The sequence below is a fragment of the Telmatherina bonti genome (assembly GCF_933228915.1).
Source record: "Telmatherina bonti genome assembly, chromosome: 8".
Taxonomy (NCBI): Eukaryota; Metazoa; Chordata; class Actinopteri; order Atheriniformes; family Telmatherinidae; genus Telmatherina; species Telmatherina bonti.
Window position 1 is genome coordinate 30,584,063 of NC_136626.1, and position 71,884 is coordinate 30,655,946.

At 37.6% G+C, this 71,884-nt stretch overlaps 4 protein-coding genes across 6 annotated transcripts; 2 read left to right on the forward strand and 2 right to left on the reverse strand.

The window, feature by feature from the left end:
* Nucleotides 1-12,494: 12,494 nt before the first annotated feature.
* nmu (neuromedin U) lies at nucleotides 12,495-16,532 on the forward strand (the record flags this gene model as incomplete). Its single annotated transcript, XM_079245705.1, has 8 exons — nucleotides 12,495-12,642; nucleotides 13,482-13,537; nucleotides 13,617-13,664; nucleotides 13,772-13,825; nucleotides 13,973-14,002; nucleotides 15,654-15,728; nucleotides 16,364-16,417; nucleotides 16,497-16,532. 8 exons carry the CDS (start codon nucleotides 12,495-12,497, stop codon nucleotides 16,530-16,532), a joined length of 501 nt encoding a protein of 166 aa, XP_079101831.1.
* A 2,353-nt stretch (nucleotides 16,533-18,885) lies between these two features.
* On the forward strand, nucleotides 18,886-52,690 carry clocka (clock circadian regulator a). 3 transcript variants are annotated; one of them, XM_079244656.1, is made up of 23 exons: nucleotides 18,886-18,940; nucleotides 24,831-24,915; nucleotides 37,404-37,593; nucleotides 37,691-37,782; nucleotides 38,665-38,724; nucleotides 39,381-39,529; nucleotides 39,613-39,704; nucleotides 39,793-39,882; nucleotides 39,986-40,106; nucleotides 40,207-40,320; nucleotides 40,409-40,527; nucleotides 43,554-43,636; nucleotides 44,785-44,891; nucleotides 45,000-45,147; nucleotides 45,258-45,333; nucleotides 45,414-45,528; nucleotides 45,623-45,720; nucleotides 45,823-45,900; nucleotides 48,622-48,777; nucleotides 48,896-49,114; nucleotides 49,269-49,456; nucleotides 49,657-49,927; nucleotides 51,815-52,690. In XM_079244656.1, the coding sequence occupies exons 4-23, from the start codon at nucleotides 37,763-37,765 to the stop codon at nucleotides 52,025-52,027; spliced, it is 2,517 nt and encodes an 838-aa protein (XP_079100782.1). In that variant the 5' UTR covers nucleotides 18,886-18,940; nucleotides 24,831-24,915; nucleotides 37,404-37,593; nucleotides 37,691-37,762; the 3' UTR covers nucleotides 52,028-52,690. The 3 variants fall into 3 exon arrangements, with proteins under 3 accessions (XP_079100782.1, XP_079100784.1, XP_079100783.1); XM_079244658.1 differs by having other exon boundaries at nucleotides 48,899-49,114; XM_079244657.1 differs by lacking the exons at nucleotides 18,886-18,940; nucleotides 24,831-24,915 and adding an exon at nucleotides 30,439-30,463.
* A 3,580-nt stretch (nucleotides 52,691-56,270) lies between these two features.
* On the reverse strand, nucleotides 56,271-64,204 carry tmem165 (transmembrane protein 165). Its single transcript, XM_079245279.1, has 6 exons — nucleotides 63,873-64,204; nucleotides 62,460-62,685; nucleotides 62,186-62,361; nucleotides 59,228-59,410; nucleotides 58,919-59,024; nucleotides 56,271-57,649 (listed from the first exon to the last, which is right to left on the reverse strand). The coding sequence occupies exons 1-6, from the start codon at nucleotides 64,002-64,004 to the stop codon at nucleotides 57,573-57,575; spliced, it is 900 nt and encodes a 299-aa protein (XP_079101405.1). The 5' UTR covers nucleotides 64,005-64,204; the 3' UTR covers nucleotides 56,271-57,572.
* Nucleotides 64,205-65,089: 885 nt separating this feature from the next.
* Nucleotides 65,090-68,586, reverse strand: srd5a3 (steroid 5 alpha-reductase 3). Its single transcript, XM_079244622.1, has 5 exons — nucleotides 68,351-68,586; nucleotides 67,999-68,150; nucleotides 67,009-67,194; nucleotides 66,802-66,927; nucleotides 65,090-65,909 (listed from the first exon to the last, which is right to left on the reverse strand). The coding sequence occupies exons 1-5, from the start codon at nucleotides 68,572-68,574 to the stop codon at nucleotides 65,650-65,652; spliced, it is 948 nt and encodes a 315-aa protein (XP_079100748.1). The 5' UTR covers nucleotides 68,575-68,586; the 3' UTR covers nucleotides 65,090-65,649.
* Nucleotides 68,587-71,884: the final 3,298 nt, after the last annotated feature.

Below are 71,884 nucleotides of genomic sequence, written 5' to 3' on the forward strand. Positions count from 1 at the left end.
GCGGCGCGTATATTTGGATGACTTTGAGGAGGACACGCCCCTGCCTTGTCTGCAGCAGATCCCCACCCCTTCTTATTGAGTGTGGGACAAGTTTTAAAGAATTGTTGTAAAGGGAGAAGATGCTCTTTTATCCCGGGATTTTTAATAAAACTTTCATCTTTCTGACCCTTGTCATGGCATTCTGTTCCTTTAGCGGTGGGAAATTTTCCGGAATCACAAGAACCCTGTGTGACATTCACTGTGACAGCATTTTAACGGAGCAAGAAAGGGAGAGCTAATAATGCAAAAGTAAACGTGTGTTTCAGCGTCGGGTAAAATTGTGGAACAGCTGAAATGATCAATTTAAAGGGAACAAAAAAACATGTACATGAAGGTTCAAAATACAAGTATTGATTAAATATAAGCTTGAACACCTGAGTAACAAAGGAGGCTGAAGTTGATGTAACAGGATTTGAAGCCATAAATATTTAGTAAAAATCTTTACTTTAAAAAAAAATTATTTATTTCATTTTTTGTGAATTGGAGTATTTGAGTAGTGTAATAAAGTTGGAGCATTACAATGTTGAGTAGAAATGGGGTTGGATTATTGTCCTCTTCAGACATAAAATATTAAGATGTAAACCTTGAAAAGAAATAAAAGTTACATTTTTGCAGAATTATCACATATTTAACAAGCTCTTTTATGACTTTGTGATAATGAGTTGCCTACTGATAAAAAATGACAGAATGTGCACTAAAGCAGCTCTTGAGAGCCACTGGATATTCACTAAACAGGCCTTTTGCATAGAAGCCATTTTAATATGAAAAAGCTGGTGAATGTAATTTCCATTTAATTACACCATTTAAGCTTCTATACCTAAACAAAATGTCATTATGTAATATCCATGTTTGCCCACAGTTTTACATCTATTTTGTTGTTTGACTCACGGAAGTCCACACTTTTATTTCCACTTGGTGCCTAATTATGCCTCTAATGTTTGGACACAAGTGCAACATGTACAAAACTTTGTCAGTGGTGCACGTCACATCGCTCCCATGTCGATGCCATGTGGTCTGGTCTAATACCAACAACAGACCAAACAGAGAAAAGACTTCTACCAAAGCAGAGGATAACTCTGCCAGTTTAATTTTATCCTGCAACTTGTGTCAAAGGCAGTTTGATGAAATCCTTAGCTCCAAATATAACGAAATGTTGGCAGTGGACTAAGTTTAATTTTCTTAGAGGGTGAATAAACAAGATCTCTGTACACAGACTGGATGGGATGTTACAAATGAGGAAACATATTCAAAACACTAAAGGGAAGACTATAAAGTGAATGAACTGACTTGTTTCTTAACATAGAGAGAGAGGATGGCTACTGGAGCCTTCTGTGTTGGCTCAGGTTTCAATAAGAAAATCTGTGCGTTCACAGTAGTAAATGCAACCGTGTTCAACTCCCTGACAGAATTTTACAGACATTTTTCATGTTTTAACAGACAATTTTAGATTCTGAAAGGCTTTCACATACTAGCAAAGTTCTGCAACAAAGACAGTGTTTGTTAAATGGAGGTCTGTGAAGAAACTTATCAATGGTGTGTTTTTGTTTTTAACACAGAGTAGTATTTTAATAGAATTTTGCATTCTTACAGAAATATACATACATCCAAACTTATCATTCAATCATTCATTCAGTCGTTCATTAATTCATTCATTCATTCATTCATTCATTCTTTCATTCGTTCATTCATTCACTCACTTTGTCCGATTAAGGGTAACAGGGAAGCTGGAGCCTATCCCAGCAGTCATTGGGTGAGAGGCAGGTAAACAAGTAAACAGGTCGTGACCAGAGTTGTTTTTCTGTGAAATATTTAAATAATTTAGCCATAAAAGTACACTTAATTTTAAATAAAGGTTACACTTAGTGTAGCTAAAGATTTAAGTATTTTTAGGTAATACTACTGATAATAGGTAGTCTTTCCATTTCTGTGTGAACAGTGTTCCAGTGGTGAAAGGTGGAGTACAGAGAGCCTGTACAATGCATGAGTCCAGCAGGTATGATTGGTAATGAATCCCCCAGGCAAGTTTAAAAAAAAAAAAAAAAAGCTGAGACTAGTTTAATAATGAAATGAACAACTTAATTTAAGGGGAGGGTTTTTTTTTTTTTATTTTTTTTTATTTTTTATTTTATAGAAATGTAATAATTTGACTTGTCAAAGAATTTATGAAAACATTTATTTCAGGTGATGTGTCTTGTTTTTGTCATACATTTTGTTTGAATCTGACATGCCGGGTCACTTATAATCAGATGTTCATCATACTGTTCATCATACTGATGCAAGACTGTTCATGTGGACCCAGGAAGTGCAACTTAGTGGAAGCTAATGGGGATCCAAACAAAGAATAAAAGAAGAAAAAAAATCCCATACTACCTTATTTATTTCTGGGTTTTTTTATGCATGCATCATTTGAGTTGTTAACAACATCCGATAAAAGATTCATGTCAATTATCCCATTAGAAATGTATCTACTGAGGAAATGAATTCAACATCTATTTTAGTCCTTTTAACCCTGTTAGCATGGAAAACTCCTGATCCTGATGGAGAGCTCCGTTGGAACGCAGAAGTCTGTTAGTTCAACAGGAAATAAAACGCTGTTAGTGTGAAGTTTGGTGGAATTCAATATTTTGTTAAATGTCGACATTAACTGGAAACCAGAACTCTGTTAGAATGAAGATGTTTTTGAGCACTGAACTGATGGAGCAGGGGTGTCCGGTTCCAGTCCTGCAACTTTTAGATCCAGCACACCTGAACCAAAAGCCTGTCTGGTTATCAGACCTCTGCAAAGCTGAATGACATGAAATTCAGAAGGGCTGCAGCTACAAGTTGCAGGATTTAGGAAACTGACTTGGACCTGTTTGAGAATATGGACCTCTAACAGCTCTGAATGCAGATTAGTTTTGCAGTATTATTTAAGAAAGTTAAACTCTTGAATGTGTAAAACTCTCTTAGAAAACCAAACCTTCATTTAAAACTAAGTGGAGTCGGGATATTTTTCAGCGCTCTACCATTCAAGTCGGCCATTCAGTTGCATGAACGTTACACATCACTGCAGAGCTCTATTATTATATTGTACTGTGTTTGAAATGAAAAGATGTAAAACTTCTTAGACATCTAACCTTTATTAAAGCAGAGAAAGCAATTGAAAAGGTGTACATTAAAATAATAATCTGCATTAGAACAAAGATTATTGCTTGAACATAAAACTGTGTTTTATGATGAAGGAACGATTCCAGATCCAGTGTAGATCTCTTAGAAGATAAGACCATGAAAGGATCAGCAGAGACCTTATTAGGAAATAAAGGGAATTTAATGCAGCTATAAAAGAAAAAAAAATCAAAACATAAAAAACTGTCTTTTATATAAATATGATTTAAAAAAAAAAAAAAAGACAAGAAAGGGGTTAAAAGATGTGAGTGAACTAGACAGACATCATCCCCATGAATGTATCTGGGCATTGTATCTGAAGCCGAGCGACAACTGAGCTGCAGACGTCACGCGCAGCATTAGTAAGTAATGCAGGGAAACAGTTCCAGAAGTCCGCTTCGATAGATACTCACCGCCATCAGTTCAATATCTGCAGAGCAGAGACACTCCTCACTGCAGTCGCCTCCTGCTGCTTTGTCTGCAGCGTCTGTCTGTTCATAGAATCTGATAGCAGGGAAGAAAATTGCTGGAGTCTGGAATTTGTTCCTCCAGCCATGTGTTGGTAAAAACCACAATATCCCTTTCCCAGTAATCCTAGTGTCCTCAAGAGCGCTCCTGGCTTATCCACTTTTTTGGCCAGTGATCTGACATTCCCCATGATGTTCTAGGGAAGAAATGGTTTAAACTTCCTCCTCGAGGCTTTTTAATTTGCCTTGTCCTACATGCTCTTCAAATTATGTGAATTTGGAGCCTTATTCCGGGCAATAATTGGATTTTGGAAGCTCAAGCAGCTGCTCCCACGTGTAAATATAAAATATTAAAAATGTAGTAGCAGGAAATTCTCTGGTAGCAGAGCATGCAAACTATTTGCAAAATGTTTCAACAATTATTACATTTTTATGTTTATCGTGGTAGCAAACTAAAAGAAAGCCTATCAGCTATATACATGTCTTTACCGTGGACAAGGACTGAAGAAGCAGTGATCACAGACTGTCCATTGTGACAGGAGGCAAAACATCCTATAGTAGCTATGGCTGTGTGTATCTTATAAGCAGAACTGACCACAAAACTGCCTCATATGTGTCTCAAACTCTAAACAAAAAGCAAAACCATGCCTAAATGTCAAAACTTTCAATTTATAACATTTGTATGTATTTTATGCTGTATTTATATTTATTCTTATTCTTTTTTAAATACTTATTATATGTATTCCGTTGTAATGTCTGTAGGGGTGTATCTTGATTTTAAAAAATCTAATTAATTACAGGCTTTGCAAGTAATTCATCTTGACTAATTGCATTTTATTCACATTACAATATATTTTTTTTAAATCTTTTAATATCCATTAATGGATATTAAAGTTGAAAAAAATCAAATGATAGATGCAGACATTAACATTGTAAACTCAAGCACTGTTCATGTCCGAAAAATGACTTTGATTTTAAAATGGTAATAAAAAAAAGGACATATTTGAACTTTTGAGTACTTTAACTAACAGCTCCAGCTGTTCTCTAATTAAGAGTCTACAACATGCTAAAGTATATTCAACTTTTAAAAGGTTTTAATCCTCAAAGTTAATCCATGAGCATTGACATCAGACAGTAAACTAAGGCAGTCTCTGTGTGGCCCTGCGATGGACTGGCGAGCTGTCCAGGGTGTACCCTGCCTGTCGCCCAAAGCCAGCTGGAATAGGCTCCAGCTTCCCCGCGACCCGGAATGGACTAAGCGGTTCGGAAATGACATGAGTCCTGTAATGGTGGTGGTCAACTCCTGCTCAGACTGCAGCTTGAAGGTGGCCGTAGCCAGTGGTGTAGTGGTCCCTCAAGAAGTGCTTGTACGCTAAATTTTTTGCCCTTGTTTAAAAAACAGAAAAAAGTAGCCCAGACAAATGCTTTTCAGAATAAATGAGATGTAAGACTTCTCTATTTAGTTTAGCTTAAAAATCCATCTTTATATTTACAAATAGTCACATAAATTCTGCTCTTTGGCTTCATCAGAGGAAGAGTTATGAAGTGACTAAACCAAAACTCACAGAGACAGGCTCACACATATATTTTTATTATGTCTATGTTATTATGTCTATGCTAAGGTTAAGGCAGCTGATGGCTAACTGCACCAGAGTAGCATTGGTGACCTTTGCGATTCAGGTACATGTAGGGACGTTTGTAATTGTAAAAGCAGCATCACAGAGGGTTTAGAAGTTTAGAAGTGGGTATACTCAATGCTAACTGGAATATACTCCATATCGCCACGTACACCCTGGACTACACTGTTTGCTGTAACGATCAAACCTCTTGGTCTTCTGGACAGGAGAGGCGCTCAAGCAGGAGCAGCTGCCGCTAACGGAGAGTAAACTACACATTCTTTCATGTTAGTCACCAAAAGTGTCCAACATCACCAGAAATAGTTGCTAGACTTCTTCATAGTTGGTTTTCTTTAAATAGACTCAGAATAGAGTCAAAACATGGCTAAAGCGCTAATGTTGCTAAGTTAATACGGTGGTGTACTGTGTACATCAGCGTACCAGGAAATTGAGCGCTGACAAACGTTCCGTGTTGATTTTTTTAATGTGTTACTTTCCTGTAATCAATTAATTATAATTAACATGTTAAAAGTCTCAACTCTGATCATCTGCTGTATCCAGACTCTGGTACAGAACACTTCTTGTGAAGACATGTGGCATGACATAAAATTCTTAAATGATTTGGGGTAAAATATTCAACAGGTGTGAAATAAACTCTGCTGTTTGTCATCATTGACATGGGGAGCAGGAAGTCATAACACACTGACTTTTGCAGTGCTTTCAAGCCTTAAATGCAGTTATGTTTACTTTGAATAATAAATTATTAATCACAACATTTGTTGCTTGAAAACAAACCGTTTCTGTAACTAACCAAAGCTAAATTTGGGGCGGCTGTAGCTCAGGAGGAAGAGCAGTTGTCCTTCAACTGGTAAGTTGGGGGATTGATTCCAGGCTTCCCCTGAAATGCCGAAGTGTCCTAGGGCAAGACACTGAACCCCAAACTGCCCCCGATGTGCCTATCGGGGTATGAGTGTGTGTGCGAATGGGTGAATGTGACAAGTAGTGTAAAGCGCTTTGAGTGGTCTGTATGACTAGAAAAGCGCTATAGAAGTACAAGTCCATTTACCATTTACCATCAAACCTCAAGTGGATTTATGAGGATGGGAGGAAAGCGTCTATGGAAAATCTTAGTAATGTACAGTTCACATCCATCACAGCGAGGGAGGAAGTGAATTTACTCATTGTTGACATTCATTTAACAAACTGTGCCCACACAGGAAACTAAATGTGCCTGAACTGAATACAATGATAACTGTCTGGGACCAAGCAGTGAAGCAATGAGGACATAGAAAGTAAATTTAAAAAAACTCACCTAAAAATAACAAATCCAAAAAAATGAATTAATAAACCGGCTGACCTCTAAAAGGATGTCAACTAAATATAATGACATTCAAAAGTGAAACTTTGCAGACACATCAAGAATCCCCCGTGTCGTAGGTATTCCCTCAGGTCTCTTCTTGGAGGGATGAACTGGAACACTTCACCAGAGAGATGTCCAGGAGGCATCCTGGCCAGATATCTGAGCCACCTCATGCAGCTCCTTTCTATGTGGAGGAGCAGTGTCTGAGTCCCTCTCAGATGACTGAGCTACTCTAAAGGGAGATCTCTGCCAAACTGAATAGGAAACTCATTTCAACAGCTTCTATTCGAAGCCTTGTGTTTTTTAGCCACTACCCACAGCTCGTGACCATAGGTGAGGATAAGAACGTAGATCGACCAGTAAATTCAGAGCTTCGTCTTTTGGCTCAGCTCCTTCTTCAGCATGAGAGACCACTGCAGCGTCCACATCACTGCATACCCAGATATTTTATTGTGTAATGTGCCTTTTCATTAATGTCTGTATGTGCTTTGTATTTTTATGCAATCTTTGTGTTTCAGAGACTGTTGATGGAAAAATTAACTCAGAACGCTACAATCAGGCACAATGCATGTTTTCCTGTGATCAATGCCCTGTTCAATAAACTAAATTATTTAAAAACTAAACTATAAAAAAGCAAATCACATGACCATGTCATGTCATATGAAAAGTCTTCTTCCATATTACAGTGATTACATTATAAGTGTCTAAATGAAAATATGTTTATTTAACAATCTTCTTTTCCTCAGAAATCTTTTTTGAATGTCAAATTATTTTTTATATATTATCCATGACAAAATAAATTCTCTCTTTCTTTTACACTTATTTATTTGCTCAGTTACTATCTGTGTGAATTTTTTTCCCTCTCAAATTTATATTTTTTAATTTAAATTTTATTCACTCTCAGACCTCCTTTTTACCTTGCATTTAATAAAAACACTAATCTATTAAGCTAAATGATTTTTGGTTTCACTTGAAACTTTGTCACTAGTTTTGTTAGCTTGATTAGTGTAAAAACAGAAAACAAAAAAAGCCAAATCCATCTGTCACACTAACATTTCCCTTTTCCTCTTCTTTTCTTGAAAAACAGATTTATTTTTCCTAAAAACCCTTACTTTGTCCCCAGAGCCATATATGGTTAGCTTCCTGAAATTACAAATCAGCAATTATTGAATTGTCATATAAAATACTGGGATGTTTTGACAGACAAACTAGGAGATTTCATTGTTTCTAGATATGTTAAAAGTTTTTAGATGAGTTAAAAAAAAAAAGTAAACTTGAAAACCAGGCCAAAATGTTGCAGTGCAGCTTGGTATGTTTAAACAGAAGTTAACTTTTTAAACTATCACTTGATGGAGAATAACAATGTGTCACAGAGACAAAGAATAAGGTGGGTAAGTCTCCTCTGAGGCAGCTGGAGCGACTGGAAAATGTTTGAAAACTACATATTTCTATCACCAGGATGATGTCAAATCTTATTTTGAATCCTTGATCCTGGAAACCATTAAACAACTGGATAAAGCAAATGGTTATAATAGAATTAATATTGAATACAGAGAGACTTTTAAAGTTTTTCCGATGGAACGTCTTAGTGCCCTTGTTGGGGGTAACTCGAACATTTTCTATAAAACATGGCAACCTTTGCTGGATTACTTGTCTAAGAACATTGCTGAGATACTTTGTACTGGAGGCTCACATTTTCTGTTTAAAGGGAATACCTTGTAAAAACCCAATGTCACATACTATTAGGACATATTGCACTGGAAATGCATTGATTTGGACTCTGTAATAGCTTGTAATTATTTAGACATATGGGCTGTGCTGTGCTGGATTGTGCTGTGTTGTGTGTTTTTGGAAAAAAAAGACAATAAATTACATTTGAAGAAAAAAAAAATTAGGAATTAATATTGAAGAAATTCACATTTTGGCTAGCTGTTTCTGACTGTACCATCTGCAGTGATGGTGTTTTTTACGCCCATGTTTCTGGGCACTATCTGTTGAGTTAGAAGCTGCAATGGTAAACTGATCCCATCTACCAATAGTAAAAAGTCCATTAAAAAATTCCTGGACCTGAACGGTGATCGTGCATTTATTTAATTTTTTAAAATATCCTGAAAATGTAATCAAAGTACTTCCATAACATTTTAAGTTATGTTGCTAACAAACAGACAAACTCATGCTGCTACTCACAGCCTCCACCTTGGTAGAGGTAATAATCTTCCTTCAGTCCCTTTGGGCTTCAACTATTAAAAAGGAAATCTAATTAGACCTGTGTATGTAAATGTTAATCTGCTTTGTAATAACAGAACTCCTTAAATGTCATGACATTACAGGTCTTCTCCAGAAACGTGGACCAAAGGGAGCTTTCTCTGGAGCTTTAAGAAATAAGAATTACATCAGGTGAAAGTTACAGAGACAGATTTGTCCCAGAAAACAGCATAATTTCTCTTCAAAAGAAAGTTGTATTAATTCATGACAAATAGATTAGTGTAGGAGGATGACAAGGGTGGAGATGAGTAAGCTGATGCCTTCAACATAATGATCTTTTCACTTGTACTATTAAGCACTCATACATTTACAAAGAAAAAAGTTTTCATATGGGCAATACTCAAGTAGTGTTTACACAGAAATATGGCCTCCTTTAGTTGTAGTTTTCCACATATAATACTAGTTTCTTACATACTTTCTATTACACTACTATCCTTACACATTAATCCTTTAAATCATGCAGCATCTGCGTGCCCTCCCTCACCTGATATTTCCTCTTTATAGTACTGAACACAACCAACTTCCATCTTTTACTAGGTATGCTACTTACAACCAAAGTAAACTTACCTTGCTGCCTATTCACACATTAATTCGTCCGTTGTTAATTGTAGGTTTTTGCTGTAGACAACTAGACTTTTTTCATGTTGTCTGGTCTATTATAAAAGATATTAAATGAAGTAATATTTCTGCTTTCACATGCAAAGCTTCACAAAACCTACAAATTACCTAAGTGCTCTGAGAAAAGGTAATTGAGTAATGACTTATAATGAGTTGTTATAATGATGACTGGATTTAAGCAGGTCCTCTGAAAGCTAGGTCGAGGCCGTTTTATTAGTGAGCAATAATTGGAAGACATTTTTGTTTTTAGTAAGGGTGTGATTCCTGATAAGTTTCTCTGATGCTATTGTAAGATTGTATGTTTGTAAAAGCTGACGCAGTCATTATGTTGCTGTGATTCATCATAAACAACGCGGAGGTAGTTATGCAGGTTTATTTGCCAGGAGAGACCTCTGCTTTAACAAGATGTGATGCTGCTGTGGAAAACAAGTTTCTCCCCCACACCATTCCACCTGAAGCGCTGATCCTGGTGGCAAGATGCATCCATGTTTTCATGATGTTTCCAGCAGATTCTGCTCCTAGCATGTGAATGTGGAGCTAAAATGGAGACTCATTAGGCCAGGCAACGTTTCTCCATCTTCTATTGTCCAGTTTTGATGAGTCTGTGTGAACTGTAGCCTCAGTTTCCTGTTTTATAGCTGACAGGAGTGACATTCAGTGAAGCCTACTGCTGCTGTATTCCATCTACTTTAGATTTGGGGGTGTTGTTGTGACAACTCTGGTCTTATATTAACTTTAGGTAGGTGTTGCATAGGCGACTTCTTCATCAGAGCACATGGCTGCAGTGCAGCTGACTATGAAAACTCCAGGTGTCCTGAAATTTACTCTCCTCTGCAGCTTGTTTGACTTGGACAGTGACTTGTAACCACCATTGACATCCACTTTTACATGCTGCACACACTTATTTTTCATTAAAGAGCTCTATTTTCTTTAATAAGTATATCTTTACAGGACCAGCATGTCCTTCCCTCATATTGTCACAGCCTACCACGCGGGTCCTGACATTCTGCATTTAGAGATGACATCCTGCATTTTATGGAGTGACAAGTAGTTATTTGAGTTATTGATGCCTTACTATCATCCTCAATCAGAGTCTACTTTTTCATCTAAAATCGGAAAAACATTTCAGTTCAAAAACTGCTGCTCACTGGATGCCCTCTCTTTTTCAGACCAGTCTCTGTAAACCCTAGAAGTGGTTGTGTGTGAAAACCCCAGTAGATCAGCAGTTTCTGAACTACTGAGAGAAAAAAACCATGCCAGGATCTAAGTCACTTCAATCCCATTTCTTTCTCATTCCTCAAATGCTTTGAGTTGTTTCCATTTGATTGGCTGATTTGCTATTTATGCAACTGAAGTAACTAATCAGGGGTGCCTATAAAGATGCCAGTGATGTCATATAATAAAGTGACACAATCATTAAATAAACATACAAATCCACTTATTCTGAAAAACAAGTATTGTGAAATTGCAAAAAAACAGAACTTTTAAAGTCTGTATTTAGTCACTAAAATGACCTAAAGAGAAGTTATTATACCTCCTAGAAAATCTCAAAACGTAATTGTCTAAATATTGAGATAATATTAGGAAGAATCCCAATAAGCCTCTCAGAAATGAAGCTTAGCAAAGGGTCAGCACTTTGTGAGAGACAATGTCGCCAAATAGTTCCATAATCTATGAATGATGTATTGCAGCGTAATGATTCCATCATTTCCAGTGTGTAATATCATTAACAGATTCATGAATGCTGAGAGAGGACAGCGACAACCAGTGGCAAACCTTGCTGTGCAGGATTTGTTTTGTGATGCACATGACTTAGTGACTTGCACATATGTGAAAACATCACCACTTCTAAATAATACAAACATATTTTGATGGAAAAGATGGTGCCATCCAGATGACTTCTCTTCTAAAGAACACCTTGCTTTATTAGCAATACTAAACTACATTTTGTGCCTAATACAACGGCACAATTTAAGAAGTGCAAAACTGTCTGAGGTGTTTTTACAGACCTGCATGCATGTATTTGTATGCTTTATATGATGTGTTGTACATATTTTCATACACCTTTGTCAGCTGTTAAGCATCCATTGAGTCTTGCTGAACTTTTCACATCATTGGGAAGTTGAAATAAAAACTGCATCTAACAGCAAACCCGCCCACTTCAACTTTCTGACCACAACACGGCACAAGGAAAAACGTTCTGTCCAGATGATGTCTCAACAACAAGTGGCCAGAACTCTCAAACCAGAGTTGTAAGAAAAATGATTATGCTTTTCTTTCCTCTCAGACATGATGAGACAACATATTTCTCTCTTCTTGCAGAGCATGTAAGGGCTATAAGCAACAAATGACCACACAACAACATGCATTCCCACACAAAATAATCCCTGGCCATGTAATAAAGTCAATTTTCCTCCAAAGTCACCAGACAGGCTCCAGAAAATTCTGCGTTTTGTTTTCCAGACAGCTGCATGTTGTGTCTGGTGATCATAAGATGACAAGTTCTATTTTCTTGATGTTTAAGGTGAGCTTAGTTTTTATTTTTTTAAAAGGCAACACTTGTAAAAGTAGCTTGTAATGATGTATTTAAGTGCTTAATAATTGAGAACAGACATTTTACTTTTATTATAGCCTTAGTGGAAGCTTGCTGTCCTCATATATATGACATATATGTCAACAAAAACATATGGCAAGAAACATAATAAAGTGAAAAAAAGTGGGGAAAATAGAAAAGATTAAAAAAAAAAATAATTAAATCACTACAACACTTTTCTCCGTTTTCTTTGTCACACCATCTCCCTGCGCTAACCAGCGGATCCACAACCTAATAAAAAACTTTCCGCGCGCGCAGAGGTCCCATTGACGACAGCACGTGCCTCCGTGGAGGGTGTGCGCCGCGAGCCTTCATATTTCTCTGACGTGAGAAAGTGTCAGAAGAGCTTGAAAGGGGGGGAAAAAAGCGCGACAAAGGCCAACCAGAGAGAGATGAAGAGTTTCCAGAACCAAAGCCAGCCTGCGCGGCGCGGAGCTCCCAGCAACCTGCACGGCGTCAGCAGCCCCGCCATGAGTCCACTCAGCCCGGCCAGCATCACCCTCACCGCCCTGCTCATCCTCACCACACCAGCCTGCACGGGTAAGGCACTCCGCCCTGGACTTCATCACATGTGCTCTTTAGGTTTGTCTTGAGCTCAGTGAAGCTGAAGAAAAGATCTAGACTTTTCATCAAACCACCCAGTCTATTCATTTGTCTTTTTTTCATTTTTCTCTCCATCCTTCCCAGTTGCCTGATTGACACACAGGATGCTCTGAATCATGACGATCTGGATCTTGGCTTTTAAATTTAAATAGGGATTTCATGCTTTTAATTGAGATTTTTGGTTTGCTTTTATGTATAGTCAGTACTGAAAAGATGTTTATTAATCCATCTGTCTTTCTACCCATCAATCTTTATTAACTGATGTGACGCCAAACTATGACAATGTGGCAAAAAATACTTGGATAAATAAATAAAACTGACATGTTCTGCTTTTTCATCTCGATCTGGTCTTTCTGACTCTTTGTCTTCCCTGACATGAAGTCACAAATGACTGAAAGGAGCGCAGATGCTCACTGACAGTCCCTCCATCACCTCGCTTCAGAGATCTTTGCATTGTTTTAGGATTTAATATAAATTTACAAATTGTTTTATAGAAATATTGGTCTTTAGAATGGACAAGTTTTTGGATTTTCTTTCTTTTAATTCATGGTTATTTTCCAAAGCAGATGTAATTTAACATTAACCCTGTCCATGATCCATGCAGCTCTTACCCAAAGTAATGGACATTCACTGCATACATGTCTGAGCATTGAGGAGGGGGTGTTATTTCTCATCACACTGTCTGAAGCTTCCACGATGCCAACACACATTCACGCTGCTCTTATATCTGTTAAAGTATTAACCGCTTGTTTCTGTGTTGTGGTGTAAAACAAAAGGTGCTCCAGCAGATATTCAGCAGGCCACAACAGATCTGAGGCAGCTACTTCGTCAGGTACCATTTCATTTTTTCCCCCCATTTTGTCTCTGTCCTGTTGGAGCTCTCCTCCATCATCCTCTGTACTGCTCCACAGATAGACTCTGCGTGCTCGTCATACCCCTCTGCAGACCTGAAATTCTGGGTAAGTGAGACAGATTGAATTATTCAAAGTAATACAGATTAACTTTATCATAAAGCTAAATTTTACACAGTTTTTTTAATTTGTTATTATTATTATTATATTTCCAGGATTCAGATGTCTTAGGGGAACTCTGTGTTTTGATGCTGGTTCAAAAGTCAAAGGTATCACAGATCTAATATTCTTCATTCATCTAAGCACTTAATTGCACAGTGATAACAAATAGAAAAACGCAAAATGATCTGCGGCACAAAATAAATGAGAGCAGAGAGCTTGACTGAGATTAACTTCCGTTTCTGTTAATATTTCAGGAGCTGAGAGTGCAAGATAATAGTGAAAGGGTAAGTGAGAGTTGATCCAGCGGTGTAAATGTTCCCTGAAAACAGCTTAACCTACAACATACAAGTAAACCTAACATTGTGTTGTTTGTATATGTGTGTGTGCATGTGTGTGTGAATTGTTGCTGCTGTTGTTTTATGTTCTGTACTGTATGTGCAGTTTTTATTTCATTACTTCATTAGAACACAGTGCCTTGTTTTGTCACAGGGATGGTAAGTTGGTGAAAAGATAAAACTGCGCTGCTACCAACCCATGATGACCCCTCCACTACTTTATGTGACCTGTAGCTATTGTAAAAATGATCGTAAATGACACATGAGTATTTGCATGTTATTCCCAGAACCTGGATGCATGCATGTATTTATAAATGAGGAACATATCTGCATGCAGACAAATACGTGGACACATGCACAGTCTAAATATGATCAGATGAAAGATGAAGTCTTGTCTTAGAGCTTATTGCTAATTGACTGTTTGCTGACAATGTGTGCTGTGGGCAGCTGGCGGCATGGTTTTCGTTGGATTCCCTTGCCCACACACACACACACACACACACACACACACACACACACACACACACACACACACACACACACACACACAAAACACACATCTGAATAATAAGGTTTTAAAAAATATGAAGAATAATGTTGAGACTTCAAAGTCTGTTTACAGCCATTGTATTTTCTGCCCTACATTCAACTTTATGTTGCATTATGGTTTATTTTTTAAAATGAATAAAGTTGTCTTGTTTATATTTATGAAATATGGTTTTAATGAATATTAATTATTTTTTCCCCTTTTGCTTACTGTTATTACATTCAAATCAACAGAAGTGGCCAGTCATACAAAATAGCTCCTACAAGTGAAATAGTCCTTTTCACACAAATTTATCAGTGTTTAATCAAAAATAATTTACCTTAAATAAAAAGAAATATGTTATATATGAATGAATGAATGAATGAATGAATGAATGAATTAAATTACTTTATGGAGAAATGAAATTTCAAATTTTAATTTGAATTATTTCATCAAAGCATTAATTAATTAATTCAAATATTTTCAAAAGGAAATTTGATCATTTTTTTAACTGGTCATGTTTTATTTGTAATGAGACAGTCACATTTTATCTTTGTTTTAATAATTATAAGACGATATTGTACTTTCTAAATTCAAGTATTGATTGATTTTATATTGACTGCAATGACTTTCCAGAACTTTTGAACTGTCAGTGGAAACTACAAAACAATGTTTAAAAAATCCCGTTATTCTGCATCTGTGATATGAGCTCTTCTGTCCACAGCGTGAAAAGGATTTAACGTTTATGTTTACGTGTGCATTTATGTGCACTAAAGCCAGAGTTCCTGCTGAACAGCCCACAGTGCTCATTCATTCACCTCATTCGATGTAAAACAGCACATCTCTTCCATGAAAAATAATACCACTCACAATCCTCCATCACAAAGTTGTTCAGTGACACAGGTTGGGATGCATTTGGTAAAAGTGCGACATTAAAGCTGCCACGAAGACATAGCTGCAGTGTGGAAGCGTTTGCATTTAGTTTTGCATATCCTCCTTGTTGAATCAACATTGTGCAGCTTATCTTTTGCTGCTGTTGATGTTTGACTGTCTCTGTCTGTGTATGTTTGTTAGATCCCTCAGTTGCACCCTCTTCTGCATCTAGTTTCTCAACTCCATACCAGAAGAGAGAGAGGACTCTCCATGCGTGTATGTACCACTCACATCAGTTCTTCATTTGGTCTTTGTTTTGTTTTGTTTGTTAAATGAAACCAGCAATGCAAACTGTCACAAGTCCTCTTTTCATGGGATGTCTTCATAAAATCTTCTGATGACACTGATAAAAAGCCACTGCTTACAATACCTTCAGCTGGCGTATTTGTTAAAAAAAAGAAACAGTATTATCAGAGCTACTGAGGTGATACAACTGGAATGGGAGTAGTGCATTGTATTTTTGTTAGTTTGCAGCAAATGTTAATGCTCAATCTACAGTTGAATCAGATGTGTTTTGCTTGTCCTTAGCTTACATGACGATAACGCTGTATGAGCTCAGTCTACATTAGCTGTTCTTTCCCAAGCCGAGAGCAATTATGGTCTGAAATTAGTGGAGCTGAAAGGTAAATTCATCCCTCATGGCTATCAAGCAAAGTGGATAGAGAGGAACTGTGGGCAAGAAATGTGGAGATAGTTTGTTTTGGAGAATCCAGATGTGAAGTTGGAGTGGGTGTGTGCGGTTGGCTTGGCCTGAACAGGCACTTTGTTGTCCATGTTAAGAAAATAGCAAATGGGATTGACACAATAATTTGTTTGCGAAGTTATAACCTGTAGTTTTTGTGTTCATGCAGGCTGAACTTCAGGGACCTGGCGGAATTGAGAGCAGAGGCTACTTCCTCTACAGGGTATGCATGTGTTTCTTCCAGCATATAAGAGGAAATAAACTGTGTGGTGAATTTATAAAAAATGTCTTTGCACTTACAGCCACGAAATGGAAGACGATCCTTAGAATACGAATGAAAAAAAGGTAAAAACACAATGATTCTTTTGGCCAGTCTTTAACATAGAAATGCTTCAATGACACCTGGAAGTTGCTGCTTGAGAAGAAAGGCTGAAATGTGATAATGTTGTGTTGGATTAGTATTTCATAAAGATATGATCTTCGTATTTTTACACAATCAGTATTTGCTGTTACTTGATATCACCAGGGCTGCTAACAGCATGCATGTGTGGGGCTATGTGTATCTTGAAATGTAAATGTGTGTATTAATATGCTTTAGAATTTACACCTCTGAAGGGAAGTGTACAGAGATGGCACAGAGCCCGAGACCCGAGCCACCAAACCCCAACCAAGCGATCCAAACTCCAACCACAGCCCTTCTGCCGCAGTTGTATAGTGATGTTTGAATGTACACAATGAATATTAATTAAAATATCCTTCATTTGTCCAAGTTTTATTTTGCATTAAATGTGGGTTATTTGAATTAAAAATACTACATTGGGAGGTCTTGTGCAAGTTGGATTAACTCAGCAAACATACTTTTTTTTGTTGTTGTTAAACTACAGTTATTATTTTCAAGTTAATCTCAAATACCTAAATATAATGAGAGTGGTTAGTCTCGTTTTCCTCAATGAATAAATGAAAGATGTAATTACTTAAGTTAACAGTAGATGTCACCATCCTCCCTTTATTAAAGTTTAAAGCTTGGTATTTAATGGTAAAACATGAAACTTTCAAACTAATCTCATGATTTTTGGCCTAAAGCTGAAATCATAGTTAAACCTTTTGTTCTTTTTTTTAAAATGATGTCCCAGTTACACATAAAATATGTAAAAAATGTACCAAAAAAAAAAAAAAAAAAAGATTTTCTCCTTAATATTTCAGGTGGTAGTGCTGCATTTTTCCATGCAAAGTAAATGATCTTGCATCCAGCAATAAAGACATGTTTTCATCTCAAAGGCCTAATTAGTTTGAAGGCCTGTGAGTTTTAAAACATGTGCTACTGAGCAAAATATTGCATTAACTCCGGCCAACCACAGAAACTATGATCCCTCTGTTGGGCCTCAATTTGGACTCCAGTCAATATAGTAAGAATGACCTTCAGAGTGTGTTGTTTGAGCACAATGTGACACACATTACATGAATACACACAGGATTGTTGACAGATTGGAGAAGATTTAGTTGCCACTAAAATGGTGGAAAATTTGAAAATGTAAATGTGAAATAATGTATATTTAAATTGAAGTAAAGTTATTACTACTATACCAAAATGGATGAGTGGTTGTTTTAATAATGTCGGTTGTTGGTTTATTTAACAACGCTTTAAGGTCAGCTTAGAGTTTTGTACAAGAGTTTTGCAAAGGAGGAAAGGATGTTATGTTTATGTGAGGGAAAACAAGCAATAAATGTTATGAAAAACCTGGCTTTAGATTCTGTCATTTATAATATTCTTTGTTCTTGGACTCTTGAAATGAACCTGAAACTCAAGAAATTAAACTTTTTAACATATAATGAAAAAAAAAACAATGGTATAGCTCTTTATTTATTTATCATCTAGTAGTAAATTTTTTAACTAAACAAAAATACTTCTTAAATTTCTCCGCAGATACGTGTTTGCAACAGCGCCACGTGCATTATAGTGGCCAAAAACGGTATTACTATGTTACCCGTCACCATGGTGATGGGTACCACGCCGGGGATGGGTGACGCTCTGCTACAATTACCGTGTGTCACAAGAATCTATCTATCTATCTATCTATCTACATATATAAACACACACACACACACACACACACACACATACATTATAAATATATATATATATATATATATATATATATATATATATATATATATATATATATATATATATATATATATATGTATAGTAAAAATAGTATGAAAAATTTAAAACGATTATACATGTGGAGAAAATTGAAAGAAAGAGAGTAATGAAGAAAGAAGGAAAGATAATAATAAATGAAGAAAGACAGTCATAAAGAAGGTTAAAGAAAGAAAGAAAGACAGTCATGAATAAAGAAAGAAAGAATAATAAAGAAAGAAAGACAGTAATGAAGAAAGAAAGCAATAAAGAAAAACGAAAGAAGGAAAAGCAGAAAGAAATAAAGTAATGAAGAAAGAAAGAAAGAAAAAAAGAAAGAAGGAAAGACAGTAATAAAGAAAGAAAGAATTCTACAAGTGCTTTTGATATAACGCACAGACTTAGCGACTCTAAAGTAACCAGAAGCTGTGAATGTTTCGGTGTGGAGAAATGTGGATGCTGGTCAGCGTCTCTATCCCGGCGGTGTTATCAGAGACAGGCCCTCCTGGCTCTCCTAGTGACTAGTCTGCCTCTCAGCCTGCGCAGTCCACCGACAGCAGCGCCACCGGGTGCAGGATATCCTGATGAAAACAAGACTCTACGGGGGTAAGTGTCCTGTCTTTACCAACGAAACGTGTCTCTATGTGTGTCTTTGGCCTTTGGGTTTACTGTTGATGGGTGCAGAAAGTAGAGTTTTACTGGTGTTTGGTGACACACCAGTAAAAGGCCCAGTGACCCACATTCTTACCTAATGCTACACGTTAGCTGGCTAGCGCTAGCTACAACTGGGTTGACACACATATTGCTGACGGGTTAAGCGTCGCTACAGTCGCTGATAAAGTCACTAATCAGCGGGGAATTCTGGCTATCATTCTTTTAGCAAGAACTGAGATTGGTTTAATTTGCGTGTCAGTTTTGGCTTTCTGTCAAAATTTGAAGCTTTTTGTTGCTGAAATGGATGCTAGCAAGTAAGCTAGGTGGCGTTAGCTTGCTGCGACCTCTTCCAGTTTTGCCGGCCGGCATCAGGAGGCAGCATGACATGACAGCTGCATTTTTAACCTAAAAGCTTACCCAAGTGCAGTTGTTTATATATACCAGGCTGTCGTGCATAAACATAAATGTAGTTGAAACTTTTCTCATATGTGTGTTATATTTTTTTTCCTGCACAGTTGTGCTCATATGTATTCATACCCTTTTTATTAAAGAAAATGCTGAATTTACAACAGTCACTCAAATAACTGGAGACTTAAAAAAGGAACAATAAGTAAAAATTTGTAAAAAATATAATTTAGTAATATAAGACAATAATATATTGTTTTTTCCTTTAATTGAGTTGAAAAAAGGAAAAAAAGAAAAAAAAAAGAAACAAATTGGTCCTGGACAAATTAGAGCACTTTTCTGTGGAACAGTGGGACAAAATACCTGTCAACAGGTGCAGAAGTCTGACTGAGAGGAACAGAAAACACCTGACTGTAGGGGAAACATTAAAGGATTGTTCAACAAAATATTAGTTTAGGAGTGATGTAATAAGTAATAAATTATCTTATTTGTTTGCTTTAAAAATATTTCCATTAAACCAGGATTAGAAAATAATGTAATGATTTTCATAAAATTTTTATTGATTATTACTTTAGTCAATTTCAGCTTATTTTACAAGCAGCTGTTTTTTTCCCCCTTCTTTAATGAAAGGGTATGAATAAATATGAGCACAACTGTAGTTAATGATCATATCTGGGCTCCAGAAGTCCAGCCTTATGTGCTTCCTAACAAACTGCATGTGTCTGAAACAAATAAGTATAGTGTCTGCTTATTGTTATGCAAATAATTGGTCAGAATTTGTTGCCAATAAAAAACTTTTTAAAAGTGATTTGCTTTTTCTGTAAAATTCTCAGTTTTTCTGAACATGACACAACCATCTGATTAACCATGTGCTTCATACAGTTGAAAAAAAGTTATTTTGTGGTTTTAATGAGACTTTAATGAAGTGTTGGTTTTGATAATTTGTTTTGCAGTAGTTGAAGAACTTTAACTGTTTGTGAATGATAAGAAAGACTTGAAGCTTGTGAAGGCTGCTGAACTGGTTTTCCTCTGATTTCCACTGTCGGTGTTTATTGTGCAATCAGAGAAATGAAGGAATTCATGAGCATTCATCATTGATCAGCTGTCACCAAAATAGTTTTTTTGTGATGATTTTTAGTGATTTTTCTTTCTTATGTTAAATATACTTATCCGTAGCAGTGGGAAAATTGAATTGAAAAATTGAATATCGGGATTATTTGCGTCACAATTTTAAAATGGATTTTTTTGTTAAAAAATTGTTTAAAAAAAAAAAAATCCATTATAAAATTTTAGTCATTTTTATCTTTTTTATTGATCTTTTTACTTTTCTTGTGCATTATAGCAGCAGAATGATGGTCTGGTTACTGTGTTTTTTCTACATAATTGAAATCAAGAAAAATGAGGAGCAAAAAAAGTTTTATACATTTGTTTTTTGTTTTTAGCTTTCAAAAATCAGCAATATCGAGGAATTGTGACAGTCGCAATTTAAATCGAATTGGCACCCAAAAAATTTGAATTGAATCGAATCGGGACTAAAGCATATCGTCACAGCCCTACTTATCAGACTGTGTGGGTTTTTCTTTGGTATGAATAAAGTCAAATCTACAAGTAGTTTGATACTATGTCATTATTAGACTTTTTTATACATTATTTACTCTATGGCCAGACTAAGTTTGCCCTGTAAAGTTAATATATCCTACTGCTGGATTAAATTACCATTGCATTCCTTTGGCACTGGAAGAGCTGATCATTATCTAAGAAAAAAATCATTCATGAAAGAATTGGAAACTTAAAATGATTTTAAAATAGAGGCTGTTGTGAGTGGTGTGTGCTTCCCAATGTGCATATTGCTCAGAAAAACAAAGTGTATTTTTTGTGAGTCATGATTTTTTTCTTTTCCAATCAAAATGTTCCAATAAAAAAAAATCCAGCATGGGCCAGGCTATAATGATCTGTGGTAATTTTCTGTTTTTATTTTTAAACGGTACACAACAAGTGCCAAATTTAGTACACATAGCATCGCTGAAGATGTTTGTGGAGCAAGGAAAACTACTTTGACACGTATTTTTCATTGCTGGTGCTGTTGCAGCAGTTAGGATAGGAAACCAGAACAGATCCTGTCTCTAAATTCATGTGTTCTCTTCTACAAATAATAATAATAATAATAATAATAATAATAAAACAAAGAACCCAACAAGCAGTGATCTCTTCTGTTTCATTGCTGCTTGCCTTCCTGTACACACAGAAACATTTTATTTTTCAAGTCAAGGTTTTAAAGCTTAGTTGAATTCTTCACAAAGCCGTAATCATACATGGATTTATATTTTGTTGGTGTGTTTGAGTGGGAGTTTCTGAACAAAAAGAGTTCAAACTTGTCAGTCAAGAACGGGATTAGTTTTCCCTAAAGAGGAAATTACACAGTTGGCGATGAGGGAGAGGAACTCTCACTGATGACATGATCACCTGCTATGCCTAACAATCTAATTACAATATTCCTGGTGTATCAGGTTGTTTTGATACAGAAGAGCTGTGTTGGTTCAGATGGATTTTTTTTCCTGGTTTTAGATAAATGCATGGCTCTCAGTCATTCCGGGTTAAAATGAGTTGCAGTAATACTGGTAGTGAGCTGACTAGAGGGACAAATGCTAAGGTTCGGAAATAGCAGTAGTCCGTTTTATAAATTTCACAAGTTGCTTTTGCAGTTTTGATTGCTCATGAAGTTGCCATTATTCTTGGTTTAGTGCACTGGCTTTTAATGTGAACCACCTTAATAATAAGTTACTTTCTTTGCGCTTCAGTACAGCAACAAAACAACAAAATTGCTTTAAAAAAAAAAAAAAAAAAAGAACAAACAGTTGAAATAACATAATTAAAACTCATTTTTAAGTACATTTCATGCCTCAGCACAATTACACATCTAAAGCTTTTGAATAATCATCACAATGTTAATATTAATCCTGATCAAGTCAAGGTTAAGCATGTAATTGCTGCAGCGTGTAGGAAAAGAACAGTTTTTGTTAGAGCCTTACTTCATTTGAAGTATTATGCATTGTAATCCCATGTTAATTACTTATTGTTAATGTAGTACTGCCATGATGGCAGAATAGAAGTATTTAAAGTTTTTATAAGTGCTACATTCTGCTCAACATAAAGGTTAACATGTAGATGTTGGGCTTGATCTGGAAAAGTGTTTCTGTTGAAACTTTCCTTCTTTTAATGCAGAATATGTAGTTTTACAACCCCATGAAACACAGGAATCTCAGTCCATTTGATGTTCCGAATCATATTAGATTAACTCGTCGTGGCAGTTTGGTAACATGCTAAGCTGTTTTACTTTTGCTGATACAGACGGTTTCTATTGTGTCAGTTGAACACGGTAAACTTTATTCTACTGTGTTGTGCCTATAAAGATGATAAAGAGCAATGTTATTTGCTGATTTGATCATTGACAGCTTAACCTAGTTTGCACTTTTGACAAGGAGATTGACTGAAACCAGCAACTTCCACCACGTCCATTATGTTCAACATTTCCTAGAAATGACACTCTAATCCCAAACATTATGCTCTGTTCCATGAGTTTTCATTTTCACTGCAACTTTTATTATGTAAATAATAAAAATCAGGATTTTTATTCTCCAGATATATTCTGTAAACCATTTTTTTGTCCAGACATGACAATATTGAACAAAGGCATATTTAATTTTTAAAAAGTTTTTGTCATAAATAATATGTATGTTATATGTGACTTTTTAAGACATTTGAAATATAATTGATATCATCATTTACCAATGAAATATAATTGACATATCAAATAAGATATAAATGAATCAGACATATCAACAAAAGATGAGTCATTCATTCTCCAGACTTTTTATACTGTTTTTTTTTTCCCCTCCTTTTTTTTTTTTTTTTTGCTTTTGGGGACATAAATAAGACTTTGTCAGTTCCCATTTCTATGCACACCTTCACTCAATAAAATAATGCCCATAACTTGTCTAACAGCATCCCTCCTTTTAGTTTTTAGTGTGTCTGAGTATGTGTAATGATACAGTATTGCAAGCTGCACTTTAATTAGTAAAAATGGATTATAACATTAGCAACTGAATATATTCTGTAATGATTTCAGATATACAATTTTTAAAATTTAATAATTCATTTTTGCTCCAGTTAAATTCCAGAAAATAAAACAATTGGAAACTAATGTAAACTTGAACAAATTAAAGTTAAATTGTATTGAGTCTGGTTTTCATCCTGATTTTTGACAGTATTTAAATAGTATAATTATTGTAATGTGTATGTATATGTGTCATCTTTTAAATACCAGACAAAGTAAAACTGTATATATTTAAGATTGTAGCCTTTTCTTGTAAAAAGGGAAGAAGTTGACCTACATCAGGATCAGGGTCGATCTTAGTATGATGCTATCTGATGATACTACGATCAGGGAAAAATGGGTCAGGTCTGCTGGGTTTTCCCTAAAAAGTGATGTGGGTGGAAGTACAAAGTATGTAACATAATTGTGAAAGGCTTGTTATCTTTCAAAATATACATAATCAGATGATTTAGGTTTGACATCTAAAAATGTTTTAACCGTGTGATGAGGAGATTGTGGCTCCTCAGAGCAGAATTAAAATTTCCTGTAGTGAGAGTTTAGTCATTGTTTAACTTCTTAAAAAGACTAAATCATTAACTAATACTTTATGAGTGCTTTGTGGTGTTTTATTAGGTTGCTATATTAGGATTTAAATAATGCTGATGATTGTTTACAGTTAAATAAAGTAGGTTGCTGTTGTGTTAGTTGTGGATTATCTTGTGTTTTGAGACAAACACACATCTTTAGTTACAGTTTGTTTATTTAAATGTATTCAGAAACCCTGAATATGGGAAAAAATAAACAAAAGACACCACACACACATTCGTGTGGAATAAGCAGAAGCCTGAGCCTATTTAGCCCACCCCCAGTACATTCACTTAACAGGATTAGAATAGTTGCCAGTTCTTATTATAATACTTACACTGCTGTTTTACAGTATATATCCCAATACTTTTATTCAAAACTAAAATATTAATCTACGAGATGCAAACAATTTTCATTGTTTTCATTTTTTAGCTTCATTCATCATTCAGTTTCAACATGACATTAGCATCACATCAGTGACAGTTCGTCATGTTAATGCTTACATTGCCTGAAAGCAGACACCCCCCCCCCCCCCCCCCCCCCACTTGTTTAGTTAATAGTTTGGGGAATTTGGGTTGTGAATGAATTACAAATAGATCTGTGTGTGTGTGTGTGTGTGTGTGCGCGTGTGTATCAGTGTGCTCTTTCTTTTGCAGTGCTGTGGGAGGCTCATGATGACCCAGATGTTTTACTTCTGATTCAGTAACATGACTGACTTTTCTCTGATTTGTAAATCGAGCTCTTGTTTTTTCTGTTCAGCAGATGAAGAATACAGACATGCCTACAGAGTTGTCTGTCATGCAGTGAAGCAGGCGGCTAACTGATCACCACTCAAAGAAAAGAGGTGAGTAACTAAGTGAGTTTTTGATACTCACGCAGCAGCAGACTGGTTCAAGCTTTTTCATGTTTAGGTAGAGATCTTGGAATGATTCAGTAGCTCTAACAAAGCTGCTATTTCTTTTTTTCTTTGTCTATTTGTGTTGATTTGGAGTTTGTCTGATTGAAAATAACGATTATGGAACTGAGATGCCTGATTCCCAAAAGCTTTTGACATGTTTCCTCAAGAGACGATGCTACGGAGAAGCTGATTAGGTAGTTTTTGGTTGCATATGCTGGACTCTTGATTATCTGTGTTTGCTTTTTAAATAAATTTAGTTTATTGTAGTGTCTGGTACTCAGACTGGAAAATCATACGACCGACCATCTTTTGAAATTGAATCAGTATAAATCATCTGAATCCATGATGTGAATGATTAGATGTGGATCAATGGATACTTGACAGCTACAGTGCTCTTGTCAAGAAACATTATTTCAGACAGTTGTTTGCTGCACAGGAACATTGTCATGGTAGGAAATCAGTGCAGGCAACATAATTACTGCTTTCTCTTTAAGTTGCAACATTTATGGAAGCACACAGCTGTGCTGTACAACATGTTGTTCTGCCAGAAATGAGTAAATTACTACTTTCAAATGCACACCTCTGATGCACTCCACACATCACAATCACAATAGCTTGGAATGACGCAAAATGCAGTATATAAAGAGCTAAGTTATTATAAATCATGATGGCCTAATGTAAGGACTTCAGACCGAAAAAAAACCCAGCTTGAATACAGCAGAGGAAACTTGCTACGTGCACAGAGATAGGACTCATGTAATTAACTTACATCATCAATAGTAACTATCTATGGTCACAGTCCACAATGTGTTTTTCAGGCATTTGGCTCATTCACGGCTCAACCAATTTGTCTACTGTTGCTATTGTAAAAGTCCAAGGTTTTTACCACAGATAATCACTTTCACTCAGTTCAGAAAGACAGGGAATGTTTGGACGGAGAATTACATTTTACGGCAGTCAGATCACCCACTCCTAGCTCCTAGTGGAATTAAACTGTAAACCTCTCTTTAATTTGTTATTTAGGCTCAGGTGGCTTTTGTTTACCTGTGATAGTAGCTATCTTTTAGCAAAGTATAGAGATAATGTCAGATGAAGGGTGAAATAGTTTCTTTCATTGCCAAAATGGCCTTTTTAAAGTAGAAGCAGTAGTTAAATGTATATTATTATTATTATTATTATTATTATTATTATTATTATTATTATTATTATTATTATTAATAATGATTTCAGATGTGACGGTAATGTTACCCAAAATGTCACTTCTGAGATGTTGTTATGCCAGCAGTAGCTCATATATGCTGTCAATAGTTGAAACCTGGCATTTTTCTTTGTTGTCGATTACAAGAACGTGATCACTGATGAGGTTTGGTTGTGCATGTGACAGTGTAATTAGGCAGCAGAGAATGAATGAATGAATGAATACTTTAATTTCGGCTTAAAATCCGATAACTGGTGGCTTAGTTGTTTTAGACATTTAATTAGGGAAGGACATGGTGACTGATTTAGGTAAGCCAATCAGGAAAGTGTGGCCGTCTGCATCATTTCCAAACAAATCTTAGAAATCTGTTTTCATGGATGAAAAGCTGAAACGTAAAGAAATTTTCTTTTTTCTTTTTTAATCTTTCTGTTCTGTTAGGGTCAACAGCGACTCAGTTTTAGGTTTTAAATGCATAAAAGAACAAAATACATTTGTTTTTTGCATCAAGTCTTTTTGACCATTTCAGGAACCTTTATTTCTACAAAATAAATGAAAAATTTTCTTTTTCTTTCTGAATTATGAAACACTTTTGTTGAAATTCTAACGTTTGTGTTGTTATCGCTGGTTTTGACCCAGTGGAAAAAATAAAATTATAAACCTAAACCATGATATAAATCTAGTCCAATATTACTATTTTCCATTTGCTGCAATGTCATCAAAATTACCCCTGGAATGACATGTTTTGAGCTATTTATGCCAAAGTCAATAAAAAGAGTCATCCTTGATTTGACAGACTTTGAAGGAAATAAAAGTCCAGAGAGATTTAAAAAAAAAAAAAAAGACTTTTTGGCCATTTTCTGAAGCAGAGATATATAGATTGATGTTACCTTGACAGAAATAGATTTATTTAAGAAATGTGTTCTCATACCACCCAGTAATAGTCAGCTAACACAATAACCTTTAATAAATTTATTTATTCTTATGATTCTTTTGAGGTTCATATTACCGTCTTTCTTTTAATGACAGTGAGGGGTAAACTGACAAACTCATGTCCTGGAGACCCACACCAAGAACATTCAAAGCAATATTTCTAAGGGTAAAGAAGCCTAAAAAGGTGACCAAGAGATGAGAAATTAATTGGATGATAGATTAGTTTTTGGGTGTGTTTTACAGCTGATTTAAGACACAAGTCCCAGACATGTTTTTATAAAAGATTGTCACAGAGCGCTGACAAAGGAGGAAGATTAAACAGAAGAGTTTCTGTGTTTGGACAAGGCCTCTGCCTCACATTTACCTCCACATTCCAAAATTGTTTTTATTTTCAGGCTTCTGGTCCATCCTCAAATGTAGACACAGCTGGCACCAGCTGAGAACGTTGATCACATCAACACAAAAACAGTCATGGTTTTATGACTTACAAGTATTTGTTTCTGCTTGTACACCTGTGTATCATGAGAAACTATCTTGATCTTGATTTTAATAAAAAGATCTTTTTTTCCCCCCTTTTTTAAATAATGGACAGGTCTGAATTGTGTGGAATTAGCTAGCTGCTACAATGTGAGATTACCATGAAAAATAATGGCGATGCTTTCAGAAAACACAAAATTGTAATGTGATTGCACTTTGCCTTGTAAATACAAATACAATGAGCTTGAATGACTTCAAGAGTTGAGTTGTTGCTGTTGAGTACGACATTTTCCTTTTAGAAGATAATAAGATGAAGATATTGAGTTTTCAGTGCAAAGCAGGAAATCTCCAATTGACGTGATAGATTTAGCAAAATGCTGACTGATAAATAACTGGTGTTTGTTGTTATTTTCCACTTCATGCTTAGGCAAAATGTTTTTCAGCCTGATAGTAATATGTGAAAGCATCCTTACATTGCATTCTAGTTCAGTGGTTTACAATGTGCATGGGGAATTATGCTGAATTTAAAAAAAAAACAAAAAAACAGGCCAAGTAGACATCAGAGGTCCTCTTTTCTAGCTCAGATTAACTCGTCTGTAAAATTTCTTTTTGCCTTGACAAAATAGCTTTGGAATGACCTAGCATGTTAATCTGCACTGATTAATGTAGAGTTGTTATAAATCTTGCAAAAGATATTGCTAGATGCATAAAGTAAAGTCAGTGAAGTCCTTTTTGGATTTTCCATTTGATCAGAGTTGCGTAGAAGAAGTTTAATGGTTCAGATGGCCGTAGATCCAGTCATTCTTGATCGCTTCCCCAGCTCTGCCAGTCATGTTTCTGAACTCCACTGACCCACTTGGCGTCAGGATGAGGCCCCTGGCGGTGGTCCTGCTCTTCTGGGACGGCCAGCCAGCAGCATTCAAGCAGCATCTGCCAGCCACTGCTGCTTGCCTCTTAAACATTCCTGTCTGTTTTCTGTGGACTGAATATGCTAAACAAAGGCTGCTTTTGTGCTACTGGGCCCTTTGGACGTGTCTGCAGTAAGTGGAAACACAGCTGGCTGCCCAGTGTTGAGAGTTAAGTTGGTACACCATGTGGGGAACTCGGCAATGTTGACAGTGTTGCTGGTTTTATTGCTTACAGAGAAAACCTGTGTGATGATTAAACCATCAGCTGCACCTCTCCTTTAAAAATCACATCTTTTAATTGTAAAAGTGGATGATGTGTGTATTTGCAGATCTTAAAGAGGATGCTAATAAGAAATATATTTTATTTTGAATCTTCCTGCTGTTGTTGCTGCTTGCTGGTTGTTAAAACTGCATGCAATTATCCTGACCATCTCCCAGCACATAGAGTAGAATCTCTTCCTTATCTGCTCTTAATCTGAGTACTAAGGCTGTTTGTAAATCCTAGAGAGAAGAGGAAGATGTTGGATAGCTCCGGACAGTCAGATTTTATGTTTTAAATGGTTGATGTAGTGTGTTTTGTGCCACCTGGGGTCACTGAGAGTTCATAAATCCCCTACTCTCAGGTGTCAGGGTCTGACGTGGGTGAGGAAGAAAACATAAAGGTTACTATGCAACCAGAGCTTACCTAAACTGTGTGATGTCAGACAGCGCTTTCCGTATGTTTTAAGTTCCAGAAAAATGTTTTTAGATTTGATGAGGTCTGAAATGACCTTAAACCATATAAAACTGTTGTATTTCTTTGTTTATTTATTTAGCAGACATAAGATTTCTGTAATGTTTGAAAGCTGTGTAGATTAAGTTCTATATTTTAACAAAGAAATAATTTTGTTCTTTCAAGCATAACTGACAGTGGCTTTATCTATGTATCTATGTACAGATAATGATTTTGATTCAGATTATGCATGAATTTGTCAATACTGACAAGATCAGTTGCAGAATAAATGCACCAATTCTAAATATCATACAGGTATCAGTTTAATTACCAGTTTAATTACCGGTGTAGGTACCAGATCTGCTCAGGGCCCTGCGCGAGTCTAATAAGATACTCATGGTGTCTAATTTATCAATGGATATTTTTGCTTTTATTTTACATTTTCTTTGGCAAACATGTTTTTCGCAGACCAATAAGCCCTTTTGAATCTGATGTATCGATTTTATGATCAAGGCGATTTGTCAATACATTTCAAACAAGTATAAAACCACCAGTCTGAGCTTGCCCTCGCAGTGACACACTTGTCCATGTAATGCAGCAAGCAAAACATTATTTTGTTTGATTTATGTATAATAAGTGGTTAAATTGGTAATCAATATTGCAATTATGAACTAAACAGGAATCGCTAACATCAACATGAAGTCACATAATATATTTTTGTTATATAATTTTTTTTATTCCTTCTGAAATACGTTTTTTTTGCTCTCGGGAGTTTTGGAAGTGATGGTCAGACTGTGGTAAGTCCTGTTAGATCTTTATGAAAGTTGTGCGTGTATCCCACAAAAAAGAACTGCAATCCCATATCACTGAAAAAACTACTTTTGTAACAAAAAAGAACTACAATCCCACGTCGCTGAAAAAAACTTCTTCCGTGAGTTGTACGGACCATCCACAATAGTGTACTCAATGTCCAGCCAATCATATACTGCGATGTCATTGGCAGGCGCAGGGCGCCAAGCGGATCCGGTATTTACATAGTTAGTCTTTGTCTAGCCATTTCAGTCACGTCATTCATTTTACAAGCCACTTGCTTTTACATACTGCTTTTCTTCTTTTTTTCCTCTGCAGTCTGAAAACATCTCGGACTGAAATCATCATTTAGTCCATTTTGGGATTAAGTATAAAAATCCAGGACATCTCTCTTTGGGACAGTTTCTTCAAAAGATCACCTCCAGCTGTTGTGTCCTCCTTCCAGTTCCACAACTCCCAGTGAGGAGGGTAAACTGTGGTTTCCTTCAACATAGTGCACAATGTAGTGCAATTGCACGATATTCCCTTTGCATGTTGTTGTTTGATGCTCTGGTATCTGATGTTCCAGAGGTTGTTTGGTTTACCCAACATATGTCCACCCACAGAGAGATGCAGTTGAGTAACATCATGGTGATGGTCCTGGTGAAAAAGCATTTTTGTGCCTCACCCCACACTCTAAACACAAGTATCCATGTGCCGTGCACACGTAGATGTGCACATACATGCATGTTACAGGTGAGGTGACTGGCCACACACATCCTGTAAACCAGCCTTTCAGCATCGCAGACAGCGGCCAAAGCTTATAGAACAACTTGTATACCAACACTTGGACTTAAGCAATTCTTCAGATCTTTTCTTTGAAACCTTCTTATTACAATATTTGTTCTTACACAGCTGCCTTAATCTGTCTTTGCTGTTTTTGTTCATTAAATGCATCACAGGACTAGGTTTTTCACAAATTAGTATTGATTACTAGATCCAATGTCTATGTTAAACCTGGGACCTTGGCTTGAACTTTGAATTTCCTCTCGGGGATGAATAAAGTATCATTTGATTTGATTTGAAATAAATTAAGATGTCTTTTATTTTCTGAAGAGAACATTTTAAAGGTGGCAAAAACTGGGATTAAACCCAGACATTTTTTCAATATGAGGTTACGGGTGTATTGCCCAGTGCAACCCATTAGACAACGGCAGATTTGTTTGGTTTTCTTTTTTTTTTTTTTTTTGGCTTTTGGGGAGGAAAAAAAGGTAAAGTGGTTTGCATGAGGTAAATGCAACTCAGACACATGATATCCTGAAGGGCTGGGCAATGGAGTGTTTATTTTTTAACCCTCCCTAAACCTGACAAACGGCTGCTTTTTTTTTTTTCTTTTCTTTTCTGTCTTTATGGGCCCCTGATGGCATCTGGCCTCTGATGCAGCTGCACCAGTTGCACCAGGGATATTTACGCCACTGGACAGATGTTGATATGGGATCACATGGGTAGATCTACAATTTACATTTTTTTCAATTTGAACTCCTCTATCAGAATGTGGCATGTTTTTGCAGTTTTAATAAGTTTCCTTTGCTGTATCCAAACAGTTTTACTCTATTCAGTAATTAAACAGTGGCAGTCCTCTATCATGGTCAGGGAAAGACGTTCTAATCGAGTAGCAGTGAAATGAAATGTACTGCATGACAGAGCAGCACACAATGTTTACAGGACACATGTGCGACTGTGGTATTGGACAGCTCAAGCTGCCACAGTGTTTTATATCCACTGATGAAAATAGCTGTCACAGTGTGTAATCTTATCTTTTTTTTTTTATTATTATTATTGTTTGACATGAAGGTTTGCTACTGAGGACTATCAGTTGTGCAGGAATTCAGCCAGGCTATTTTTACTCTGTGTGGCGAGGCCAGTTGCTATGGTGTTGCCCCTTGGTACCATTTGTTGAGCTGGCATCTCTTTGCTGGGTGTGGCGGGGGTGCGTGACGAGAGGCACCATAGATCCACTTTAGAGTGAGTCATATCCTCAGAGCTACGCTGCCCTACATCTGAGCCTGCACACCCACATGCAAACACAGCCACAGATATGTAACAACAATGCCTTGTGAGCAATTGGAAAATAATAATAAGAATAATATTAAGTCTGTAATTTGATGTGTTTTGGGTCGAATAAACACGCTTAAGTGTGTTAATTTGACACAATCTGGTGGAGTACAGTTTGACAGGAAATGCTATGAAATTAAACTGATCATTAGCTGTAGTTTGGAGCATCTTCAGAGCTTTTGTTTTTCCTGATGTCTGTGGAAGTACCGCATTGTGTTAATATGTCATGTGCTGAAAGAGAAAACGACTTATAGATGGTTTGTTTCTTTGTGCCTGCTATTGTGAAGGTTCTTGCCAGGCATAGTGGTCAGTTTTTAAACGATTGTCTCGACAGTGTGCTGCGTTATTGGTGAGAACTTGAAGGCGTTTCCTGTGGAGCTGTAATTAAGTTGATCGGAGGCGGAGGAGGAAAGTAGGTCATTGGGCCAGCAGGTCAGTGAAGCACTGATGACATCATGGTTATACAACCCTGCTTTCCCAGTTGCACAATGCTCACTATGCTCTGAAAGTGTTGCTTCTACATCTCACGTCTCTTATTTTTGCTTCATATAGCTTATGTCTGTTTTAAATTCACTGACAGCTGGTGTTTCTGCACCCCCCCACCTCCTTGCTTTCAGTCTGTTTAATATTTCTTGGCTGTTTTTGTGATGATTTGAAGCCAAGAGAGAAAAGCTGCCTGCTTCTGTCCTTCAGTAAATATTAACTCTATAGATAAGCTTTTAACTAGTACTCCCTTTTATAGATGTAATAAGGTGTAGTAGGACATTTGTGTTTACAAAACAGTTATTCTTGAGAAGGTACTCATTCCCGGTATTTGTACCAAGAGTCACATGCGCTGCACGATGAGCTCTGCATAGCTGAAAGTCAGCAGGTCATGATAAAGCCAACTCCTCCCCCTACTGTCATTTTCCGTTCTTCTATGTACAAACAGAACAGTCTAAATATATATAGATTTTTTATTTTGTTTAGTTCAAAAATAGTTATATAAATCAAAGATTATCTCTCTTTAATTTTCTTAATGGCAGGATAAGTTCTGGTGACTGGGATTTATCTCAAACATAAAATATGTGGACTCTTACAAGTAAATCTGTTTGCCTTGTTCAGTACTTGATTTGAGAAGAAAGAAGAAATCCAACATAAATTTTCAGTCAAACCACAGGAAGATTTGTATGGTATGAATGAATATGTTTGTGTATTTGGTGAAGAAACTGGAAGGATTTTCTTGCCACAACAAATAGATGATAATGGTGAGAAAACCTTCCTTACAGCTTGTAATAAGTTTGAGAAGGAAATGGGTCAATTATTTAGTACAGTGTTCTTCAACCTTTTTTGAGGCAAGGCACACTTTTTTCACTAAAAAATATCACAAGACACACCACAAACCAAAATGTTTTTTTTTTAAAGTCCACATTAATAATATAAAGTCCATCTTGTCAAAGCCTCTTGAATAGAAATCAGACAAACACAAGAAGAAGGAATTTTATTATCTTTCACTGGGGTTTGTTTGGATGAACACAGAGCTGCTTTTTAGACCAATTAGGGGAAATTGGGTAATTTCTCAGGGCACACCTGATAATCTCTCACGGCACACCAGTGTGCTGCGGCACAGTGGTTGAAAATCACTGATTTAGTAGACTACAGACCCAGCTGGCACTCTCGCTTTAATTTGGCATGGCTTACACCTTAAAGTTGAAGAACAGTAGTAATATCTCATTCATGATGTCTGCCTTTAAAGCTAGATACTGTAGATGCTTTTATGTTGGCGATTGTGTTTATGTATATACCTTATTAGCATTTAAAATGTCAAACATGTGGTAGTATTCTTTGAAATAGTAGGAGCCTGTGTCTCATTATTCTTGTACTAAGTTGTTTGCATACTTTACCAGTAAGCTACCAGCAGTTTGTTGGCTGATTAGCTGATTATAGCCTCACCAGCATTATTCCTCCTTATTTGCCTAATACTTTGGAGGCAATTTATATCCATTTCCTTCCTCCCCTGGTAGGTGATCACACTTCATTAGTGCACCCCATACTGACTTCCTCTGCTGCATTGTTTCCAGGTCCTTGAGGACCACTGCCCTGCATGTTTTAGTTCTTTTTTAACTCCCTCACACCCGATGCAGATTAACTGAACTGCTCGTCTTGCAAGCCTGCTAGTTAGCTATTCACTTGAGTAAGCTGTTATAAAGTATGGACACCTCTGAAAAATGCAGGGCAGTGGTCCCAGATGAACAGGTGAGAAAAACATGGTGTGTGGAGATGTAGCTGGAAAACTTTGACTGAATACTGGGTCATTCCTTTATTTAACTAAAATCTGCTTCATTACACCAGGTAATCCTTGGTACGCATGTTTATGAATAAAACTGTCCCACGTTGTCTCTCATCGTAGCTAACCAGCTTTCTTTATTTGTCTTATATTATGGGTTTAACTTAAAGCTCGGGTAGGTAGTCCTGTTCAGAGTAGTTTACTGTAAATCTGTAAAAACTCCAAACGTTGGGATTGAAATGGAGTTGTTCATTTCTTATATTTCGTAAGCTCCTTCTCCCGGCTCCCCTCCTCCCCCTCCCACAGCACAAACCTGATAGCCGTACACTGCATATAAATAGCTTTTTCAGGATGAAAATGCAAAGTAGAGAAGAGAAAACTTGGAAGGCAAACATGGCTGAGAAAATGGAAGAATTTCCCCGACCCAGCTAGGTTTATTTGCCTTCTCCTGCTGAACAGCCGAGAAAGAGAAAATTATGGAAAAAGCTGCGAATAAAAAAGCCTTGGATCACGCAAGGAGCAAAACCAGAGGGGGAGGAGCCAAGACAGGGCACTACTTTCATATCTTGCTAGCTCCCCAACATTACCTACCCCAGCTTTAAGCCAATAGTCCAAGGGGTAGGGTAGATCATCAACCAATTCGAGGACTGGTGGTTTGATACCCAGTTCTCCCATTTCACATGTCGAGACTTTCCTGGGCAGTAAACCAAACCTGATCACCAATGGGTTATTATTGTGTAAAAGTATTGTATAAACAGGTGAATGTCGCTGGTATTGAAATGTGATTCGAGCATAATCTAAACTATTTAGATTATTACCCTCTACTTGTTTAGCTGGCAGACTCACAGGGGTCCTGCTGAGAAAAGCCATCACATATTAATTTAATGGGTTATATGTCAGGACAAGGGCATCTTGTTATGCACATGGTGTAAAAAGTGACAGGTGTTACCCTGAACCCTAATTCATTATCTTACAGCAGCAGATAATTGATAAACTCAAACTCAACAATAAACTCAACAAATCTGATTTCTTTCATACAGTTCATCAGAAAGGACAAAATCTCCAGCACAAGATCATGTGCACAGCAGTAGCAAATGCTCCAGTGTGTTTGTTGGCGTTGTCTTTGTCTTCTGGCATTGTGTCCCTCACTGAAGATCCAGTGTGAGTGTTTTACACGTGTGTTCTCATAAACCACCACTCCAGAACGTCTCGTGGGATTGGAAGTGTATGTGTGAAAGTGGCTTATGTTTAATAATGTTATTGGTTAAATGTGATTATTTGAAGCAGTCAAGTTGAAAAGGACCCTGTTGATCTCAGCAGTGACATAAATCTGACTTTTCATTGACCTTTTAAACAATCTGAACAAACAGCGCACATCTGGAATTAATTAAAGTGACAAGGTTAAACACATGATTCAGATGTGTGAGGGTGTGTTATGTCTGGTCTCAAACTATCTACAGCAGGGCTTCTCAACCTTTTCTGTTCCATTACCCCCATAATCCCCACCAATAAAATGTATGGTCTGACTACTCACATTCCAGCTCTTTATGATGATTCCTATCTTTTGCTGAGATTTTTTTTTAAAAAATATAATTATTTTGCATCTTGTTCAGATTATAATTTAAACATGACCCGCATCAGACTCCAGTGAGAACAGTCTACAACCCTCGCATTCAGCACACTCTGTTTGGGTTTTAAATATGAATGCTATGTATGCCATGTTTTCAAAGCTGACAAGGTTGTGATGTAGTTTTGTCCATTGTTTACATTTTACTGCATCTTGTCTCCTCAGTATCAGATTGTGACGTCTGTCTCACTTCAGAGACGTAAAGTCAGATGAAATGTGACATGGTCCCATAAACAGCAGCTACTGAAAACATCAGATTATGGATCTAATTTAGGAGAACACAGAAAGTGGACTGAATGTGATTTTTAAAACATGCAAACATATCAATAAAATTATGTAAATTATGTAATTATGTGTAACTTATAGCTGCACAATCTATTTTTTTTTTTTAACATTGTCATTGCAGTGTATGTGTGCAAGAAGGCAAGTGAACCTAATATGTTCATTTCTGTCCCTTTACAACCTGCAAACGTGGATGGAGAACCCATCTTTTCAGTTTACAGCTACTCTAAAGCAGGCAATCGTAACATGATAAAAAAAAAAAAGAAATATATACTCAGGACCTACCACAATAAAAGCAAGCAATAAAAGATAACTTTCAAATACTGACAAAAAGCATATTTGTAAATTCATGCCAACAAGATGTCACAAGTGCAGCATAACTCGTCACTTAAGTTATCTATTCTAGTCTTCTGTTAAAAATCCTTGTCTTTTTCATATCACAAGATATATGGTCGAGTTAGAAAAAATCATTCAGTCCAAGCAACTGTGGTAAAAACAAGGTTGAAACTTATTTTTCTCCAGAAATTTCAGTTTTTTTGATGTATTCTGAAATGATAGATAATTTAATATTAACATCTAATAATGTACTTGTACCTTTTTGTGCTAAAAGTAAATATGTGGAATTTTTATTTATAGATTGTTATGCTGTTATTTTAGTGTCTGACTGACAGGAGATCAGAACTGCACTACATTTGTGTCCTGAACTAAAATGTAAATTAACAACGCTGGTTTGGGGGTACTTGGCTAAGAAATTAATCTACAGGAGTAGAATTTTGGAAAGAAAGCTAAAGAACCACTGATATATTGCAACCTCACAGTTTACAGCTCTATTAATAATGCAGCATTGTTACAACTCTGCTGCTGTTGCTTCAATACAAAACACATCAATGTTTTACAAAGAGGAGTGTTTACATCTGTATTTAACTGTGTGTTACCAAGGTAACCAGTAGAGGTGGAACAAAATCTTCCTGTTTTAAAATCTTGAGGGGGAAAATTCAGGTGTAAAACTGTAGATAGAGATGATATTTTCTGTAAAGTCACATCTGGCTTTCAGGGTAAAATATTAACATTTTAGACTAAGCTGTCTGTTTGAAATCTTTCCTAATTTGTGTTTTCCTTTCCTCTCATAGACCCAGATGTTCTTGCCATGTGCAACATTTACATTCAAATCATACCAAAATCTCAACTCAGTGGAGACCGTGAGTCACGTTTAGCCACAGGAACTGTCAGCGACTCTCCTCCAAGAGTCTCGGGGGTCCACTGCCACCACAGAACCTCCTCCAGCAGAACTTTCCTCCCACGGGACCGGCTAAACTGTCGGTAGGGACAACATTGAACTCTAACATGACTGATGTATTTAAAACTTTTTGTGAAGAGATTCAAGTTTCATTTGATGAATTTTTATTTTATTTTAAAGGTTTATTCACAAATGTCTACCTCACGATTAAAAGACCCCTCTCCAATGCTGCAACCCTAAACAGGATACAAAATGACCTCCAGCATTGACCGGTGAGTAAGGACTTTGTCTTGTTCTGTCCATTTTGAATTATAAAAGTGTTCAGTATTAGAAAACAATACGTTTCCAACTAGCAGTCTACAGTCGTCCCGTTATTTAAATATTTTCCTTTTTTATTTTCCTTTTCCTTCCCACTGTTGCCAGTGTGCTTGCTCAGGATGGGAGATTGAGTTGGACTCAACTCAATCTGTTGGTTTCCTTCTATAGGCTGTTATGAATTGGCTTTCATTATGTTTTCCTCTCTGTCTGTAAAGCGTCTTGAGATGGCATTACCGTGATTTGACGCTATATAAATAAAGTTGAATTGAAATGAATTGAATTGAAAATATGTTCGTGTTTTTATTCACTTGATTATTAAAATTTAGTCATTTGGAGGATACAGAATTTTGGTATCTTTCTATTGTATAATATGTTTAAAAGCTAATTTCTCAGCTTTCTGTACTCTGTTTTTCATTGCAGACAGTATCTCTTTGAAATGAACAGGATCGCCTGTTTCTTAACCATAGATTATTAATGTAGGATGTAATGTAGCACGGGGTGAAAATCACCTGATCTTAGTGTTCTAGGCAGAGGAGCACACTTGGCTGTGTGTATGGAAAAGTTTTTGTTTTTGTAGAGTTTGCCACAGACTTGTTTAGATATCGTCTAGGAATGGTCATAAAATTTGTGTGCTGCAGAGATTGCTTCTGTCTGGACAGCAGAGAAAAGATACAGTATAATCTGTATGTAAATTAAGATAACACTTCACTGATCCCACTGTGGGAAAATGTACATGTTACAGCAGTGGAAGACAAAAACCTGGAAAAGAAAAGCTGAGCTACTTTTTTTTTTATTTTTTTCCATTTGTTGAACCATTTTTTTCTTCTACTGTGCAGAGATGACAGCAGCATCTTTGATGGGTTAATGGAAGAAGATGAAAAAGATAAAGCAAAACGGTAAGATCATCATGTTAAAATTTAAATTAAGAATTTAACTAAAGTTAAAAAAAATCACCCCCCCCCCCCCCCCCCCCCCATCATTTTCTTAGATGTATAATTTTAATGGTAGACTAAGGTAGATGATGGATGCATCTTTTGAAATAAATGTGGTACCACAATCTGCAGATATGCAACATTCAGCACAGGATGTGTTTTTTTTTCTTTTTAACTACAGTTTATCTAGATGCTCAGGTCATGTTTCTAGTATGGTTGTAATTAGTAAGCCTGTAATTTATGCGCCATTAATCCATAAAAATCCAACCCAAAACATCCTTTGTGCCTTTAACAAAAACTAAAATAAAGTACCAAAATGTTTTAGCGATATTTTCCATTTATTAAATGAAATGTCAAATTTTTTATAGTATAATCTTCTACTTTCTGGTGTCAGATAAGGGACAAAAGCCAAAAATTAGACTGTGTTCCACAGGGAGCAAACGTTTTTACTACAAAGTGATTCCAACTGTCTCCAACTGTCTCAGAAACTGTATGTATCATTTACGTCATGTTGGGTTTTTATGGGGTGAGAGAGATGAGAACCATAAAACACAAAAATTAAATGTCTTTTTTTGTGGGAATAAACAATACTGTTATTGTTTTTATGCCTAAATCTACAGCGTGTCCCGTAACAAGTCAGAGAAGAAACGCAGAGACCAGTTCAATGTCCTCATCAAGGAGCTGGGAAACATGTTGCCAGGCAACACCCGCAAGATGGACAAGTCTACTATTTTGCAGAAAAGCATTGACTTTCTGCATAAACACAAAGGTATGAAAAAACATAGTTACCATTACCTGAATTCGGTTTTATCTTGATGTTCAGTGAGCGGTATGTTTTGGTGTTTTTAACAGAAATCGCTGCTCAGTCTGAATCCACTGAGATCAGACAAGACTGGAAACCTCCTTTTCTTAGTAACGAGGAGTTCACTCAGCTGATGTTGGAGGTGAGGCAATTTTAGAGGTTCCTTTTTACCTCCATTTAGAAATGCAGATTTTTTTTTTAAATTAAAGGAGAACTTTTTTCTCTGCCAGGCACTGGATGGATTCTTCCTTGCAATTATGACCGATGGGAATATAATCTATGTCTCGGAGAGCGTGACATCCCTCTTAGAACATTTACCTGTGCGTATAAGATGCTTTATGTGGAAAAAGTTCTAATGAACACATATTTTTAGTTTTTCTACTATAATGCATATGCAAGACTCACTGATGTCGCTTGTTTCAGTCTGATCTTTTGGATCAAAACTTGTTAAACTTCCTGCCTCCCGGTGAGCACGCTGACGTCTACAAGGTTCTGTCCTCTCATGTCATGGAGGGAGAGACGATTACACCTGACTATCTAAAAAGTAAATGGAATCTTTCTGATAGCCCCTACTCTGATGGGTTTTCTTGTTATCTGAAGTTAGCACATTGAATCTTTTTTTTGTTTTTCTTTTTTATTATCAGACAGAAATCAGCTGGAGTTCTGCTGCCACATGCTTCGAGGGACAGTCGATCCCAAAGAGCCCCGTGTGTATGAATATGTCAGGTTCACTGGAAACTTCAAATCCCTGAATAATGGTAGGTTAGACTGAACAACTACAGGTTTTCCCTTTTTTCTCTTCTTTTTTTTTTTAAGGTTTAACTTTTTGTTCTGCCTTTTTACCAGTGCCTAACTGTACCCAAAATGGATTTGAAGGAGTGATCCAGCGATCACTTCACTCTGCCTTTAAAGACAAAGTGTGTCTCATTGCGACTGTGAGGCTGGCCAAACCACAGTTTATCAAGGTGAGGATCACTTTGTTGCCTTTGTCTTGTTGCTACAAAGGTCCAAATGCGATGCTGCCATGGCAACATGATGCAATGGGTACCTTTTGAACCACAAATGAAAATATTTTGAATGTTATGCAATGCTCCGCTGGTTTATCATGTTGTTTTTTTAAACTTCCTTTGACTATCTGGAACTAAAACTATCTTATTACCCGTTTTGCTTTTGACATTAATCCTGTTAACACCTGCTACTATCTGCGTTTGAATGTGAAGTAAAATCATTCAATCCGTGTTTAGTCCTGCAGCACATTTCTCTGCAGAAGACATTTTTTTAAAAAAAATTATTATTATCCATGTCGTGTCCAGCATTGAAGCAAGCAGAAGGATGTCTGGGTGCTGTGTTCTGCTGAACAAATTTGCTTTGCCAAGAGGAGCTTTACAGATGTGATGAAAGCAATCAAGGCCACTAATGGCCTTTTCTCACCTCACCCAACACGATGTGCACACCTTCCATCATCCTACCTGTGTGTTGGGACTTTTCATTGATTTCAACTTGGTTCAGCATCGGTGGGAAAACACCATCTGGGAGTACTCACCACTTTTTTTATTTTTATTTTTGGACAATTTTAACAGAACACATTTCCAGATGGAAGCTCTGAGACTCTCAGCAGCAACTCATGGACAAAAAGACAAAAAGAGAAAGAGATTGATTGAATTTTCCTTCTACGAGACAGCTAACAGCTCACTTTCACCCCCATTGTTGTGTAGTTTTGTGTAGATGCGATTATTCCAAAGGGAGCAACTTAAATGTCACTTTCTTTCTTACCCAAAAGAACTGAGGGAATCTCCAAACTGTGAGATTGCACTCGAGATCCAAGTTAATCTACAGACTTGACATTGGAAATGTTGAGGTGCAACACATGATTCCTTTTCCAAGTATGATAAACATCTCTTAAAAAGGACTTGGTCTCAGAACTGAAGAAGCTTGGTGGATAAATCACTGTAGGGTTGGTGGGTAGAAGAGTGCAGTGACTTTTATCTGGAGTTAAAATTGTTGTGGTTAGATACTTTCCCAGCTCTTGTCTTACATGTGGGCATGAAGAGCATGTTTGCACTGCGTGATGTTTTATTCAGCACCCTATGGCAGCTTGTTGGTCCTATTGCAGAGAGCAAAAGCAGAGAATTACGTTGTGTTTTTTCAGATTTTCCTTTAGGAATACAGAAACAGTGTGTTTCTGTGGGAAAGAATTTGATGCCCTTGCTTACTTTAATAACCAGCAAACATGTTCTGATTTTTTTCCCCAATGTTTGAAGGTAATTTTGACAACTTTAGTGCAATCAAACCTTGCAAGGCTCCTGTGGTCAATGCATGGAAACCCCTGTTCTTCAGTTGTGATGTAATAGTGGGAACTTCCACTTAAGTAGCCTGTGAAACCACTGATGTTTCAGTCTGTTGTTGAGAGTCGTGACTCACCTGAGTTTTCATTAGTGGGACTATTGTCCATAGTTTCACTTGAGGCCAAGTGAACAGGTCATGCCAATCTCAGCTGAAAGGCTGCAGTTGTAGGCAGGGGAGAGGTGATGTCTCAATCTGCCTGCTCTTTTAAGTAAAGGTTTAATCTGCTTCGACATAAATGGCCTCTCACACTCCCTGCTCAAAGCACTTTCCTCATCTGTCCAAGACTTTAACATTGTGATCCTCAAGAGTGTATCCTTTATCATTAGGATGAAAGAAACCAGCTGAGTGCTGACACGATGAGTTGGCTGTCCTGTGTCGAGTCATCCGTTTGTTCAGCGGTTGTTTAGCTCCCCCAATGTAGAGCTCATTGCAGTCCTTACTGCACGGACTGCATGCACCAGGTTGCTTTTGTGTGGTTGGCAGATGGGTTCTAAGGATGAGCTAATTTCTGTCTGATGTTGTGAAAAATCCTGCGTTTCTCAGAAATTCCGCCTGAATTATAGATGACACCACCTTCCTTTTACTTTTTCTTTGTTTCCTTTCTCCTTGCATTGTTGGTGTTCCCGGATCTTGTTGCAGTTTTATCATGGGTCTGTTTAGCCACAATATTTAGGAGCCCTCAGGTATTTTTCTTTCTCTTGGACTTCTGCATTGGTAAATTGAAGAAGCTCTTCTGGATAAGAGCGAAATATCTTCACTGATCCGAGCCCAGTCCAAGTGATTTGACTTAATCTACATTGGGTCATAGCTGAGATGTTCACTGTCATGTCAAGTTTTTGTACTCATTAAAAATGTGTTGCACAGAGATTATGTGTGCATTAACTTATAGATTATTCTACTTAATGTGATTTATGTGAATGATTGTGGGCTGTCTTTTTGCGATGGTTCAGCCTGTAGGAAACCATCTAATACAGGGTCAGCAACTCCGGTCGTCGAGGGCAACCATCCTGCAGGTTTTAGTGTTTTCCTGGAACAACGCACAACTTGTTATCTTCTGCACCTGCCTGTTAATGAGCCAGTGGTTTAGGTTAGGAAACAGTGAAACCTGCAGGATGGTCGCTCACGACGACCGGAGTTGGTGACCCCTGGTCTAATGCCATCTGGTCATACTGTAACGGTTGCAGGTTGACCCCTCGGCTGTTACTGGTAGTTTCTGAGATGTTACTACTGGGAGCATGAAGAGCTTCAATCAGTTCGTCTTGTTGCGTGAAAACACATTTAAAAAGTATTTCAGAATGCTACTTTTGGTGTTAAAAATGATTATTTATGACATTTATGACCTCTGCCTTTCAAAAAAACATTTTGTAGGATGGCAACACAAGGCGATGTCTATCAGTTGACGCTAACCCTCTAAAGTTGTTAAATAACAATTGTGCATTTAAAAAATGATTAACAGTATTTATTAGATATTAAAGATGTTTGAGTCAGTGCACAAGTCAACAGAAATAGTTCATAAGGAGTATGTAACATTTAATCTAATACTTTTCTTTTGTTATATTAAAAAGGGTGTTTTATTATTGTGTTGACTGTTCTGAATATAGAAGATACAGGCATTAATTTTACACTTGTTCTCCATCTTTCACAGGAGATGTGCACTGTAGAAGAGCCTAATGAGCAATTTACCTCCAGACATAGTTTAGAGTGGAAATTTCTCTTCTTGGACCACAGGTATGGTAGTTTCATTGTTTTTTATTTCATCATAATGGGAATGTATGTTCTGTTTGATTCTCGTCTTTTCTGTCTTTATGTATCGTGTCGATATGAGGAACATTTTTTTGCCTCGCTTATGAAAACAATGCTCAGTTATTCATGGCACGCTGTTGCTTCTGAGAACACCAGTAAACATGTAACAGAGTGGTCAGGACAACCTGACCTGCAATCACTCACCAGTATTTCCCACAGTGATTCATGCAGTTTTAATGATGCAGGATGACATCATCAAAACCTTGTACTGAAGTTGTCATCACTCTGGCTTTATCTTCATGCCAGCTCCTCTTAGTTTTGGTTTGTTTGGGAGGAAAAAACAACAGAGAACTAGTCAAAAAGAAAAGGATCAGATTTAAAAGAGGGAAACAAACCAAGTTAAAATATGTAAATTTGCATGATATACAGTGGAAACATGCTTCTTGTTGGTGATGAGGATCTCATTGTGACATTCCCGGTGTACCAGCCTTTTCCACGTTACTTTTAAAGGTGGTGGTAGCGTGGATTGTCTGATTTATGTTCTCACTTCCAAACCCAAATAAAATTTAAAAAAGGAAAGGATTTATAAAATTAGAAATAATTATTTTGCTTTAAAAGACAAAAAAATAAAATAAAGGTGAATCGTTATATATTTGTTCCAGTTAACAAAAACAAAACGCCTGAAAGTGGTCAAAAAATCATTTCATCCTGTCTCACACCACCTGACACTGATTTCTAACAACAAAAAAACACAACCTCTGGACGCGACATAAATTACCTGTCTTCCCTCACCGTTCTCACACTCATCAAAAAGCCAAATAACAGACTTTAAATAAAAATCTATCTGTGTCATATAACCTAATATACTAAAATATAATACAAAAAATTATTTCACTTCCACAACAGCCATTTCTCATAAAAGAAAACAAAAAACACAAAACGCCTCTACAGCCGGGTTGTTGGTTAATATTTCCTGCAGTCCTGACAACTTGTTAACATGTAGGATTTGTTAGATCTGTTGCTGCAGCATTACATGCATGCAGCTGTAAAACTTTCAGTGTTTAACCGTGTCAGGAGGCATCCATCACAACTTATACTAACTCATCTGTGTAATACTTACCTGGTTTGTCCAGAGCCCCTCCTATCATAGGTTACCTCCCATTTGAGGTCCTGGGGACGTCGGGGTACGACTACTACCACATAGATGATCTGGAGATGCTGGCTACGTGCCACAAACACTGTGAGTGCAAACTGTCAGCCATTAATTTAGTTTCCGTTGAAGCTGACAACTTTTTCTTGAGTTTATAACCCTTTAATGTGCGTCTTTTTCTTCTTTATTTCTACTAAGTAATGCAATATGGCAAAGGAAAGTCCTGCTATTACAGATTCCTCACCAAAGGGCAGCAATGGATTTGGCTGCAGACCCAGTACTACATCACTTATCACCAGTGGAACTCCAGACCAGAGTTTATTTTCTGTACACACACTGTGGTGAGGTACGTGGAAGATTTACCTTCTAACACTCATAAAGAAATGATTTTCTTCTTCCATTAATTCTGGATGTTTAATCTACACGTGTGTTTAATTCTCCGTCTTTGCTGATCAGCTACGCTGAAGTCAGAGCAGAGCAGCGCCGAGAACTTGGAATTGAAGAATCACCTCCTGAGATCAAAGCGGACAAGGTGAGACATTTTCTCGATAGGAGTTAGTTTCTTTGAAATTAGTCAAAAGTGGTGATGATCTCTGATTGTTTTTGTAACAGCAGTCGCAGGATTCAGGCTCTGAATCCCGACTGGACCCGTACCGCAGCCGGACCTCTTCGATCTCGTCCCGCAGTTCACGCAAATCCTCTCACACTGCCGTATCTGACCCACCCTGTAAGCACCTTCAGAAGCACTCGGTTCTGTTATTTATTCATTTATTTTACTTTTTTATTTCACACTAATCATCTTGTTTAATTTTTTTCTTTAGCATCACAGATGAATATTCAGGAAAACAGAAGCACACCAGCTCAGCAGTCTCCTGCTGTGGAGATAACATTACAGCGAAGGTCATCGGCCAGCAGAGAGGTCAGTAGAGGAGCTGGAGAAAAGTCCGATGTCGCTCTAACTTCTTCGTGCTTCATGGATAACAAGAAAGTTCATCAGAAATGTTTTTGTTGTTTGCATCAGCCATCGAACGGCTGCCAAAACACAGGGCAGAGTGTTGCCATGGTTTCCCAGCAGCAGCAGCAACTTCAAAACAGCCAGGTAAGTTACTGATCTAATTCTTTTTAATAATCTAACTAGAGCGTGTGGTGTAGTAGCCAGCAGGTTGCTTGTGTTTAACTTATCTCAGACGTACCTGAAACACAGTTTCAGTAGGTGTTTAACCTCTTCTTCTCAAGAGCCTCTGGGACAGGGGGCAGCGTGAGATACACACTAGGAAGCATCAGTCCTGACAGAAAGCAGATAAAAATCACAGGGAGAAACTCATCTAAAAGACTCTACTGAGCATTAAAACCACATAAAATTCAGAACCCAATCAATCATATGGGCATGTGATAAAAACATGAGAATAGCACAGTCCACTTTAGCTTTTTCTAATCTCTCCACTTAAAGCAAACCACACGAACAAGATGCCATGAAAGCAGACTCTGTGTTCTCCAGTGTCTCAGTCTGACATGAATCTTGAAGATCAGATTCACTCTTCCTATGATATACTATCTTGGCGGTCACCTCTTTCTCCATCTCCATGTTATTTCTGATTGTCCTGTTGTCGTCAGCTTTGACATAACAGATATTTACCTTCATTATACGCTGTAAAACTGTCCAGGTTCACATTTTTAGCTTTACTTTTGCACAGTTCTTCATCAGACATTACTTTTCTAATTCCTTTAAACTGGGCTTCTATCCCCTGGTTTTCATCTAAAGTAATGTCTGTGTGTGTGTGTGTGTGTGTGTGTGTGTGTGTGTGTGTGTGTGTGTGTGTGTGTGTGTGTGTGTGTGTGTGTTCAAGGGGGATGTGCCATGATACAGTAATGCATATCTCTATCTGAAACTTCTGTAGTAATCCTAACATGTCTAAGGTTTCTTGTGAGACTAAGATCATACAAATAACCCCTTTAGTCGTGAAAATGTATATATTTATATTGAATATATTTAATTTACTTTGGGTATTTTGGGTCAGATCTGTACCACGTAGCAGGATTAACAAACCCGGACATCTCTCTGTTACCTGGGTTGACTTATCCAGACCCTGAGAGGCGGAGGTATGATGCTGGTTATCAACTGGGTAATTGAACCCAGGGGTTTTCTGATTTTGATCAGTCCAGACTCGTATAAACAGGATGGTGTTTGCAGCTTCCCAATCACAAACATGGAAAAACCCTGAAGAGTAGCTTACTTTACGATGGAAGAGCAGAGAGTTATTTGTCAAGAATATGAAGGATTCACACATCATCCAGGTCAAAAACAACGTCGTTGCCACAGCAACAGTCAGGAATGAAGGCTGGCAGAAAATTGCAGACTCTGCTAATGTGTAAACTTTTGACATTTCACAATAATAATCCCTTGGAAAATATAAACGACCAGCACTCTGGTCACTCATTTTCCCTTCATAACAACACAGACGTTTCAGCCTCTTCAGTTCCATCCTTTATGTTTTCCATGAGGTTCATCGGAGGCTCTGAACCCATTTTCTGTCAGAATAGTCATTTCTCACCATGACGGCACAAGTAGTTGTAGGTTCCATAAATTCCTGGTTCTGCAGTCCTGCCATGTGTGACTACCAGTATGGACCAGATGCAGCCTTAGTGACGCCATACAGACTTGGGAACAAGTAAAGACAAAAAAAAAAAAAAGACTTAAAACGATAAATGAGAGTTTTATTTTTACATCAGAAGGATGCATCTGTGTCTAAAAACTCGTTCACTCCTCAGCGCTCACGCACCAACATCGACAGAATGTGTGTGCTATTTTCCAAGAGAACCAAATGGATGTAGTGCTTTGATACGCGCTGATTTTCTGATCATTCATTGTAAGTTACCATGGTGATTTAAACCTGTATGGGGTGTCAGCGTCGTCGTACGGAGAACCCAGGTTAACCCTGAACTTATCTCATTTTCTGAACCACTTTGTTCATTGAAGGGCAGCAGGGAAGCGTATCCCAGCAGTCACTGGGCAAGAGGCTAGAGTTATATTGATAAGAGAAACTCCAGCTTCGTACTACAGGCCTCAGCTGCAGTCAAAGCAGCAAGGAAACATGTCAAACGTGAACAAACACAATTCCACCCAGTGTCCCAGTTCAGTCTCTGTCATCCACATTTTCACTGAACAAAAAGCAAACAGGATTTTGGTTTTCCAGATATTTTGCTTTTTGAGAAATGTTGTTAAAATGGATGAGAAACATGAACATATAGATGTCATTTGATGCAGTTTCGTGACTTCTACTTTACTCTCATACACTAAAGTTTTATTAAGTTTTATCACTTAATTAATGTTTTATTTGTTTTATTAATCTGCGTTCGGTTAAAGAGACAGTATTCAGGGAATGATGTATTTTGGGGGGGTGTGGTGGTGTGTTTGCTCTCTGTTCTTGTGTGTGTATATGAGTGTGTGGAAAGAGCTTGCGTCTTTATTGTTTTTAAATGTCTTGTTATCTACTGTTTGTTTTAATCCTTATGACTTGATTTTATCTTGTAAAGCACTTTGTGTTGCCCGTGGCGTGAAATGTGCTCAAGAAATAAAGTTTGAATTGATTTGATTAAAGTGTGTTATTGTCCTGTTATTTTGATAAAAATGCGTAATGCTGGTTTCAAATGTTTGTCAACTGAAACGACTTTAGAGTAACGTCTATTTGGAGGCTACATGAACACTGCTATTTGTTGATGATGAAGCATCACTGAAGGATACGTTGTTGCCAGATTAGCGATGTGAAAGTAAAAGTAAAGCCCTTTGTGTCATATTTCCATGTGTTTTGTCCTCTGACAGTCAGTGCAGCTCTCCAGCCAGTTGGAGGCCATGCAGCACCTGAAAGAGCAGCTGGAGCAGAGGACCAGGATGATCGAGGCCAATATTCAGAAGCAGCTGGATGAGCTGCGGCAGATCCAAGAGGAACTGCAGAGGGTGCAGGGACAAAGTCTGCCGGTACTAATGGGGAGCTGCTGGGCAGCATGAGAAGAAAATGTTTTGTGTAAATGTCTGTTTGGTTGCATGCATCACTGTTACATTTCTGAGTTATTTAACAAACATCTTGTGTGTTTAGCAGATGTTCCAGATGCAGAAAGGAGCAGGAGGACAAAATCTCAGCCCTGGTCAAATGGCCCAGGGAGGCTCTGGGCAGCAAGGGGGGACAACTAGCATGCAGGGCCAGGTGGTCTCTGCAGGGCCCCTACAGAACAGCATACAACCACAGCAACATGCTATTCAACCTCAGTCACAACAACAAACATTTGTGAGGGAACAGAACACATCACTCTCCCAGGTCAGATAAAATCACACACATTTTCAACATGTAACCCCTTTTTTTCTGACATTAACTCTGTCAGAATAAACCGATAATAGTTTATTCTGTCTTCAGCTTTGTTAGACATGTTTCCATCTGATCAATGTTAACTTGTTCTAATTCTGCTCTCCAGTCTCAGCGGTCAACTCTCACTCTGCAGCCTCAACAAAACCCCCTTTCAGCCTCTCTCTACAACACAATGGTGATCCAGCAGCAAAATCCTGCTAATGTGGTTCAGATTGCCACAAGCCTGGCACAGAACACTGGACCCAACACCCCTGCTGTGGCAACCTTTGCACAGGACCATGCAGCTCAGATAAGGTCCGTTTCTTTAATACAATTTACTCCTTTTAAACCTTTTTTTAAAAAAAAAATTTCATCACTCAAACATGATTACTATGAACCGATTTAATCACTGTTGTTCCTGTCATAGTTTTCATTTAATGTAGCATTTCTGTTCAGCGCAGCTCCATGAGGTCAAGTTAATCCTGTCTGACGGTCGCATTTTCTGTCTCGCACAGGTTTCCTACTGGTCCTCCGCTACTGACTAAAGTAGTCGCTGGACAGATGGCGTGTGGCGCGGTCATGGTCCCCACGACCATGTTAATGAGTCAAGTGATGACAGCTTTTGCTCCTCAGCAGGGTCAGACACAGACCATAAGTATTTCCCAGCAGCCACAACAACAACAACAACAACAACCACAGGAACAGCAGGTGAAGCCACAGTCACAAGTTTCAGCCATGCAGACAGGACAGGGTCCACTGACGCAGCAGCAACCACAGTTTCTACAGGTACTACTGCCAGTTTGATAGCTGCAGTGTTTCTTCGGCTTGTTGTTAAAGGCACCAGATAAGATTTCTATCTTTCAATTAAGATAATTAGTTTATAGATAGAAGTTTACCCTGCGGATAACATGGATGGTTGAGTGAAACGGGTTTGCTTGTAACGTACCTGAACATGGTAAACACCACAGTCACCACAGCACAAATGAACAATCAAGCAACACTCTTAAACACTGAGCAGGCTGCACAACAACTATAAGAAGATGAACTGAGAGTTGATTCAGTGACTAACTGGTTTACACACACACAACCCATCCCCAAACAGGTAAACACTATTGTTTCATCGGACAGTCTTTAACCTTGATTCGGGCAGCTTTGCCTGTTTGATAAGATTCTGTAAAGTCACAAGACTTCTTTACATCCAGTGTTGTGTTAATTTTTCACCATCATGTTGTGTTGATGATGGGAGTGATGATGATGATGATGATGATGATGAGTTACTACACAAAAGCCTCTCCGACACATCCCAAACATCCGTAGTCTGAGCCCAGTGGTTCCTGGTGTTGTCGGCTTGGAATATGGCCATGCCTCCAAGGAAGTAAAAAATCCACTGATTGAATAAATGGGAATACTTTCATTCTCAAGTTTTAAAATTCTGAATAATTTCTAATTGAAATATCACCATGTAAGCACAGCGTGATGGCGTAGTGGTTGGCACTGCAGCCTCACAGCAAGAAGGTTGCTGGTTTGAGCCTCGGCTAAGGGGAGGCTTGAAGTGTCTGGAGTTTGCATGTTCTACCCGTGTAAGCTTGGGTCCTCTCCGGCTTCGTCTTGTCCACAACAAATGCATGTCAGGTTCATCGCTGTGGTTAATGGATCACTTACAAGTGGCCACTGCAGTTAGCCATTGTCTAATGACTCTTTTCCATTTGTTTCTACTCGTCTCAACACGTCTCAGCTTGGTCCTGTTTCTTTTCCATTACAATTGAGTACCAGGTCTAAAAGGGGCGGGGTTTGTGTGAAATCGCTGTGATGTCAGTGTTTTGCATGACAAGCTCTATAACAGCACAGGACCTAGAGGCAATCTGCTACTTGGTCTGTGGCTCCATTTGTTGGAACCACTTCCAGTCTCGTCCGTTTGATCCACTCCGACTATTGTGGTCCTTGACCTGCCGATAGTCACTTTGGAGCTTTTTCAGCTTCTATTGACACTGCTGAACACTCCGTTGCTAGCCGTAGCCATTGAGTCAGAAAGCTCTTGATAGATTTTTTCAAAGAAATGTCTCCATCTCAGTGTTGGACCACGGAACAGACTTTTGTTGCGCCATTGCTTGTCATGTAATGTAAACAACTTGCGAGTTGGATTCGCTCTTCCAGTGATGTCTCTCCCTGACCTCTGATTGGCCGCGCCCCTGAACAATAGCGGCATGCAGTCTGGCGACGTCACACACAACCCGACTCAGCTCGCTTAGAAGAAACTGGGATGAGGAGTTACAAATAAAGTTCCGGTAAGCAGGTACAAAAGCCGAGTGGAAAACCCTCCACACCGAGCCAAGGCGAGTTCAGTTGAGACGAGCCGATACTAATGGAAAAGGGTCATAATACTGATGCACAGCTTACTAACTTATTGTGTGACATTCTAGTAGAGGTCATTTAAGTGATTCAGCCTGGCTGTTAAGAGACTTAAAATGAACTGAAATAGATATTTGGGAGTTTAAAACAACCTCACGACAATCTGAGAAGTCTTATTCGCTGGTTTAACACCAGGACTGTGAGGTGTTGCAAACTCTATTAGATCAGCTGAGTTAGAATTTCAAATGTTGTTTATCTTGGACTTAAGTTACATATTGACTGATCTGTTTTTTCTGTCAATCTAATCTAAACATTTCACTGAAGGCACCGCGGCTCCTCCATGGAAACCAGCCCACACAGCTGATCTTCCAGACAGCGTTTCCTCTCCAGCAGCAGAGTACCTTCACCACTGCAGCCCAGCAGCAACAGCTACTCCAACAACAACAACAGAAACAGTTGCAACAGCAGAAACCGCAACGACTTTCCTCTCACAGATCAGACAGTTTATCTGAGCGTTCTGCCACGCAGCCACAGTAGCTGACAGAAGCCTGCTGGAAGCAGAATTGGCCAAACTTAAGCTTGTCTGTGTGGGACAGTAGTTTCGCAGCACTGAGAGCATGCCTAGGAGGCTGCATCGCAGTTGCAGGAGCAGGCCGGGGCTTCCCATCTCTCACAAGGATCTTCTGCTGTTTGCACAGGACTTCCTGAGCAGAGTGCAGCTGAAAAACCTGGGACAGGGCTCCCTGCTGTTCTGGCAACCAGTACTGACGCTCGGTCGAAGCTTTCCTTCCAAGCAGCAGACTCCTCTGCAGGCCCTGTCCCTTCCTGAACTATGTGTGAGCATGTGCATGTCTGTGTGTGCTGTAGTCACTATTGCAGGATAATTACGTGCCACGCTCACATGAAGGTTTCTGTCTTCACTCGAAGGAGATCCTGCAGAACAGCCAGAGCATCGGTCGGTTTGGATCTCTTCTCTTATTCTTGTTTTTATGTGTAAAAGTAATTCTGGTTCAGAAAATATTTTTCAGAATTTAGAATGGATGGAAATATCTCTGTACAAAATACCGTCTTTAATATATTGTGTAAATATAAAACAAAAAACAAAAGCAGTAATATTTTATATGATGCATGAAATGAAATGCATAGTCTGTGATTTGCAGCTTGAATAAGCTTTTTTTCTCTCTCATCATCCAGGAAAAAAAGACCTTAAAATGCTCGGTTGCTGAGGTATCCCAGCTTCCTTTCTCTGGGGGGGGTGGGGGGGTGTTTGCTTGTCTGCATAGCAGACAATGTGTGTGTTGTTTGTTGTGTCACAGTTAGTTTTTTTTTATTATTAATCCTTAACCTATATTTTTTCATTTAATTTTGTAAACGTGTCAAACTGACAAAGTATTTGACTCTAAACACAAAGTGTGCCATATGTCATTCAGGAAACAGAAACTAAAAGTTAAGCTACATGTGAGAAAGAAGCCTATCCATAACAGGGCTTCATATTATTATGATTACCGTAGATCCTTTATAACATTCATATTCATTTATTTTTATAACGTTTCCAGATTCCCCCGTTGTCCTACTAACCATCATGTCTCTGACTCAAAAGGCTCTAAAAACAGATTCCTGAAAATGTTTAGAAATATTTATTTTTTAAATCTGTCCTATAAATCTATGGGAAAGGGAAATAACGCGTGTCAGCATAGTGCTTGTTACGTTACGTCACCATCCGTCCAGACTTGCTAATGACGAGACCTGAGAAAGGAATCGGTTTAACACTCCGTCTCTGACATCTTTGCATCATCAGGAGACGCCTGACAATGTAAAACTGTCTGAATACATACTGAGGGTGATATTGCCCTTATGCTTGTTCTTGCTAAGTGTCTTTTTTTTTGTTGCTCCTGTGTGATCAGAAAGCATCTGTGTTGCTTAAATTGCCCCATTTTCCCAGTTCTCCAAGTCTTCATTTGCTGTTTTAATCCCCTGATCTGTAATTAAGATTAACTTTCAAACACACCTACTTTTTTCCCCCCTTTTTTTTTTTTGCATCAAGATGAAAATATTGTCGACATCAACACAATGTCCCTGCAGAGACTGTGCCCCCCCCCCCCCCCCCCCCCCCAGGAAACCATGGTTCAGGAAAGTTACCTTTCCTGAACACGCACGCACGCAGACGACGCGTGTTCTCTGTGTAGTTTTAGACAGAGATACTGGACCAAAACGTTCCCTCATGCAGACAGCCTTTCTAACCAGGAGGCTCAGGTTTGTTTTGTGTTACTTTGCACTGACGTTTCCAGATTAGTGTACTTTGCACTGACGTTTCCAGACATACAACAAATGTTAGTGTGTTTGTTGTATGTCTGAAGTTAACTTGCAGGTTCACTGTTTATTTTTAGCGGTGGGTAGGGGGGCTGTTTGACTGGGTTGATGCATTTTGGTGTTTAACTAGAAAACGTCTTGTTTTTTCATACTGTACATTCCTGCAGCACTTTTTCTCAACGCTTTAAAGCCTAAAAGCGGTGTGAACTTGTGGCTTTTTCTTTGTTTTATCTTTGCCAAAAGGGCTTTCCCTCGTGATGCTTTTCAGTTCAGGATGTAAAGCCTGGACTAGAAATAAGATGTTCTGTGCAGTTCATGAGTTGGGCTGTAAGTGGAGTTCTGGAATTAATCTAAATTCCTAAAAATGATTTTATTGATCTCTTAAAGAAAGGCAAAAAAAACAACCACATAAGCAAACCCCTGATACTTTATTCAGACTATCTGTTAAACTACAGAAACACATTCCACCCATATTTATCAGATCTTAATGTCTTTATTTGGATTAATTACTGTTCTACAGTGAGAAATAAGGCATCTATTGGCTTTGTGCAGGGATAGAGTAGATAACATATTCATGATCCTGCTCAGCACAGCTCTCATTCATCAGCATGAACTTAAATAGAAAATTTAAAACATGAAACTTAAAGATGCACAACAGATCTGTAGATTTAGAAAACTACTAAACCTTATTTGTTTGTGGATTTATAAACCCAATACCAAGTCCCTTTTACCTGTTTTCTCCTCTGTGTTGTTGTTGGGCCTCATAGAGCTCCATAATTCCAACCCAGACCTCAGATTCTGCACAAAGAACTCCTCTACCTCCTCCTCCTATAAAATATGATTTAAAAAAAAAAACAATCTTGCACTGCCACACATATAATTTAAGTAAGATTAGGAAAAAAAAATCCCACAAACGGCACTCTTCATAATAAGGGTTTAAATATATTCCTCTGTGTCAAAATAGCAGAATATGTAAGACAAGTATTTTGCATGAGTTTAGTCTTTTGGCAAATTTGCACAATGTATGATAAGAGGTGGTTGATATGAGAGCTGGGTAAATTATTTTTCTACTGCTGGTGTTAACCTTATCGAGTCAACACCATTAAATGTAATGATGTATAAAGAATATGTTATAAAATCAATCATTTAAACTACATATGAAGGATCTAAACTAACTGTGACATAGACACAAAGACCCCCAGAGAGAGCTTTTTACTTGTGAGTTGGTTATGCAAAGACTGTCAACCTGTTTTTTTTTTTAAAAACTTTTTTTGTGTTTACTTTGTGTTTTTATCTGCCAGTCAAACAGTTTTTCTTCATGCTAAAAAATAACTGAAATTGACCTTTATTCAGTAATCAGATGTGATATGCAAAAGACCTTTACCATTATCAAATCCTAAAATCATGAGGGAAAAAGTGGTTATCCAAAGAAAAGTCATCAAGAGGAGCCTCAAACTAAGTGTGCATTATGTTACATGTGTAGTTGACATGCTCACTAGAAACTCTGAATGTCTTTTAATGTTCTCTGCTTTCAGATTGTTGTGGCTTTTTCTTTCTTTTTTTTCTTTTTTTGGTTTGGCTCAAGAAATGTACCGCTGCAGTGCACTGGACAGCATACACAAGCAGCCGCTTTGATGAGAGTCCATGCAGATCTCTTACAGTACACCCTGATCCCCCCTGATCCCGGTTTCATATCCATATTTGTTAGTGTTGCAGTGTTGTTGCTTAAATTGTAAACATTTAGCTGAAGTTTGCACAGTCTAGATGTAAATTGTCCTAGATTGTATCATTTTAGCTGTTAAATGCCAAAAGTACTAAACAACTAATTGTGTGGAGATCATGTTTCATGGAAAATTGGAGGCAGGAATTATTTTTGGTCTTTAAAAAAACAGATTATCTGGATTATCGGATGAAGACCAAGTAACCCCATAAAACAGAGTACGCCGTCTGAAACTCTGCAGCTGGAGTAAAAAATGTTTCGCATTGATTACCAAAGGCAAACTTTAAAGTTTGTGCCCTTTCTGCATATCTGCTTTATTTAAATAAAAAGCCTCATGATTGCTTTTTCTAACTTTTTCCCCCTGAAACTCCACTACTGCCACCTGCTGGTCACTTTAAGGTTTAACACCATTATAAGCTGCAGGAAACTGAAGCTTGAATCCGTCTCGATCTTCTTCTGGTTTTCTAAAATGACCATTTAAGGTGCAATTTCCCTCTCAAACATATAATCCAATTTAGCGTGAAGGTGCCTGCAACAAATGTGCTGCCTTATTTATTTCTTGATCCAAATCCTTTATAAACTTTTTTTTTTTTAATGAAATATGTCGTTATCCCCCTATCAAAATAAAAACTATGAAATTTCTCTGTTGTCGAATCTTAAAACTTCTTTTCATTCCAGAAGTCTAAGAATTGCCATTGAAGCCAAACAGTAGTGATTATTAGAAATGATTCAAGATCAGACATGAAACAATTCAGCAGTTCAGGTTTATTGGTATCTTACCCGCCATATGACAAACAGAAGTATTCACAGCCTGTCAAATATTGACAATGCAGCTTCAGCCAGTTTAAAAACCACTTTTCAATCCCTCGCTTACAGAGATTTTTCCCATTCTGTGTCTACAGTACATATGCCTAAAAGGAAACAGAATTAAGATAAATAAATATAGGTTGGGATGTTTAGTCCCATCAGCTACAACACAAGAAAAAGGAGTGACTTCCACTGTTTGTAGGAGAGATGACTTATTCTGTACCTGAACTATTGGTGCTGTAAGCATAAAATTTGGAGATGGTAGGTCCATACAGGATCAGGATTTTTCATTATCTGACTTCAAAATGGGAGTACAACATTATAGAACTCAGCAGAACTGTGTTTGTGGCCTCGAAATGTGAATCTTCCCACATACGTCTGGGGGGGGGGGGACAGGCAGTCAGTGGTTCAGGTCGGCTCCTATGCAAAAATAAATAGGAGGTATGCAATCTTTGCCTAAAATATATCTTTACATCAGAACACACACAAAAAGGTTATATGTGCTGCTGGTTTCCCTTCAAAGTGGGCTCACATCTTATGGGTTTTCAACGCATGGAGCAAAGTGTCACTAAAAGGGACGAAGGTGAAAACGACAGAGCGACATCAGCTCTGAACGCTGGCCACACAGCTCTGTATACGAGTAGACTTCTGAAATCAAAATGTAAAAATTTAACATTCAATGTTTAAAAACAAAGATTTCCAAGAAGATGAAGAGCAGAACTAAGATGGTTGAATGAATAAAGTCTGCCTGGTTACGTTTCAGAGCAGCTCAGCTGCAGTTAGAGGGCAGCGATTGGTTTCAGATGGGAACAAGAGTCCTGACTCCTCCCCCAGCTGCCATCTGTCCCACCCTGCAACTCTCTGCTCTCTTTCTCTTCAGGCGTTTCAGACGAGTTGAGAACTTGTGTTTTCTTTTCTAACGTTGTGCCCATCTTCTTGACTACAAAACACTTCTTGGCCGTCAAACAGCCGAACCACTTACAAGAATTTGCCAACAGCAGGTTGACGCTTGTGGGCTTTATTAAATGCTAACCTCCACCTGGCTGAGGAATCTCACTGATTCAGACGGTAAAAGAACAAAGGCTTTCCAAGGAGACAGAGAGGATTTTAATCTGTTTAACCTGTCAGATTCTCCTCTTAGACACACACACACACACACACACACCACGTCTAAACTAAAGACCCTACAACAACTTAACTATATTTTACACATATTTACAAAGTAAACTGAAAAGTCTCATCAGATTAGAGTCCAGCTTCCGGCTTGATGAACAGGGCGGAAAACGCAAACGCCAGAAAAACAATCCCTCCAATGATTGTAACTGTGGAAACAAAAGAAATCGATTCAGTTTGACATAAAAAAAGCTTTCTGTGATTTCTTTTCTGAAAAAAGATGAAGTAAATTTATTTATATATATATATATATATATATATATATATATATATATATATATATATTTTTTTCAATAAAAATCACAAAGCACTTCACAATAAAACACAAAAACTTAACATAAAAAACCCAGAAGCAAATGAAAGTAAAAGCATGATTAAAAAGATGCATCTTAAGATGCGTTTTATCACTGACTCAGCCGATATCAGGCTGAGAGGGAAGGAGGTCCAGAAAGAAGGGGGCGCTGCTGCAAAGGCTTAGCTGCTTCCCTGCTTCAACACATCAGATTCAAATGAAATGGAGCTGAGAGCTTGTAAAGTTCTGCATGATGACTCGTTCATTTTATTCAGGTGTGTTGAGGCAGGAAAACATCTAAAGCCTGCAGGACTGTGACCCTTGAGGACCAGAGTTAAAGAGTCCTGCTATAGAAGATGCTACACCAGGGGTGGACACCTCTGGTCCTCAAGGCTGCAGTCTTGCAAATGTTGGGAGTTTCCCTGCTCCAACACACCTGATCTTAATATCAAGCTCTGCACCAGTCTGCAAATTTAGTCTGATCTGTGTCGGGTGTGTTGCAGCAAAGAAACCCCCAGCACTTGCAGGACTGCTAGGACCGGATTTGCACACCCCTGGACTACACAGATGCATGAAATGAACAACAAACAGGAATCAAAACTAATTCTGTATGGACAAGTTACTTCACTAGGATCCTTGAGAACCCATCAAAACAGCCCGACTCAAAAAAAAAAAACCAGGCTTATGACAACTAAAGATATTAACAGTGGGGATTTATCATAAACAGAACAAAAAAACCTATTTTTGCAGTAATGAAGGTTAAATATTTTGTTTAAATTCTGTTTTCCCAAAAGTGTAACAAACATGGATTTCCTTCCATTAAAGGATCCATTTATCTCCTTTCTCCAATGCAGGAAATGGAAGAATAACTAGTTTTTGAGCAAGTTGAATCAATTTGCCTTCGTTCATATTTTGGAGGTTTAAGAATTGCACATCTTAAGATCAATCCTGAACTTTCACCTCTGGCAAAGTTTCTGCACATTTCTTGGGAAATTGAAAGTCGAATCATGTAAAGTGACCTCATTTATTAACAAATACTACGCTGTAATGTCAAAAACAACAAACAAAGTGGGCAAATCGAATAAAAGACTTAAGTGGAATAAGCCGACAGTAAAGAACATCTCACCTGTTCTCACAGATATTTTCTGAGCGATCATTCTTCCTCCTATCACAGCCAGGCCTGTACACAGACAGTGTCCAAATGTGCCTCCCACTGCGACTCCAAAAGGATCCTGGGAATTTACAAAGGGAAATAAAACCCTTTCATATCGAAAATGCCTGAAAAATGACACAATCCAGTTGCAACATGTCTATTATCTGCACTGAGCCGTCTGGTTCAAAGCTTCTGTCTCCTGTTCCGGCTATAAAACCAATATTGTCAGACATACCATAAGATATTAAAACACAGTCGTGGCTCAGGATAAATGTAACAAACCTCTCGCGCTGCCAGAATAATGGTGGTCAGCTGAGAGCGGTCTCCCCACTCTGCGAGGAAGGTGAGGGTGAAGGCTTGGATGAAGATGGGCGAGATGCAGCTGTACCACTTCTGCTGAGGTAGGACCGTTCCCAAGCCGGCCTCCACATCTGGAGCTCCGTTGACGAGTTTAGACCGCTGAAGCTGCAGACATCGGACGACAACAGAAATTAACCGTCACCATTTTCCACTCATTTGACTGAATTCTTCATCATGTCTTCCTGCATGGGAATGGCTTTAATGTGTGATGGAGACCTGCCGACGGACAAAGTTATACAAGCAGTCCTCGGTTTACGAACGAGTTCTGTTCCTACGCTGCAGCGACACAAGAAGTTCCAATAAACCCCGGCTGCACAATGGGGTGGGCTTGGATATTAGGTGAGGTTGGATGTCCAACGGGCATGGTTGGATGTCAAATGGGCGTGTTGGGTGCCAAATGGGCGTGGTTGGATGTCAAATGAGTGTGTTGGATGTCAAATGGGTGGGATTGGATGTCAAATGGGCGTGGTTAGGGTTAGGGTTAAGCCAATCAAAATGTTGAGGGGGCAGGGTTGGTCGTCCAACGGGCGTGGTTGGGTGTCAAATGGGCGTGGTTGGATGTCAAATGGTTGTGTTGGATGTTAAATGGGCAGGATTGGATGTTAAATTGGCGTTAGGTTAAGGTTAAATTTAGAGTTAGGATTAATCCAATCAAAATGTTGAGGGGGCGGGGTTGGACGTCCAACCGGCATTGTTGGATGACAAATGGGCATGGTTGGGTGTCAAATGAGCGTGTTGGGTGTCAAATGGGCGTGGGTGGATGTCAAATGGGCGTGTTGGGTGTCAAATGGGCGTGGGTGGATGTCAAATGGGCGTGGTTGGGTGTCAAATGAGCGTGTTGGGTGTCAAATGGGCGTGGTTAGGGAAAGGATTAAAGTTAGAGTTAGGATGAATCCAATCAAAATGTTGAGGGGTTGGACGTCCAACCCCACCCAATAACCAGCCCCGTTTCATTCTCCAGGCTGCATCCAAGACCCTCTCAGAAATTCTGCTTAAGTTGGATTTTTACCCTTAAATACCCCCTAAATACACATATTATACATCATATGAATGGAAAAACAGTACAGGCAATTAAAATGGACATTTCAATTAAAATAAAATAAATATACACGCACTGAGGCGTCGTCTCAGCCTCCGCGTCATAAGAGCTTATACAGAACTTCGCAACTTGCTTGATTTTTTAAAATTGATATATTTATTCATTTGAGCATTGTAAAGTCGAAACGATTCAAGTCGAGAAGCACGTAACGCAAGGACAACCTGTGCAAGCAAGCTTGTGGTTTCATGCAAGTCACTTTTCTTTATGGTGCACTGAGAAAAACCTGATCATTACGAGGCTCAAGGTTGATTCTTAAAAATGAATTAAAAAAAAGAGAAAACAGGAAGATGGCATCACAGTCCACTGCAGTGTACCTGTGGTGCAGGTATAAATTAGTAGGAGCAGGAGAACCAGTGTTTTCATATGAGCACGATCAACTTCGTTTAATGACTAAGTTGATAGCCAACTTTGTGGTTCTGCTTATCGAGATTGTGAATATTGGAGTAAGTCAACCCAGGTAATGGAGATATATCCCAGGTATGGTAATCCCGCTGCATAGTGCAGGCCTCAGGTGACCTAGTCTTTGGTTACAGTTCAGTGAAAATGTCATGATCTGATCATGATCCAATCACAGAGCCACGGATAAGGGTGATAAAGGTACTATCTCTAAAGCTCTCAGAATTTAACTTTTTATATACATACATATACATATACATACATATACATTATATATACATACATATATATATATATATATATATATATATATGTATATTACACATATATACACATATATGAAAACCTAATTTTCTTAGACCCCCTTATGGGTTCTTAGGACTTTGTGGTATTGTGTGACAAAGTTCAGAGGTCAGTTTTGTTGATAAGATCCCTTTACACTGATATCTGCAACCACTCAACAAATAATGTTTTCATTAAAACCTCCTTTATCTCTATGTTAAATCAAATGGAAGATGGTATGTATTCTTCTACTGCATTTTAACCAAAGTCTGTGGAAATTGGGGAGTCTGATATCTTCTGAGGTGGGAAGGAAATATAAAAAATAAATTAATTAATTAAAAACAAAGCGATAATCACTGATAATACCATCAAAAAAATTCCATGGATCAGGAAACATGACATGGATGAAAGCAAAACTTGTGGTTTCCAAGCCCTCAGGCAGCAGTGAATTAAAAACAAGCCTGAATCTGTTATGGAAATGACTGCCTGTGCTCAGGATAACTAACAAAATTCACTGTCTGCACACAGTTTACCATGTTATCCATAAAAAAAAAAAGGTTATAACTGTCAAACTAAGAAAAAGCCATGTGTGAAAATAATCAAGACTGTCCCTATGACTGTCATCTGCTCTGGACTGTTTAAAACAGAAAGCTATTCTTCTGTAAGACTAATCAAAATTTGAACACTTTTACAGAAAACATGGAGGTCACACACAAGGTACCGGGTGCTGGACTCGCTTTCCTGCAATCTAGATATTTTACCAACATAAAGCATTTGATGCATCATGAGAAACAACACAGGACTGCAGAGAAACAATCAGCGAATCGGGTCTGTTTCGCAGCAGGCCACCCTGACCCTAACCCTCTTCAGCATGTGACAACTGTTGTCTCTTAGGACAGCTAATGAGGCTAAACTTCTAGGTCTATGCCAACTATAACATAGGAGCACCAGAAAGTATCCTAATTGAAATCATCACAAATTGTCATGGGGGTTTTTACATGGATGCTTTTGTAACTTCTGCATATGCAACAGTCATGGAGTTGCTCGCTGGACGTGGCAAGCAGAAGTGTCTTTCTAAATGTGGAAATCATTTGTCAACTTACTTCTTCATCCTTTCTCTTAATCTCAGCTTGCACTTCCTCTAGCTCTTCTTGGCCTTCATCTGGACTCATCTTCAATCCTTCTCTCAGCATCCTTACACCAAAGATGGCAAACAGAGCAGTAGACACATAGTATGTGTAGATCCTTGGTATAATTGTAGTAGCATAGCCGAAAAGCACTGGAGAGTGAGAGGAGAGAGTGGTCATTGTCAATTTTGTTAAGTTGTGGAGGAAACGGACCATTTTAAAATTGACAGATATCCAAACTTTAACCAACCTGAAAGACAAGTCATGATTCCCAAGGCCAGCATGGCCCCAGCTAGTACGGTGAGGCGGTTGTAACGCATGGCCATGATGGCTGCGATAAAAAATGTCTTGTCTCCCAACTCCGAGACGATGATGACGGAGATAGAGGCCACAAATGCATGAATGAAACCCAGGTTTCCTTTGCTGGGACCATCTTCAGAGATGATTGGACCTACTGGATGGGTACTCGATGCTTTCTACGAAGAAGTCAATACAACAGCTAAGTTTCAAACAGCTGTTCACTAAAGTTAGTTAGTTTATTCATTTCGAAACAAATGAAAGAAAATAAGAAAAATATACGTACATACCTATACATACATATATACATATACACGCATATGCATACTAATTAAGTAAACAATAATAAACACAAATACTAATATTAATAATAATAATAATTCCTCATCAATTTGATAATTAAATAAATTTGTTAGATAAAAGAAGTTTGAAAAAGGAGTGGGAAGAAGTGTACACTTATTTGGTATTCCCACCCTTTTCTACTCAACTAGTTTTCCATTCTGTCGCTGCAGATTGCAACATACTTATTCAATTTGCTACCTATATTTACTAGGGGTGTGACGATATGCTTTTGTCACGATTCGATTCCGATTTATTTGGGTGCCGATTTTATTTAAATTGCGATTCTCACAATTCTCAGATACTGCTGATTTTTTGTAGATTTATAACAAAAAAATGTATCAAACTTTTTTTTGCTCGTATTTTTTCATTTCAATGAGGAAAAAACAACACAGTAGCCAGACCATCATTCTACTGCTATAATGCCCAAGAACAAGTTAAAAGATCAATAAAAACCAATAAAAATAACAAAAAAATTTTTTTTATAGTGCATTCATTTTATTTGAAAAAAAAGAGATTTTTTTTAAACAAAAAAATATCTATTTTAATGTTGTGAAGAAAAAAAAAAACCAATTTCCGATTTGATTTTCCTTAATATTTACATTCACATATTTACACTTTAACACACATTTCCATATACCTCCATTCATATATACACATCCACACAGATATACTACATACATATACTTACAGCCATATCTACAAAATATTACATAAATATCAATCTACTGATTATATTCCTGATAACATTTTTATTTCATCCCTCATCCATCCAAAGTCATTTACATTCCTGAAATAATGAACAATGTAATTTGCCCCATTGAATACCTCTTTTTTAAATAGTTTTAAATGTGAAATAAACACTTAAAAGGACTGTAATAAACCAAGTGTCGCTAACTTTACACCCGGAAACCCAATGTTAGCATGTGCTAGGTAGCCCGGAGGTGCTAACATCAGCACCCCAAAACCAAATACCTCCTCTGCCCACAACACATTTAGTTGGTAATAATAAAGTAAAAGCCAGTACCTCCGGTTGTGGCTGCTCTTGTATGGTTTTGTGCTCTTCTTGAATGGCAGCAACTCCGACCGACCACAACAACACAGCTACGAGTGGAAAGATCACGTTTCTGCTAGCCTGCCCATCTCTACTCCCCGTCATTATTGCTACCCAAACCGATTTAACACGATTTACGCGACTTTTTCCTCTCTCGTCATTCACTTCGAATGATCATAAACAAAGTTGGAAAACTTCATGCTGGAATAACCATAGTTTAATATAACTCCTCGATAATACACGTCACAAGCAGATCGAGAAAACCAACTCAAAGGGGAAGTTAGAAATGTCGCTGCCGCATTGAATAACAGAGAGAGCATGTGATTGGACCGTTTTGGGTATGACGTTTTACGTATGTGTTGACGTTCTGAGCAGAAAGCTTTGTGATTGGACGGGTTAATTGTCGGTATCAGTTCCCAGAGTCGCCGTATGGGGGGAAAGTTAGGAAGATTTTAAGGGCCCCACGACTTGATATGGGCCCAAAAAGATGTACAAACTATATAAGAAAATAATTAAACCTTTATTAAAAATAATAAATACTTTTTTTTTCAAAGGTTGTAATAAAATATAGCACTAATATAAACTGATAAGCCATTTATATAAAAAATAACCTAGTTTGATATATGCACTGTGATTTAACCCTTTATAGGAAATAACTTAAGATTAGAAATATTAACCTAAAATTGTCCTTCTGGTATGAAGCAAGACCTCCATTCTGTTGTTACATTAAAAAAAAAAAAAAAAAGTATGCTGAATATGAAAGGAAACAAAGTGATCAAAAATAGTCACTTTCCTCATAAAGGGTTAAACACAGCCCTAGATCTTTATTATTCCTTTATTTTTTTTTTATCAGCTTGAAACAATTGAAGCAAAAACAAAAATCTAAAATTAGCGATCGAGTGGTGGGGTCTGTGTCATTGTCTTTCATAGGGCCCAAATTCCCTGTCAGTTCCATTAAAATACGCTGGGAAAACGAGTTAAATTTCTCTTGAATACTCTATACCAGCGGTTCTCCACCTTTTAGCAACACAGTACCCCTTGTAAAAAAATTTCAGCCAAGTACCCCTACCACTGCAAAGTACTTTTGGTTAAGAAAGAAACATGAAAAACAGCTATTTATCATTTGTGTTTAGTTTATTAAACTTAAACGTGCAAAACAATGGCAAATGTTTTGCACATCTCCACTACACTTCAACTAGGACTCCATCGTTTGTGTTGTCAAGGCGACAGTGACTGACGAATGTGATTTGGCTTATAACGGGTGGGCTTCAATTCATGTCTGAATGTGGGATTTTGGGAGGAATAAAATGGTGTAAGTCTAAATCTAAATTCAATTTATGAATGTACACTTACATTTATTGAAATATATTAAATGTTTATATAATTTTATATTATTTTATTTAAGGATGTTTTAAAGAAAACATAAAAAGGTATATGTTTTTCCAAAAAATTTCACGTATCCCCCCCGGAATGCCTTGAAGTACCATTAAGTACCAGCATTTTTTCCTCATAAATCTGAGACAGCTTACATCTCAGAGTCTTGTGCTAAAACTTCATTTACACTTACAAATTCTGTTTTTTCTTTGAGCTATTCAGGAGCTGCACTTGATCAAGAGCTTTTTGTTAAACAAGGGTGAAAATATTCAAGTCATTGCTCTTACATTATACTTCCAGCTTTTCATAAATCTCAGACACTTTTCACAGATTTTGCAGTTTCCAGATGACTGAAAAAAAGGCAAGTTCAGATCTTTCAGAGCACAAAAGGTATAAATGCTCTTCTGCACTTCGGGTATGACTCATATTTGCTAATGTAAAGCTCATGACAAAGCTGGCCTGCTAGTGCCTGGTTGAAGAACACATAAAGTACCACAAGCCACCAAGTCAAAGAGAGGGCACCAAAAACAAGGCTAAGAGAGATGTAGATCAGCAGCTCAGCAAAGTAATGTGGACATGAAACCAGCTCGAACCAGCCCCCCTTTGGCACTCTGTAAGTCAGGGTCTCCACTGTTCCTGCAAAATGGGACAAAAGACAACAGGCAAAAGTAACTACACATAGCAAAATTAGTCATGCACCACATCCCTGGAAGTTTCCACCCAGTCTCTGCAAGTTGCTGAACATATTCATGCAAACTTTAAAACAGGACTTCTTGCCAAGTCTTTCCCGTTGGCTCTAATAAGAAGCCTGGAAAGGAATGAATGAAACATGTCTGATTACAGCAGGTAATACTCTGGAGGATTTCTTGTGAGAACACGTCCATAATGGCAGCTGCTTCAAGTTCATTTCTGCCGGCATGTTTATTGCTTTTTCTTGCTCACCTAATATAAAACAGGTATCTTTCCAGAGCCTCATCCACCACACTGAATGCACTGTAAACAAACTATTTCCATTTCCAATGCATATTCCTTCTCAGTCCTCCACTTTGGTGCCACCCTGGAGTATTTTTTGTTTTAAGAAAGCATCTTGAACTTAGGAGTTACTGCTGTGAACTGCACAATATGTAAACAGATAACTGGGGGTAAGCCTTTGTTGTAATGTTGTGAAATCAAATAATTTTACCTCAAAACACTCTTTAAAAAAAAAAAAAATGTTGCTTTGTTATTGCTAGAAGTGCCAATCTGTTTACAACCAAATAAACATATTATTGGTTGGTGCTGTGACTCACTGGCCAACAAAAAGAACCCTAATGCTTTGTTTGTTAAAGGTACTCACAACTTTATAATTATATACTTCAAATTTTGACAATCTCTCCAAACAAAAAACACTTTTTAAAACAATAATTGAATATCTCCACTGTGATGGTCTGATTTTAGTGCCACATAAAATATCTACAGCCATAGAAAACTCTGCAATATCAAGATATAGCACAAAAAAAATAGAGTACAAACAACTGCTCAGGCTTACCTGATTTTCCAGTGCGCAGCCTGGCCAGCAGGACCATTGACTGATGCTGCAGAAATGAGGCTCCAATGAAAAGTAATAACCCACAGGTATGAATCCAGTTAAACTGAGAGAGGAGTGTGCCAGTCCCTAAAAAAACAGCAAACATTTACACCAGACAGTAGAACCAACCATAGGTCAATGAATGCAGAGGACTAACACCAATCTAACCTTTCTCCATACGATCCGAGCAGAGGACTGTTAAACCCAATACTACGTAATAACCAAGCCCGAACACATATTGCACAAAATGCATGACTCCATCAGAGAAGACGCTGACAAACAGGCACTCCAGCAGCCTCCGGATGGAGTGGAAGCAGAGCAGCACTTGAACCAAGACAGTAGACAGCTGTGGGACTTTAGACAGCATCAAGATTAGCAAGATTAGTATTAATCTTAACATGTGTTAAGATTAATAATAATAATAATTTTATATATATATATATATATATATATATATATATATATATATATATATATATATATATATATATATATATACACAGTTGTGGTCATATGTATTCACACCCTTTCATTAAAGAAAAAGCTGAATTTACAACAGTCACTCAAATAACTGGAGACTTAAGAATGGAACTATAACTAAAAAATTTGCAAAAATATAATTTAGTAATATAAGACACTGTTTTCGCATTTAATTGAGTTGAAGAAAGAAAGAAAAAAACAAACAAACAAATTGGTCCTGGACAAATTAGAGCACTTTTCTGTTGAACAGTGGGACAAAATACCTGTCAACAGGTGCAGAAGTCTGACTGAGAGGAACCTGACTGTAGCAGAAATACTAAAGGATTGTTCAACAAAATATGAATTTATTAAGGATACAATATGTAATAAATTATATAATATGTAATAAATTATCTTATTTGTTTGCTTTTTAAAAAAATATTTTGATTGAACCAGAATTAGAAAATAATGTTATGATTTTCATATAATTTTTATTATTATTTTTTATAATTTTTATTATAATTAATATTATTATTTCATATAATATTTATTATTACGTTAGTCAATGAATAAATATGAGCACAACTCTATATATATATATATATATATATATATATATATATATATATATATATATATATATATATATAAATATATATATATGTATGTATATATACATTAGGGAGTCTGCCATCCTACCTTGAGTGTTGGTGTATGTTGAACCTGTCAAAATATCTAATATCCCGTTCAGCCATGACGGATAAGACTGCGACCCATAAATAAAATTCAGGTATAAGACCAGAAGAAAACTATTCCAAGCGACAGAGATGGCATAAAAGTGCCAGAAATACCTGAAAGGCAGAAAAAAAGAGTACAGTAATTTTTTAAGTCAACTTAAAAGATATATGTTACATTTTACACATTTAATCCTAAAATTCCTGATTAAGCGCTAGAATTTAAACTGAACCTTTTAGCTTTTAATTCGGTGTATAATAATAATAATAATAATAATAATAATAATAATAATAATAATAATAATGATAATTTTGACCTTTTAGGAACGTCAAACACTCGAAGCCAGTCGGCTCGTTTGATGTTTTGTTTGGTTTTTCCGTATCGAATAAGATCCTGAAAAAACTCGTAGGCACGTGACGTCTCGCATGTTTTCGGCACACGAGCCGAGATTCTGTGCGTGAAAAAAGCCATAAGAAAGCACGAGGCGAGAAAACACCACAAAACATTGATCAGGCTCAAATCAGCCCAACTCAAAATCATTTTTCAACTCTGTGGTCGTGGACATTGTTGTGTGCAACGGTGAAAATAGACCGTCGACCAACGTTTCACAATGGTTCCGGATGAGACGGGATGAACTGAAAGCCCAAGTTGTTGTAATAATGTAAGAATTGTCATATAAAATTCATACCCATGTCCAAGTCCATATGATTAGTAATATAACAACTTTTCGGACTTATTTAACTTTTAGCTTTTCTAAATAGCGCAGCAGCAACATGTGGGAGAGGCCCCAGCTCCCCGGAACCATGAACAGGTTATTACAGTACTGTATGGATTATACAGCAGATGGCAGCATTTGAATCCATCCTCACTCTGTAGCCTTAACTTTAGTTCTCTGCATCTAATAAATCTAACAGAGGTGGTCCACTTCCCAAAACAGATAGGACAGTAATGTTTTTCTCATAAAAACTATTGGTTTTTAGTATCATTTTTCTTATTTAAAATTATTATGTTTCCCAGTGGCAGACATGTCACCCAAAATTACACTCACATACGGCTAATATGTCTGTTTTCACTGCAAAAAAAACGGTTCATAGATATATTAATGCATTTATTCATTCCAAACCATGTGACGTCACTCAGATGTATTCAACGTAATTTCACATGAAACAAGGAATTCACAAAACAGTGCTATTTAAAAGCTGGGATGGACAAGCTTGTGTGTGTGTGTGTGTGTGTGTGTGTGTGTGTGTGTGTGTGTGTGTGTGTGTGTGTGTATGTGAATATGTTATGTAAAAAAAAAACATTCATTATTCTGCAGTTTTCTGTTAATTGACTGCTCAGCTGATAGACGCATCATTTTCCCTCCAAGGATCCACTAAAGTGGCTTACAAACTAAGTTGAGTGCCTACACATTACTAACAAAAATGTAATTAATTTTTATCTATGCATCATACTATTTCATTATTAGTAATAACATATTTACACATCACAACATTTGACTGTTTTAACAAGTAATAGTGTATCAGAGAGGTTTTTTTTTTTTTGTTGTTTTATTCAAAACTTGCATTAATGTTGAGATTCAATTTCTTCATTTAACGAAGTGAATGGGTATTGTGGTTCAGGTAGTAAAGTAGTCACCATTCTGTCAGGATAACCATTTAGTCCACAGTATGTTTATGAATTTGGTAAGACATTAAATCCCGCATTTCATTTGCTGGATGAACGAGGAAAGCATATTAGGGATTTCAGAACCAAGAGAAAACTAAACGCATGGTGGAAGTAAAAACCCTGAAGATGATCTCAAGCTAAACTTTCTCCTCAAAGCTAGACAAGTTAATCACATGCTCCCGCCCTCTGCAGTATGGTCACGAGTCAAGAGAAAGTAGATGTGTTTGTCAGAAAAACTTGGTGAAGCCTTTGAGCCATCAGATTCCAGGATGCCTCTTAGAAGAGCACAGTATCCTGTCTGAGGAAGTGTGGACTGTTTCCTGTCCCCCTCCCTCCTCTGTCCTCAGTGTCCTCTTCTTCTTTTACTGTGCCAAGAGCAGGACCCTCAGCAGGCCCCAAGCATGCGGAACTATTTCCCATTGTAATCACGCTATTTGTTACATAAGTTTTGAGGAAATCCAAGTTGTGTACAAACTTAGACAATTAGATGTTCAAGAACCCAAAATATCACAGAAACATTTGGAGTTACATAAATGAAGAAGATGGAGACAACCTGTCTCTTTACTCTCTTTTCTTTTTCATGTATACACTGAAGGAGTGACTAAATGCAGGTGTGTAGTAATTTGAATCCAGGTGGGAAGCAAAGCATAACAAAATAGATGTATTATTTTCCTTCTTATGTCACATATTAACTGGAAAGGTACCTTTTACATAAGTTTTGTCAATCTACTGGGTCAGTGTTTAACAAAGTACTTTTAGAATCTTGTATGTTATTGGAGCATCACATCCTAAATAAATTGGGAAAAGTAAGAGTCAGTACAACGACACAACTGGAAGAACATGTTGTAACTTGTAAGGTTAAATGGAAACAGATCAAATATATTATAGGATTTAAAAAGGGAGCTTTTCACATCAAAGAGGCTGAATCGTGTTGAAAAGACTAAAGGAAAGAGGGACTACTCAGTTCAAAAGTTGGCATTTCTGTGGGGATGGGGGTATGCTGGTGCCTGTGAATTTGGCAACTTGCATGTTGCCAAACCTTTCTGCAGAGGTCAGAGATGAAAGGTAACTTTAGAGCAACATATGCTGTCATTCTGATGATGTTTTTCAGGAAATGTCTTGCATATTTCAGCAAAACACTGTTAAACTACATGGTGCATTTATTACAACTGCATAGCTCCATAGAAGAATGCTGTTCTGACCTGCATGCAGTTCAGTGCTACAACATTTAATAAAAGCAAGCATGAATGGTTGTTTGTCTCTCTGTTGGCCCTGTGATGGATTGGCAACCCGTCCAGGGTGGACCCTGCCTCTCGCCCCATGATTGTTGGGATAGGCTCCAGCTTCCCCACAACCCTTGATTGGACTAAGGCTGTGCTTTTCAGCCCTTTTTAAGCCATGAAAAGATCCAAAGGGACATCGCGAACCAAAAATATATTTTTAAAGCCTATGTTAATAATATAAAGTCCATCTTTTCAAAGTGTCTCAAATAGAAATCAGATAAACACAAGAAAACAGAATTTTACGATCTTTCACGTTCGCCTGTTTGAACGAACACAGAGCTGCTTTTTAGACCAATTAGGTGAAATTGGATCATTTCTCATTGCACACCTGATAATCTCTAACAACACACTTGACTGGCACAGCGGTCAAAAAACACTGAACTAAGGGATGTAGATAATAAATGAAGGATTTTTTTTGAGATTGTAAAATGTCGACTCTCAACATTTGGTAACGCCGAGATAAACGACTCGTGTACTTAAAGTAAGGGAAAGATATATATCTGACAAAAAAAGAGAAAATTCCTCACAGAGGTTGATGGACGGATCTCTAAATTCTCCAAGACATAGAGAGACATTCAGTAAAGAATGGGAAGGTAGAAACAGAAGAAGAGTCTGGAGAGAAATGGAGAGTTTTACAGAGATTAACATCAGGAAAGTCAGAGGAAAACAGGATAAAGAGATGGACAAATGGATCGATAAGTCGTTAGTCGGACTTGGGAAGGTGGACAAAGATGTAAGAATGGTGTGATGATGAGTGGGGATCAGATTTAATATATTCAAGAGATACTCTGGTAATAGTTGTGAAGAAACAAAGAAAATATGGGTTGAAAGAGAGATGGGAAAAAGTTTGATGTTCAGAAACAGGAGAATCAGATGGAGACGGCAGAGGAAGGATGAAG

Bases quoted from the DNA above. Each gene is read 5' to 3' on its own strand.
- clocka (XM_079244656.1), top strand. From the start codon at position 37,763: ATGACCTCCAGCATTGACCG. The intron at 39,530-39,612 runs GTATGAAAAAAC...TGTTTTTAACAG, and splicing joins CTTTCTGCATAAACACAAAG to AAATCGCTGCTCAGTCTGAA. The intron at 45,721-45,822 runs GTCAGTAGAGGA...TGTTTGCATCAG, and splicing joins GGTCATCGGCCAGCAGAGAG to CCATCGAACGGCTGCCAAAA.
- tmem165 (XM_079245279.1), bottom strand. From the start codon at position 64,004: ATGACGGGGAGTAGAGATGGGCAGGCTAGCAGAAACGTGATCTTTCCA. The intron at 59,411-62,185 runs GTAAGTTGACAA...CGATGTCTGCAG, and splicing joins TTAAGAGAAAGGATGAAGAA to CTTCAGCGGTCTAAACTCGT. The intron at 59,025-59,227 runs GTTTGTTACATT...GTAAATTCCCAG, and splicing joins TTATTCTGGCAGCGCGAGAG to GATCCTTTTGGAGTCGCAGT.
- srd5a3 (XM_079244622.1), bottom strand. From the start codon at position 68,574: ATGATTTTGAGTTGGGCTGATTTGAGCCTGATCAATGTTTTGTGGTGT. The intron at 67,195-67,998 runs GTAGGATGGCAG...TGCTGTCTAAAG, and splicing joins AACATACACCAACACTCAAG to TCCCACAGCTGTCTACTGTC. The intron at 66,928-67,008 runs GTTAGATTGGTG...CTGTTTTTTTAG, and splicing joins CTCGGATCGTATGGAGAAAG to GGACTGGCACACTCCTCTCT.